The sequence below is a fragment of the Salvelinus namaycush genome, chromosome 40 (genome assembly GCF_016432855.1).
Source record: "Salvelinus namaycush isolate Seneca chromosome 40, SaNama_1.0, whole genome shotgun sequence".
Lineage (NCBI taxonomy): Eukaryota > Metazoa > Chordata > Actinopteri > Salmoniformes > Salmonidae > Salvelinus > Salvelinus namaycush.
In genome coordinates this window covers 6,360,363-6,426,387 of record NC_052346.1, presented here as the reverse complement: position 1 = coordinate 6,426,387, position 66,025 = coordinate 6,360,363, and the positions used below count along the sequence as shown (strand labels likewise).

The window sequence follows — 66,025 nt, the reverse complement described above, 5'->3', positions numbered from 1 at the left end:
GCAGCTTGACCGTATTGTACGTAAGAAGTGGCCATCAAGCCAATCCAATTTGTGGGAGGTGTTTCAGGAAGCATGGGGTGAAATCTCTTCAGATTAGCTCAACAAATTGACAACTAGAATGCCAAAGCTCTGCAAGGATGTAATTGCTGCAAATGGAGGATTCTTTGACGAAATCAAAGTTTGAAGGACACAATTATTATTTCAATTAAAATCATTATTTATAATCTTGTCAATGTCTTGACTATATTTCCTATTCATTTTTCAACTAATTTTATGTATGCTTTCATGGAAAACAAGAACATTTCTAAGTGACCCCAAACTTTTGAACAGTAGTGTATGTGTGTGTATATATATACACAGATGAAGTCGGAAGTTTACATACACATTTAAACTCAGTTTTTCATAATTCCTGACATTTAATCCAAGTAAAACAATCCCTGTTTTAGGTCAGTTAGGATCACCACTTTATTTTAAGATTGTGAAATGTCAGAATAATAGTAGAGAGAATGATTTATTTCAGCTTTTATTTCTTTCATCACATTCCCAGTGGGTCAGAAGTTTACATACGCTCAATTAGTATTTGGTAGCATTGTCTATAAATTGTTTAACTTGGGTCAAATGTTTCAGGTAGCCTTCCACAACCTTCCGACAATAAATTGGGTGAATTTTGGCCCATTCCTCCTGAGAGAGCTGGTGTAACTGGTTTGTAGGCCTCCTTGCTCGCACACGCTTTTTCAGTTCTGCCCACTCATTTTCTATAGGATTGAGGTCAGGGCTTTGTGATGGCCACTCCAATACATTGACTTTGTTGTCCTTAAGCCTTTTTGCCACAACTTTGGAAGTATGCTTGGGGTCATTATCCATTTGGAAGACCCATTTGCGGCCAAGCTTTAACTTCCTGACTGATGTCTTGAGATGTTGCTTCAATATATCCACATAATTTTCCTCCCTCATGATGCCATCTATTTTGTGAAGTGTACCAGTCCCTCCTGCAGCAAAGCACCACCACAGCATGATGCTGCCACCCCCGTGCTTCACGGCTAGGATGGTGTTCTTCGGCTTGCAAGCTTCCCCTTTTTCCTCCAAACATAACAATGGTCATTATAACCAAACAGTTCTAGTTCTGTTTCATCAGACCAGAGGACATTTCTCCAAAAAGTATGATCTTTGTGCCCATGTGCAGTTGCAAACCGTAGTCTGGATTTTTTATGGCGGTTTTGGAGCAGTGGTTTCTTCCTTGCTGAGTAGCATTTCAGGTTATGTCGATATAGGACTCGTTTTACTGTGGCTATAGATACTTTGGTACCTGTTTCCTCCAGCATCTTCACAAGGTCCTTTGCTGTTGTTCTGGGATTGAATTGCACTTTTTGCACCAAAGTACGTTCATCTCTAGGAGACAGAACGCGTCTCCTTCTTGAGCGGTATGACGGCTGCGTGGTCCCATGGTGTTTATACTTGCGTAGTATTGTTTGTACAGATGAACATGGTACCTTCAGGCGTTTGGAAATTGCTCCCAAGGATGAACCAGACTTATGGAGGTCTACAATTTTCTTTCTGAAGTCTTGGATGATTTCATTTGATTTTCCCATGATGTCAAGCAAAGATGCACTGAATTTGAAGGTAGGCCTTGAAATACACCCACAGGTACACCTCCAATTAACTCAAATTATGTCAATTAGCCTATCAGAAGCTTCTAAAGCCATGACATAATTTTCTGGAATTTTCCAAGCTGTTTAAAGGCACAGTCAACTTAGTGTATGTGAACTTCTGACCCACTGGAATTGTGATACAGTGAATTAGAAGTGAAATAATCTGTCTGTAAACAATTGTTGGAAAAATTACTTGTGTCATGCACAAAGTAGATGTCCTAACCGACTTGCCAAAACTATAGTTTGTTAACAAGAAATGTGTGGAGTTGTTGAAAACGAGTTTTAATGACTCCAACCTAAGTGTATGTAAACTTTATATATATTGTTTGCAAACTGATGTAACTCATATTAATGTCAAAATAACATGCAAAACAGGCAAGCCCCCCCGTCAAAAAATAATCTGCGCCACCTGCCCTGAATGATGGGTCGCCATTGATCCTTCGACATCACTGCACCATGGGGACACTTGACCTCCACCACTGCTGTGGTGCCCACCAGACCGTCCGGTGAAGCCTCCAGGGTCCCAGACCCCGTGACCCAAAGCTCTGACTCCTGCACATCCATCCCTGCAGCCATTTTGAATGCCTTGACGTCCTCCTCTTTGTTATCTGTGCCCCACTACAGACAACACCCATCCAACAACTGAACACCTTGAAGTACATTCGTTTTAAGAAATGTGCTAAATAAATTAAGTTTGATTTGAATGATGACATTACAGCTGTAGAATATTTAAGTGCAGTTTTTCCATAAACTTTTGTTAACTTGGGATTGTATCACTTGACATATCAAATATATAGTGGAAACGATCCTATAAATCAAGACTGTGTGAATGCATGAACCACTTCTAATAAATAAATGCGTTGCCTTTGAAGATTTGTCTCTGGTTATGAAACTACAATACAGGCTGGATGTCAAAACAAAGTCAATTCTGAATGTCAATAGATTTTTTGGATTCATTCTCATCAATGACAACATTCTAGAACTGGTATCCAGGGTAATGTGGTTAATGATTATATAATTGATTAAGTGGCTCTTTCCTTGTATAATGTTGACAGCTGTATAAGACACATTGTATTGCTAAGATGCTCAAACTTAACTTAATAGCTACACTCACCGACTCAGGATAAACGTTTATCCCTCATGCTGGCCCTGACCAAACCGGGTAAATTGCCCCTCACTATATCTGCATTTCTCCACATGGCCAGACTTCTAGTGGTCTTCTCCCCTTGTAGTGCACTTATGCTCATCCTTGAAAAATGTTATAAGGTCTGAAATACACACCAAAGTCGACATACTGTACAAACAATTATCTTGGCTAAGTAAAACAAAATGATTGTTTTGATATACTGCTCTGCTAACTTAAGTCTAGTCAGTGGCTAGCTACGACAGAGAAAGGGGACATAAATTCATGGATGGTCACAAAGGTTTCTGATCGTGCTGGTGAACGGTAGCTGACGGTGCCAGCTAGAGATGATGTGCAGCAGCTTCCCGCAGGAATTTGTCTTGCTGAGGTCTTCTCTGTTGCTAATTCATTTTGAATTTTTATAGTAAATTGAGGTGGATATAGACAAAACTCAGCTTGTCCGAGAGAGAATTACATGGCAATCAAAACGTCACGCCTGTGTAAACCTACACGAAACACAGACCTTATATGAAGTAGTTCTAAAATCCCAGACGCAAAAATGTATGGGGAAAAAACCATTGTGACCATTACCGGGTTTCACCGCTAAATGTTATCGATATTATGACCCGTCCACTGTGCCAAACTATTTCCTCCTCCACATTAACTGGATTGGTGGAACAGTGCAGAAGAGAAACTCCCCCGAGAGTATTTCTTTTTATTCTCGTCAAGACCAGAATGTGGGGGACATATAAAGTTTCAGGGGTTTATTTTATGCCTGGCTACGTTAGGTTATTTGTAGACAGTTGGCGTGTAGCCTACACACACCAGCATTTATTGTTATTGAATTGTAGGCTACCGGTAATTACATTTCCCCAAAACCTTTATGATTTTCCTGTGATGTTTTATTGACGTGCGCTGTGATGAAATAAATTGCCATACACACTCAAATAAATTACACCACTCAATTGGGTAGACCGTCTAAATAAATACTATTAGCATATTCTTTACAATGAAACAGATTATCTAGATGTCATGCCAAAGAGAGTGATCCACATGCATGATAATACAAATTACGCATATTGACTTGTTATACTGTCAACAGTATATGTCTGTCTGACTGCCCATGTGCCATTAAACTAGAGTGCAATTTTGTGATAACTTGACAAGGTATTTCCACACACGTTTAAATGTTAATTGCCTTTACTTGCAAACTAGAAAATAAAGACGTACAGCAGCCATGTACAAACGGTAGAATACTGTGAGTGATATAGCCAATTTAACATGAGAAGTGTCCTGTTATACTGCGCCGACTCTGGGCGATGACATCACAGGAGGGTAAAGGTCACGGTCAATACTAATGTCCATAATAACAACGCTTACATGAATAGTAATAATACTATACTGCAGTCAAGTACAATTCAGTAGGAATTATTTGTATAGTGTTCACCGTATAACATATTTGTACAATGACCAGAATAAATAACGCAGGCCCCGTTAATTGTTCCATTTGTTTGTAGAGAAAGTCAAGATGGTTTTCACTGAAGTTAACTGAATCTGAGCATAAAATGGGCCAATCTTTCTCAAACCTTTCCCCTCTTTGACAGTGCAGGCAGCTGTAGGCCTAACATCCCACTGCATTACACCCTTGTATTGCTCAGAGAAGAGAGGAATAATGTACATTTCTAAAAGTTTAAAACCCATCCTTTGAAATTATTTGCTATTTACGGTCATTTTCATCTCGCTCATGAAAGCACTTTTGATTGTATTCTGACACCTTCTGGCCAACATGTATACTCCAGCCAATGAGTGAAATAGCATAAATGCCAACTTCTACACAGCCTATACACACACTCAAACCTCTCGCATAGAAACACACAAAAAAAAAAAAATACACCAAAAACTGTGATGGTTGTGCCGAGTAGGACGAGCACAGGTCAGCACTGACAATTGAATACATGCAGAAAATAAAAAATCTATTAGGTCATGGGATAGTTCACCCAAAATACAAAATTACATATTGGTTTCCTTACACTGCAGGCCAGGGGTTTCCAAAAAATGTTGGACTACGACTCAATTTTGATATATATAAAAATTCCAACCCCACCATGTGAAAAAAAGTGATGTCATCAACAGCCAATGTTAACTTTTTTAATTTGGGCTATGACAGTCTATTACAAATCAGTCTGGCAGTACTTTTGACAGTATTTCCACCTGACAAATCAGTTTGACAGTACTTTTGACAGTATTTCCACCTGAAAAATCATTCTGACAGTACTTTTGACAGTATTTCAATCTGAAGGAAGTATGGCTTGAGGTGACTGAAATGCATCAGAAAGGTATTGGGAAGTTCAGAAGATCATCAGGTCATCAGATCATTTTTCCCCCAGTCTAATTTAGTGCCTGGTCTTACCAACTCTGTTCTAATGAGTCCTGCATGGTTTGTGGGCATTGTAGAGGGAAACAGAATTGTATTTTGTAGCGTAAACGGTTCAAAAGATAGAAACACATTTGTTGGAAGGGAACAGAAACCGCTTTGTTTATTACAACCACATCTAGCTAACCCTGGTTCTATGAACCAAGCTCAATTTTATTTCAGTTTCTCCCGCGACCGTAATTTTCAAATGAGGTGACCCCACATTGGGCCACGACCCCTAGTTTGGGAAACACAGCTGAAATAAAACGAAAGCATACCTTCTCCATACACTGATTACAGGGTAAGGAAACAAATGTCATTTTGCAATTTGTGTGAACTATCACTTTAAACAAAGCAAACACCTGGACTTTACACTCTGATAAAAATGGTTAAAATAAAAACAAACAAAGAATGAACTAATCAATCCTTTATTAGTTGCACTATTGGAGAAGATGAGGAGATAATTCACTTGATACCCACCTCTGTTCAAGCACTGTTAGTTTCATGCTTTGTTAAACGGGGGTGATGGCGCATTCACCAGATCACACCCACACAGTTTAGCAGCCGGGCTGAGCTCCCTCCCACTGCCTGTAGTGCCGCCGCCTACAATCACTATTGCCATGGCAACACATCAGTGACTTGCATTGGCAGGGAGGCCATCACACAGGGCTGAGATTGGGAGGATGGGAGGGAGGGAGCTACACATGTGGGTGTTCAGTGATGAGTTGACCTGATCTCAGGAGAAAATCTGTGTGTGTGTGTGTGTGTGTGAGAAAGAGATGAGAGAGGCAGAGAGGGAGGAGAGACAGCAAGGGAGTGTGTGTGTGTGTGTGAGAGAGAGAGAGAGAGAGAGAGAGAGAGAGAGAGAGAGAGAGAGAGAGAGAGAGAGAGATGTGAAGTATGAAAAGGACCTGCGTCAGAGTGAGCAGAGTGAGTCATCGGGCAGTTTCAGAATGTTTTAATATGACACTGATGCAAATGCTTTACCCCAGACAGCGGTTCATCATCCCTTTCTTTTTAAGAAGAGAAACTCTTGACTGGACCACATTCAGTCTGTCTGTCAGCATTCATTATACCTTATAAATACCAGTGTAGGTTCTCTGCCATGGAACAGTTTAGCTGTCTAGCTGTAAAAAATAAATTTAAAAAAGAATAACCGAAAAAATCTAAATGTTGTTATTTTATCGTAGGACATAATAATAAGATTAATATAAAATATATTTTTTAAATCTTATAACAGAAAATATAATGTTCCTTCTTTCTGGATCAGACATATATCATGAATGAGGAAAAACAACCGCCATAAAAAATAAAGTTTAATAATGTTTGTGCTGTATAACAAATAAAATATATTAGTGTTTAAAAAACAGGTGCATATCTACTGTGTAGGCAAGCCTAGACTAACTCGATGCCTTACGATAACAGGGATAAGAACATGAATCAATGTACTATTAACATCGCAACCATCTATCACACTGCGGGACATGCGTTGGTCTGTGAACATTACATGACACTGATTAAACTAAACCAGTACAGAAGACAGGAGAAGTCACCTAGCACAGAACAGAACAGACAGCGGGCCCAGAAAGTATGCACTTAGTACTGAAACAGTACTTACAAAAGTATTGCATTTGTTGCAGTCTTATTGACCTAGAGAGACCAGTATTACAAAACTGTTGTGACTGCGGTGACCCCGAAAAAGACCAACGGACTCTAGAGCAAGACGGATTTACACATTGGAAACACAACATTAAACAACCATCTGAGAGCTAATTCTAACATACGAACATCTTGAATTGTACATTGGTGGTCACAGGTGAAACACTGCTAGGATCTAAGACTACTAGGCTATGTAACATGACCATCTTATGATACCAGACACTTTCACTTGTTCTCTCTAACAACAGTTATTCGGTTTTTTCTCTACACACATAAACACTGTACTGAGATTGACACCAACACTACACTGACAAAACCCTGCTTTTGGGATTAGGCAAATATTCTTGTAATACTACAGGCCGAATTGGCCCTTTCGGTCCTACAGTGAGATATGTTAAAACACAACTTTCTGGAGTGCAACAATATAACAGATAGTGAAGGGGAAGAAATCGATACAGTTACATATCGGGATATTATTTTGGACAATATATCGCAATATTATTTTGGACAATATCGCAATGTTATTTTTGTGCTTAGCTGTACATGCGCAAAAACTCCAGTATTTTTCCTTCTATAGCTTGCTATCCATCTTCTTTTAAAATGGTGAGCTAACATCCTTTCGGCACTTTTATTCACATGACTGATCAAAACACCTTTTTTCATGGCTTTCATGGCTCTTTTTTCATGGCTCTGCAGTATCAAATCACAATACATATCGAATTGGCACCTAAGTATCGTGATAATATGGTAGCATGAGGTCCCTGGCAATTCCCAGCCCTAATAACAGACCAGGGGCCCTACTCAATAAAATGGGTAACTCAATTAATGTTGTGTTGAGGTTCAAATGTGCATTCTTACAGTACAAGATCATGTGTTTGACAGACGTATCAAGGAAACTCAATTGGTCTAGGCCAACCCACGGGCAGACTGGCCATCTGGCATTTCGGGCAAACGCCAGATGGGCTGGTCAATTTTTTGCCTAGTGTGCCTGTCTAAACAGTTTTTTTTGTGCACAATTATCATGATCTGGCTAATAATGGGGGCCTCAAGGGGAAAAATGGGCTGGTATGGGGGCCTTGAGGAAAGAAATGGGCCAGTGTGGGGGCATCAAAGTAAAAAAAATACTAGGGCTGATTTTTGGTCCCAGTCCGTCTCCGGGCCGACCTATCCCATAACACTGACCTGAACTCTAACTGGAGTTCTATACACAAAAAATTCTGCAGCCTCAGTTTAATTTACAGTACCACTCATAAATACATACAGTACATACAGTAGGATGATGCAAAACTATAATTTCTCCTCTACAGATAGCTCTCTCTTTTCACCTCTGATTAAAACAGAATCCTACTGTAGTCTTTACAGTACATCAGTTACCCACCGATCGAACACGACAAGCCAAAAATAGCTTGGGGTATTTTAGTTCTTTTTCATATCCTGACCACTGCGCTCTTGTTTCACTTAACTTTATTCAAATTCATGTAGCGAAACAGAATGTAAGCTCAGGAGATCAGGATGGTGGTACAAGGCTACTTTCCCTACCCATCATTCTTAAATAACATCCTGTACATCCATCAATAAATACATAAAGACCTATACAGCACGAAAGGTATCCTGTGAAAGGACATCCTTGTTCAGTTTTCCCCGTGACTGAATCTATGCTCTACTCTAGACGCTTTGGCAAAAACCTTAGACAAAATTAAAGAAAATAAATGCTTTTTTTGAGGCAACGTTGGTTTGTTAAGGCTCTGCTGTGGCTGTGCTTGCTTTAGTATCCATTGATTCGACTGAGATAGATGCTTAGTGTAAAAAGTGTAAATGATGACTAAAACCGGATGGGGAAACAGACGAAGGATGGGAGGCACTATGTGGAATCCTCTGGTTCTGATTTGATGGTCTTCCTGTCAGTGTGGTTGGCCGCTTGATGCGAGGATCCATTTTCTAAGGTAAAACACAAAGAAAAGATCATCAGAATAAAACATGCAATGCATTTTCTAATCATATACCTTTTCACTCATAATGTAGCTTGAATGTTGGCAGGTGTGTGCATGCAACAGACCATTACTAATACTCACTGTTTGTAGTGTGTATGTATGGTAATACATATGTGACTCAAGAGTGAACATACATTTGCCTGAGTGGTGCTGTACCTGTTGCTGGTGCTTTGGCCTCATCTGTGTTATGGTTGTTATGGTATCGTTTGAGCTCATTGGCTAGCTGCTTCCCCAGGGGAAGCTCCCCCTCCGCCACACTCTTACTGGCCACCCGCAAGTTCATTGGTCGCTCGCCTGAAAGCATACATAATCACACAGACAAACATTAGAGCATGGATATTGAGATACACGCTGCCATATTACACAATCAATTCCCATGGCACTGCTGTTAGAGTATCATTCAAGAAGCTGCTTAGATGTTACAAAAAACTACATGAACATTCTGTCTCTCAAAATCTTGAGAGATCTGATGCGCATTTGCTGTGGGCCCGAGTTTGTACTCCACTCGGTGCCCAAAAAGATTTTATACTCTTCTTCTCATTCAACTTGAATAAGGTGCTTTTAATAGCTTATGAAGGGGAGACAGGATGAAAGAGAGAGAGACAGAGAGAGAGTGGGAGAAGGGAGAAAGACAAAGAGAGAGAGAAAGAGAGAGAGATCGAGAGCGAGAGAGACGCCCCTGGGCAGCAACATGGCGGAGGAGGTAAACAGGCGTGGGAGAGTTAATGACAGGTGCAGAGAGAGGATAATTATGGGTAACATGAATATAATGAGCTGTCAGGAGTATGGGCCGTGCAAGAGAGAAAAGGACGAGAGAAAAGGACGAAAATGGGATGAGACCCTGAGGGATGGCTACCGGCTTAACACAGTTATGATTCCTCCTCACTTTGAGATGTGTGGAAAAAAACAGATACAAAATGATTCCCTGACTTATAAAATAAGATTTGAAGGCTGGAAATGGTGATTCACAGAGCTGTGAATTTGGAGCATGAGGACAGCAATCATGTACGAGCGCACTACAAAGAGAGATACAGAAGACAGACAGTACCATTACCTTGGTGCTCTGTGCTTTTGTCTACCGACGTGCCGTTGGTGCCTGGAGCCTCACTGAGGTACTTCAAAGCCCCTGCAGGTATCCTCCAGTCCAGAGCGTGTAACCTCTCCTGTACCGCCGCATCATGGAGGATCTCCATCTGTCTGGCTAACAGACGGTCCAACTGCACCTGTTAAAACACAATACATTTACCGTTCGTTAGCAACTGCTCCTACTCTTGTCAAAAACATGCCTCCAGAAATGACAGTGTCAAATAAACGTGTCTCCTATAATGTTTACTTTATAAAAATATAAAAATGTAACCCCTTTTTCTACCCAATGGAAGCCAGCCGCCGCAGCAATGTATTGGAGGACACACCGTTCACCTGACGACCGAGGTCAGCCTGCAGGCGCCCGGCCCACCACAACGAGTTGCTAGAGCGCAATGAGCCAAGTAAAGCGCTCCCCTAACACGGACGACTCGGACCCGGACTCCTGATCACGGCCGATTGTGATACAGCCCGGGATCAAACCCGGGTCTGTAATGACGCCTCTAGCACTGCGATGCAGTACCTTAGACCGCTGCGCCATTCGGGAGGCCCATGTTTACATTTTATAATCCACTTTTCAAGTATGTTACCTGAAGGTTTCTCCCAACTATCTCCTCTCCTTTGGACTTGGCGCAGGCTAGCTGTTCCCTCAGTATGCCCTGTCTCATGTGGATGGCCTGCAGAGCCTCCTGGATGTCAAAGAGGTTCTCCTCTGTCTTTATCCTTTTAGGAGACGGCTCATCTCTGTCGCCGCAGCGAGACCTACAGTGGAGAAGACAATACATTCAGTTTGTACGCAGAGAAACATTGAAAGATCTGGAAAGCATAGTCTGAACATGACATGAATCATAACATACGATAATTTACATAACTTAAAAATATGTCTCCGTAAAATGTAACACATGACAGTAATTAGTTACATACTAATAACCATGAGGAGAAAATGTACTTAGCAAGTAAATAAGTCACCCATGCTTTCCCAACTTACCTTAGAATTGCTAACTCTAACAAGCAAGGTTGTGTGAGGTGCAGTGGAGGAGAGTGGCTCTTACTTGCTGGTCCTGTAGGTGTATTTGTAGGTGACCTCTCTGGAGATCTGCCTGGCCAGACCAAACAGCTCGTCTCTACGGGTCAGTAGTACCATGTCTCTCATACACAGCTGGGCTGCTGCTTCGTTCACTGTCAGCTGAAAGACGGAACACAGATGAAAATAAGTAGTGTTGTCAACTATAACTGAAGATACACAATTCTGTCAGTGAGCTCTTCAGTTGTAACTTCTACTACTGCCGACCTACTTTTAGACAGCTGAAGCAAGCGCACACATTGTCTTCAGGTGATTTACTTTTTGTAGTTTCCACCTCTTATTTGTGGAACTGAGGTTTGTCACTTGTATTGCACTGCCACTGAGTAGACTAACATAGTACTGCAAAAGTATCCCGTCTCTTATCCCTACCTCATGAAGCGTCAGTTGTTTGCCATCCCTCCTCTTCGAGTCGAAGCGTCCGTAGATGGCGCTATATTTCCTGATCTCCTCCTCTCTCCTTGGATCATCATCACTCATATCAAAGATGTGGCTAATCATCTTAGCAAGTTTCTTATTTGTCTTCAGTTGCTCTTTGACCTCCGCCGGATCGCTCTTGGATAGGGCCGGGGTTATCCGGTCCACACACTCCAGGACAGACTGCAAAGCTGCAGCGTCAAGTGCCTCCAGACCCTCTCGGGGGGACGACGGAGACCCCCGGTCGGACGGAGAGAGGCTCTGTTCGCTGTCGTTGCTGTGACCCGACCAGAAGCGCCCCTCGCTGCCGCTCTGCAGTGGAGACCCCCCTGACACTCTGTCCCTGGCCACTTCCAGCTTTCCTGGATCCAGACATGTCGCAGCTATGATTTTGGGAACCTTGACATGGGTCTCACCACGGACGCTGTTGTTGCCCCCTCGCTCCGCGCTGACTGGCGTGGGTGACCCCTCGGGTAACTTATAGACTGGTATACTACACACCGGCACAGATGTCAGGGGCTGATTAAACAACGTTGGATTGGTGACCCAGTCTCGCAGGGATTTCTGGAGCCTCCGGACGTGCAGGGGCTTGCTGGCCATGCCCACCAGAGCCATAATCTCTAGGAACTCCTCCTCCCCGGCCTCACAGAGCTGCTGCACGTCATCTCCTCCCTGCTGGATGAAGGCCTCGTAGTAGTACAGCAGGTTGGCCCTCTGGAGGATTCGGTAGAGCTGCAGCTCCCCCAGAGTTCTGGGCAACGCCGCCGCCATGCCTGGGAGAGAGAACACAAGACGGGATGGGCAAGAGGTTCTGCCTGACCAGAGAGTGTTGGTGTATGTCAGTCAGCCAGTCAGTCACACACACGTGTGTGACTGGCTGACTGACTGAGAGAGGAAGAGGCACTCCCTCCACTCCGCCTGAGTTCCCTTTGTAAGTTCTGCAGTACTAGGGCTGCAGATGGAAGAGGGGCGGTTAGCAGTTAGAGTCCTGTTAGTTGCTGATGGGACCACATGCCACAATCCTCCTTTGCAGCATGCGTAGGTGGCCTCTCACACACACAGGCTCCACTTGCTTTAGCCAAGGGATTGTTAACTACCCATTTCTTGCAAGTTAGAGGACTATGTCACAAATAATTAGATATTACTGAACGGCCCTTAGTTATGTGAATAATATAATTTGATTGTTTATCATCAATGGGAATTCAAAGTGTTTGCAAACAACTGCACAACTACTTCATATATGACCATGGAATATTTGCACAAATCAATCTAGCTAAATAGAAAATAAAATAAATGAGTTTCAAAACACACAAAGGAAAAAAGGTAAATGCAAAATGCAGTTATCCAGCACCAGACTAAATGTCACTCAAAACCGGTCTTGTAAGTAAATCCACATCAGGAAGATAAGTAAAAAATACCATTGTCGGCAATAATAGAACAGTGCTGCAACATTGTATCAAGGCTACAACTTGTTACATTATTGTCATAGCCCAATAACTTATTCCAACGATGTATATTAAGTGTTACTTACCTGGTGAACGTTAGTCCCCTTTCGTTTCCTTTATCTAGTTGTTACAATCTATCAGCTACAGTATAGGCTGAACTGCCATAAACTGTAACTGAATAAACTGTACAATTATCGGTAGATCTCTAATTTCCTAATAAGCGCGCTCTCTGGCCTCAAAAGTCCTCGCGTTCTTTGACAACGTTCACCTTCCCTCCTTCGCCTCCTTGAATAGACATAAGATTGTGTTGAACGTCTCTAGACTAGATGAGTGTGAGCTGCCTGCTTGCTACCCTACCCCCTCCTCCCCGGCGATTGAAATTGGGATATTCCGCGGTTGCTACAGTGCTCACTCCCACGCGCCTGCGTGACGCAAGTCCTGGCGTGGGCGGACAGGGGCGTGGGAGGCTTCTGCATGGAATACCAAGCACCACATCTCAGCAGTGGCAGAGGCAGGCAGCGCCGGTCAACTGGGACGGTATGAGGCGAGGGCAGAGTGGATCCTAAAACGCCCTTTTGGCTATATGACGGTATAGAAGTGAAACTGTTGACATTTCAGATAGACTAATAAGGATTGGCTCATATCATCTATGACGTAATTAGGTTATTTGATATTTTCATTTATTGATTGAGATGTTTTTTACTCCTTCACTCTTTGGATAAAACACGTTAGTATATGCAAATTATGTTTCTATGCAAACATTTATTTTGAGTCTCTTGCCATGACAATTTAGTGTCTTAGTGTTTTACCCATCAGATCACTCTCAGAATTGAGGCAGTAAGTGGGAATATATGCAGAGAGAGAAGGGGGACTTTGCCCTATGTGTGCATGGGAACCACAAACATTTCTCTAAGGACTTACACACACCCACACAAATCTTCAGCTGGCACCAGCCCCTTTTCCAAATATACTCTCAGACTTGTGCATTGCCCATTTCACTTTGGGCGTGGACTGTCTACAATACACATAATCAACTCACAGAACAAGATGTTCATTCTGTGTCCTTCACTGTCATGTGAACATAAACTCTTATTTTCACATTATTATCACAAATTATAGAAAGGAGGAAGGCTTGCTCTCTCTAGAGACACAACAGAAAGCGTCCTGCTTACTGTTATGATAACTCAATCTGCTTCTGTATCAAAGAGCTATTTCTGGCAAGTAGGCCATGCAGCCACAGCACACAGCACAGCTTTAGGGAGATGATGAGGCTTTGTTTATATCCTGGGGAAAATAGATCTAGAATATATCTAGAATCTACACACTGCTACTGAACAAACTCTCAGCGCACATTTCTTGTACTCATGAGAAAAGAGACTCAGAAGCATTATACACCTACTAACTACTATCTATATTTGCTGAGCTACTTTTTTCAGCTGCACATTTTTTTAAAGAAAAATTATAATTATGAGTATGTATTTACCAAGCTAGGCTACTACTTTAGCTGCTAAGTTTTTTTTTACCAAGAAGATGAATTATCAAGATGTATTTCCCATCCTTGTGAAGCTATGAGACCAAAGAACAGAGATGAGAACCGACTAGCTACTATTTACTGTAGTTTATTTATATTTTATGAAGAAGATTAATGATGAGGATAGGTAATTGAGTCAGAGAATGCATCCCAAATGGCACCCTATTCCCTATATAGCGCACTACCTTGGACCTGAGCCCTATGGGGAACAGGGAATAGGTAGCCATTTGGGACACAGGCAGAGTAGAGGAGCAGCAGTTGTGTGGTTTTAATGATGTGCTTTCCACACAGCCAGACAGGGCCAGGGTAACAGAGAACAGGTACATCCAGCCCAGATAGTTTCCAGCAGCACACCCACTCCTTTAATCCTGTCTTTGGACGGCCCTGACCTGCCAGAGCCCGCCCGCGCGCACACGCGCACACACACACACACACACACACACACACACACACACACACACACACACACACACACACACACACACACACACACACACACACACACACACACACACACACACACACACACACACTCTCTCACTCTCCGAATACACCCGGCATTGCACCCTGTTACAGGGCTACATATAGGCTATATATATTTTCCAATGAATATGTCCACTTTTAGAGATGAGATAACATATATATTTTCCATTTGCCTCAAATCGTTTTATCGGTACTGTATTTCAGATTTCTATAAGTGCTCTTTTTAAAAGTGTTCTGTACATCTTCACTGTTGTACCAATTACAAACACGTTTCACCAACACCCACGCACGTGTGCGCTTGTCAGTCCCTCGCCTTACCCTGTCATAACATCCCCACACACATCAGAGGAAGCTTCCTGGTCTCAAAATGGTTAAGATGAAGGACATGAATAACACATCAATTAGAATATAATAAATTCAATATTTACAGACATGAGCACTTATGCAGGTGTTATAACACATTATGCATTAAACACTATTAAACTATAAATGTGAATAGTTGACTTTCATAGTTTTGTTAGTAAGTGAAAAATATAATTTGTAGGCGAACCCTAAACAGTATGTAACGTATAGCCCATTACTTTGTGTTTTTGTGTCTGATGCCATGAGCATCTTACGTCTGAGTGAACATGTGTCTGCGAGCTAAGTGTGGGTGGAAGTGTGTGTGTGGGCGGCAGAGTGTGCTGTGTATGTGGGCGGAAGTGTGGGTGTGGGTTGAGAAAAGTACTACAATCTTAGAACTGATGAGGTAGTATTATTACAATAAACTTGACGCCATTTTTAGATCAATGTCACTATGTTGATTGTGCATCTATATGTTCATAAATGCAGCAGCTGAAAATTCTGTGAATTTCCCCCCAGTAAATAGTGGTCTGTCTATTACAAACAGATACGCCAGACTAGTACCTAATGACAAACACAGGCAGGCTAGGGGATTGATCGGCCCACACTCAGGGTCCGTAGTGGGCTTCTCAGAGTCATAATGAATGGAGATTACATTCCTAAACCCCGGGGGTTTTACCCATGTGGGTGGGCCTACGATCACGCAGGTTCCAGAGACCCCCTCAACGCCCACCGCCTAGCCCAGCTAATGTGTGTCATATTATCTTCCGATGTACTCACTCACTCACTTATCCCCATCACGACTGGGCTGGCTCATAGGGCAGCAACAAAGGCTCTCCACTTCTGCCGGTCTTCGGCCATCTTCCCCACTGTGCACCAGCTCTGATGGCGTTGGAGCTCAATCTGCTAACGCAGGGGAAATATCACTTCACACCGATGCCAAGTATAGACTCGTGCTCTTAAATGACGGTTTAATATGATCATTTATTTCAGAGACATTGCATTGTATCCTCAGTCTATCAAAGATAACCCGGTTCTCTTTATAAAAAAACGAGTAGAACTGATGAAACAAACTGTGCAAACAAGAAAGTGAGTCAAACTAATGTTGGTGCTCTCTTTGAAGCGAAAGCCAAACAATTTTGCATGATTATTGCCGGTAAGTTTTTGATCTCAACCCAACAGGCATGAAAAACAACAGCAGACGCTAGGGATTAGGATCCCCCCCACTCACACGCCCACCCGCAAATCAAGTCCCTGACTCAGTCACAAAACCTCAGCAACATAGTTTGCCTCACATGTACTTTACAGTACTTATCATATGTACTCATCCAAAGGGATGAGTCTGTTTATCTCTCTCTGCACTTGACAAGAAACTGACATACCAATTATTTAAGTGCTGAAATGTTAAGTCAACTGCTTAGACCTCGATGAACCACTACTTAGGCCTAAATGGCTGTGGGTTGGGGGAGTCGTTCTACTCTTCCACACTGTCCTTGCTTCTTGGATCCTGCGGCTTTGCTGCCCGACCGGGTATTGGTGGGAGTAACCATGGCTCTGAGCTCCCCTGGTGTGCCTCCTGCAGGCTAAGGCTGGGGCTGGTGTGGGCTGTGGGCTAGAGGCTGGCCCTGTAGGCGTTATGTATGGTTGTATTGATGACGGTAGAGACAAAGCCTCGCACTGTGTCACACGGGGCACTTTTTCTCACTCTGCAGGACATCCTGGGTCATGCTTAGTAGGGCACACAGCCACCACAGCACAACTGTTTGCAATGGAAAGCGACAATCTGTGCTCTAATTTGACACATTCAGGTAGTAGGCCTAGGCTACCACTTTCACTGTTTCAAAAATGTTTTCCACCAACTTAACAATATGACCCTGGTGACTGTATGTGACTTATGTGTAGAACTGCATCAGTTGCACTGGAAATCAAATCAGGCATTTTCATCTACTAGATGTTGTCAAAAGGTCCTAGGCCTACGATATACACAAAACACATAATAATACAAATAATAATTGAACTTGCATAGTGCTTTTCATTAAATAAAATAATCTCAAAGCGCACACAAAGCAAAACAAACAAAAACCACATTTAAATTGATGGTAGAGATGGATATTGAATCTCTCTATTTGGTTTGGGATGAAAGGAGTTGAGGCAGTTTGGATTGGAAAGGCAGTGTAGCTTCTGCGGAGGGAGGGGGCCTCGATGGTACAGCCAGAGAGAAACCAACACAGTCGGAACATTCCAATAATCAATTCACTGCCTCTCCGCTATAACACGTAGCACATGTTGAACTATCCTGGAGTGTCCCTAAAAGATCACGCAGGCCTACACCATGTCACACCTATCATTCCAATGATCAGCGTGATTATTACCATGTGTAGCTATTTCATCAGTGTACAGTACTGTGCAAATAACTAAAAGGATGCTGCTACAGTATTTACAACAGTCCCATGATGCCCTACTGAACATGGCAGCTGCTCGGTCCTATCATGTCCTAGCATGTTGGAGTGTCCACACCACAGGCATAAATAGGACCTGTTCACGACTCAACGCTTTCAGCAAAGCCATACGTAACCACAAGGCATTGCAGCGGGACTAATGTATGTGCGAGTCCGTGTGGTCAAGAGTAAACAAATATTATACTGGTGTTTGCCTCAATAAGATCGTTGAGGGACATGGGAATGTCATCATTTTTTATTAGACTTTCAGATGAACTGATTCATAGAGTACTTTCAGATGAACTGATTCATGAGAGTACTTTCAAATGAACTGATTCATGAGAGTACTTTCAAATGAACTGATTCATGAGAGTACTTTCAAATGAACTGATTCATGAGAGTACTTTCAAATGAACTGATTCATGGAGTACTTTCAAATGAACTGATTCATGGAGTACTTTCAAATGAACTGATTCATGGAGTACTTTCAAATGAACTGATTCATGGAGTACTTTCAAATGAACTGATTCATGAGAGTACTTTCAGATGAACTGATTCATGGAGTACTTTCAAATGAACTGATTCATAAGAGTACTTTCAGATGAACTGATTCATGGAGTACTTTCAAATGAACTGATTCATGAGAGTACTTTCAAATGAACTGATTCATGAGAGTACTTTCAGATGAACTGATTCATGGAATACTTTCAAATGAACTGATTCATGGAGTACTTTCAAATGAACTGATTCATGAGAGTACTTTCAGATGAACTGATTCATGAGAGTACTTTCAGATGAACTGATTCATGGAGTACTTTCAAATGAACTGATTCATGAGAGTACTTTCAAATGAACTGATTCATGAGAGTACTTCAGATGAACTGATTCATAGAGTACTTTCAGATGAACTGATTCATGGAGTACTTTCAAATGAACTGATTCATGGAGTACTTTCAAATGAACTGATTCGTGGAGTACTTTCTAATGAACTGATTCGTGGAGTACTTTCAGATGAACTGATTCATGAGAGTACTTTCAAATGAACTGATTCATGGAGTACTTTCAAATGAACTGATTCATGAGAGTACTTTCAGATGAACTGATTCATGGAGTACTTTCAAATGAACTGATTCATGAGAGTACTTTCAAATGAACTGATTCATGAGAGTACTTTCAGATGAACTGATTCATGGAGTACTTTCAAATGAACTGATTCATGGGGTACTTTCAAATGAACTGATTCATGAGAGTACTTTCAGATGAACTGATTCATGAGAGTACTTCAGATGAACTGATTCATAGAGTACTTTCAAATGAACTGATTCATGGAGTACTTTCAAATGAACTGATTCATGGAGTACTTTCAGATGAACTGATTCATGGAGTACTTTCAAATGAACTGATTCATGGAGTACTTTCAAATGAACTGATTCATAGAGTGCAGCTGATGGAGAAACCTTCAGGTAAAATGTAAAAATGATTAATTCCTTAGATGTAGACAACAGGCTTAACAATATTGGATAAGACAGCTGCCACGGTCAGTCTTGTCTCTTGAGACTGTTATTGTAGAATCACTTTGTATAGAGAACACCTAATAATGATAATGAAGGACATTAATTGCTGTGTTCAAAACAAAGACGACTCGGGGGAAACAAGTCCAATAATTAAATCAATTTTTTTTTTCATCTTCAACATCAATATTAGGTTATATTTTCTGGCGAGACAAGGGATGTTGCAGATGGCATTGTGGTGTAGTTTCTGAAGAGAACACTATTACTGTCCTCCCACACACTCCCATCAGCAGCAACAGCAAGCACACCCTGACCTCAACACACACACACACACACACACACACACACACACACACACACACACACACACACACACACACACACACACACACACACACACACACACACACACACACACACACACACACACACACACACACACACACACACACACACACACACGGTTAGGGTTAGTCCTTCAATACGGTACACTACTGCCACCAAGTGTCTCCTCTTAGGATTTTAAAAACATGCCGGAATAGACAGCCATAATATAATTGAGACACCAGAAAAGCAGTGAAAGTTAATGATTTATCTACAAATACATTTTTATTGTATACACACATATCATTTCATCCCAAGAGTCAAAATAATAACATGATTGTCAGAAGCACGTGCAGGAAGACACAGATGAAATAAATACATTACATTCTAGAAGGCAACAATCCCTTTTGATCCTTTCTAGATCAAATTCTATTTACACAATGCCAGATCACACACACACACACACACACACACAGAAAGCTTATCATTCAGTACTTTTTACAGCACACAGTCATTGATGTGGAGTAGTGCTCACTGCTCCTTACCCCTTGCCTACTGTACATGTCGCAGGAACCAAAGGAGACACGCGAGTGAATGTAAGTACCGTCTCGAAACTCAACTCAAGCCTTTAATCAACTGCCGGAAAGGGTTGGTACTAGACAGTTGATGTGAAGCCTCAAAGTTACCAGGTGAAAAAGGCAGGGTGCTCCACAGAGCTCCCCTAGTCTGGTATGGGAGAGGGGTGGGATTCGGGGTGGGCCTTGCTAGGTATGCTGCTGGGGGAACCGTTACGGTGGTGTGGCGACTCCTGTTGCTCTGCGTTGTGTTCAGTCTCCACTGCCTTGTATTCAGAAGAGGTCTGATCATTTTGCTCCTGGCAACAGACGAGATAATATAACATCATTGGCTAATCAATCACGACAAAATGTTTTGGATACACTAAAGATATAACCAAACCATGCACTAAACTAGTAAAACAAACACAGGCACATAGGACGTTTGACAACATTTACCACCGCACGCCACAAAGACAGTGTCGAATTCACCTCTACAGTGCACACAAAGAGCAAACACAGTCTCACCTTCCTTGAGTTCACATGAAGGCGTGGGGAGAAATCGTTCACATATTGTCACTGTTAATCATACGATATAAAAATAAATCCCATTGAAGTAAAATATTTAAAAGGTTATAAAAAACAGAAGAACATGATTTGGCTTGAAATTCTTAAACTTTCGATTCGCATATCTGAGGACAAGAGTTCTCCCTTGAGATTTGACACATCTTTATAAGATGACTACCGTTCATCATCCTACCTGCAGTGGCTGTGTCTCTGAGGGTAGACTACTCTTGGCCATGCAGTACATCTCTCTGATCTGGCAGACAGCGAAGGCTATGGTGACCCAGGGGGATCCACTCAACACCCAGGCAGGTCTGTTAACATCCTCCTGCTCCTCCTGGTGCTTCGTCTTCTTAGCCGGGGGTCTAGGGTTAGAGCGGGGCACCATCACACCCACCTGGTAGTAGTAGTAGTAGTAGTAGTAATTAGTAGTAGTAGTACTAATAGTACACGCCATTGTCCCACAATGGGAAATTGGTTTGCTGAAAGAAGCAGTAGAACAATTTGGAGAGTTCTGACCTGACTCTGGTTCTGCATCAAGTCTATGGTAGCGATGGGAACTGGACTGGAAGGAACCGGAATGTTCTCTGCTAGCATCCTGTCCTCTATTGAGGGAATACAATATAGGTTATTTGTATATGGTACACTGTTAAAAATACGGGTGGTTTATAGTTAAAATATAAATATTTTGTTTTTGGTGCAATACATGAAGCAATCCACTAATCCATTCTATACAGAACAAATTCCTCTAACAGTGCAGGGTCTGTAAAAAATATGAACTGAGGTGCTCTCCCCTCCCTCACCCTTTTCCTCGTTCTGTCCAGTCAGACATTGAATGAAGGAGAAGATGAGGAGTATAACCAGGGAAGCCATTCCAATCCCTCTGAACGTCTCTGCAGCTCCTGGAACAAGAAAGATGCACTTTACAGATACAGAAAAAAACATAATGGTTACACTTTATATTAAGGTGTCATTTAACAGGGTTATGAATGGTTTATACATCGTTTATAGGCAGTTGATTATTAGTGGACATGTAGTTTATAAATATGTAATAAATAGTATAACTCATTGGTTCTCAAAATCATGTTCTAATATAAAAACACGGCTGTATGTCAAGAGTTGCTAAATTTCACTACTCAAATGGGGCTGTCAAAAGGGGCCGTTGTTGTCGCATCCGTACCAAAATAGTTGACGAAGATGCCCCCCACCATGGCCCCGCAGCCCCGTCCCAGCCCCAGGTGTAGACCCTGGAGGATACCCTGGGCAGAGGTCCTCAGAGCTGGGGGCACCGCGGCACTCAGGTAGGAGATACAGGCTGCCCAAACCGACGCATGGGTCACACCTACAGTACAAAGAGACAGACAGAAAGACAGACAAAACAAACAGTTTAGAAAAGTGAAATACTCTGTGTGGCTCAAATGGTAGAGCATGGCGCTTGCAAAGCCAGGGTTGTAGGTTTGATTCCCACGGGGAACAGTACAAAAATGTATGCACTCACGACTGTAAGTCACTCTGGATAAGAGCGTCTGCTAAATGACTAAAATGTAAATGATGCCAGAGGACAAACATTGATGGAGGTGTTAAACATTACACAGCCGAAAAGGATAATAATGCTTCTTCAAAGTAGGGGCGGCAGGTAGCCTAGCGGTTAAGAGTGTTGGGCCAGTAACCGAAAGGTCGCTGGTTTGAATCCCTGAGCCGACTAGGTGAAAAATCTGTTGATGTGCCCTTGAGCAAGGCCCTCAACCCTAATTTCTCCTGTAAGTCGCTCTGCATGAGAGTGTCTGCTAAAATAAAATCGTAAAATGTTATACATTATTTCAATAATAATGTCATATAGAAGAAAAAGCAGTCTGTCTTGTAGTATTAGCACCAATTGGGAAAACAATCTAACAGGAAACCTCGCCTCTCTTTTATTTCTGTCCTGTGGATAAGGAAGTGTTGACACTTAGACTTCCATTCATCATCAGTCAGGCAGACGGACTTCTCATTCCGTGACCACAGATTCAAGACGCCAGATCGATATATATATATATGCACATCCTTACGCTGAAGTAACGTGATTGTCATCTTACTTTGCTTTGTGGGCTGGGACTGCAAAACACTCCTCTAAGACACAGAGCTCAGGAAGAAGCTACAGCACCAAAGCAAACAGTGCCTCTCACTTATGGCCAGTAATAACGAGATTATTCTTATGTATTGAATATATTCTTATGTATTGAGTTTTTACTAGGAAAATTGTCATGAGGCGTAGGCCTATAAGACATTTTATCCGCCACCATTCAAAACACAACGCCATAGTCCTTGCAAGAATCATGGATGAGTACATTCACTATACAATACGGGGCCTCTGTCCTAGAGCAGGGGTTGGCAACAGGCTTCTTTTTTTTTGGCCCGCCAAAGTTTTTAGTAAAAAACAAACAAATAATCATCATATACACTACATGACCAAAAGTATGTGGAAACCTGCTCGTCGAACATCTCATTCCAAAATCATGGGCATTAATATGGAGTTGGTTCCCCCTTTGCTGTTATAACAGCCTCCACTCTTCTGGGAAGGCTTTCCACTAGATGTTGGAACATTGCTGCGGGGACTTGCTTCCATTCAGCCGCAAGAGCATTAGTGAGGTCGGGCACGGATGCGGTCCAATTCAGTCAGCGGTCCAATTCATCCCAAAGGTGTTCGATGGAGTTGAGGTCAAGGCTCTGTGCAGGCCAGTCAAATTCTTCCACACCAATCTCGACAAACCATTTCTGTATGGACCTCGCTTTGTACACGGGGGCATTGTCATGCTGAAACAGGAAAGGGCCTTTCCCAAACAGTTGCCACAAAGTTGGAAGCACAGAATCCTCTAGAATGTCATTGTATGCTGTAGCGTTAAGAATTCCCATCACTGGGGCATCCCGAGTGGCGCAGTGGTCTAAGGCACTGCATCGCAGTGCCACTAGAGATTCTGGGTTCGAGTCCAGGCTCTGTCGCAGCAGGCCGTGACCGGGAGACCCATTGGGCGGCACACAATTGGCCCAGTGTCATCTGGGTTAGGGGAGGGTTTGGCCGGCAGGGATATCCTTGTCCCATCGTGCACTAGCGACTCTTGTGGCGGGCCGGGCACAGTGCACGCTAACATGGTCACCAGGTATACAGCGTTTCCTCCGACACATTGGTGCGGCTGGCTTCCGGGTTAAGAGGGCATTGTGTCAAGAAGCAGTGCGGCTTGGTTGGGTTGTGTTTCGGAGGACACACGACTCTCGACCTTCGCCTCTCCCGAGTCCGTATGGGAGTTGCAACGATGAGACAAGAATGTAACTACCAAATGGATACCACGGGGGAGAGAAAAATATATTTTAAAATATTTCCCTTCACTGGAACTAAGGGGCCAAACCATGAAAAACAGCCCCAGACTATTATTCCTCATCCACCAAACTTTACAGTTGGTACTATGCATAGTAGTTTTGGTATAAAAAGTGTAAAATCACCAGGAATTCATCTAAAAATGTGTTTCATTTAGGAAGTTCGTTGACAAGTGTTTGCACACCAAAAAAAAAATAATACATAATAATGTGTCTCAAAATACAATCTCTTTTTGGGCTTAGTTGTGGTCAATTCGCAGTGTATAATTATAATTATTTTCTGGGCCCCGACCATTCTCTTCAACAAAAATCAGCCCACTCTAGTTGCCTACCTCTGTCCTATTGGTTATTGTGTACCCAAGGTGTCTGAAAGAGGGAGTGGAACAATATATTCTCCTGTCCAGTGTTTGACAAGACCCATCCAACCTGCTCTTAAATAATCTTTCATCTGTAACCACAGAAAGACAAACAGGGGTAACATTGTGCCTATTCACTAGTCATATGACATTACCAGGATATCCTTATTCAATTTTCTTTTGTTGATACTGTCTTTTAATATGACAATTTTTTATGTGATACTGTAATGGCCTTTTCACTTAAAATCAATATTAACATTCCTTTAAATTATATCTTATCCTGTTCTTGTTTAGTTGGCACGGAAAAAGGTGTTTTATAAGGCAGCAATTTCTTGAAATAACAGAGATTCCCGTCCTAAGAAGGCTCAATACAGCCCTTAACAACGGACTCAAAATTGAACCTTTCCTCACTCAGATGTCAACAGGAAGTAACGTCAATGTCGGACCTGCTCTCTCTTACCTTGTAAGACCTCCATAGGCAGAACTATCCATGCATTCTCCAAGTAAGAAATGTACAGGTAGCGTGCTGTGTTACATGCCAAGCCAATGTACAAGACCCTAAGTTAGGAAAACAGGGAGGAAAGAAAGAAATTAGTGATGAGATTTTCAGAGGTTAGGTACTCCGAGCAAAAGTTCTTAAGAGGAAGCAAACAGATTAAATAGGATGATGTATGGAATGTAGAAGCTTGTCGTCCTTAGAGCGTCTTTTGTCGCGTTAATTATCCAAGGTCTAAAGAGATGCCCTACTAGGCATAGTTAGTATGACTCTTTGCGTACAGTGCCCATTGAACTGGTGAGGCAAAAAGCAGTGGTACAAATTCTTCTTGAGACCTTTGCACTAATAGGTAACTGCATTACTTGCCGGGTTATAACCACCCAAGATGTTAAGAGAAGAATGTTTGAAAATTGTGCGTCAAAATGACATAGGTCACACAGAGCTGATAGAGTGGTGGGCCTCTCTCCTTAAACATAACACCACACTCTCAAATGTCCCTGCTCTGTGCTAGGTCTGTCTGTCTGTCTGACTATAGTAAACGCTCAAGGTCTGTGTGACGTTCAAGCAAGAGGCACTCTAAATGAACACGATTGTTTACATGCAGCATGTCTAGTTGGGGTGAAACGGGATAGCAAATGTGGAAATCCTCAGTTTCAGAAAATACTGTGTGCTTTGGTTGTTGTTGTTACTGTTGCTGTTTTTGGTAAAAGATTTGGCTAAAAGAGATGGATAATGCAATATCCCCTCCTCAACCACCCTCCCAAAAACAAGAACACCAACAACCCCATCCTTACCTGATGTGTCCCACCAGCTCGATAAACTTATGACTGGTGAAGTAAGCAGCCAGCTCCGACACATGACTCAGAACCGAACACACACCGAACAGCGTGGTGGTTCCCTTCAGGTCCTCTAGATGCCAATACAGGAAGGTGAACACAAAGCCGTAACCGAAGCCCATGAACCAGGCGACGAACAGCACCGTGCTGTACTGAACACTACAGAGCAGCCTGAGGAGGTCACTGTAGTGGAAAGGCTGTTCGGTGGTGGTGGACTCTGGAGTGATGGGGGTCTGGTCCGAGGTGGAGCTCTCGCTCCCCTCTGGAGTTGCCACGTTCCCGTCTACCTGTGTGAAAAAATGAAGGTGTAAAACAAATAATAATAAAAAATATTCTATTTAAAGCAGTATTTACTTCTGCTAAAGAAATTAGAAAGACTATTTCCACTTAGTGTGAGTTTTCATTTTCCAGTTGATTTACTTGTGGTATCTCTACCTCCTGGGGCCTCTGAGGCAACTCCTGTCTGTAGTCCCCACTGTGAAATCAAATCAAACTTAATTTAAAAGATCATTTTAAACCACCACACATTTACAGTAAAATAATCAAATAAAATATATTAAAAACAAACAGCAATTGTATGAAATAGATGAATAAAAGTACATAAAACAAAAAGGAAGTCTAAAATAACAATAAAATCATTGATTTAAGGCAAAGCTAAAAGGGTAGGGTTTCAAACATAATTTAAATTACGTCTGCCCCTATTACCTGTCGAAGTAGAATTGTGTTGCTACCACCAGGGCCAGGCCCATCATCACTCCAAACACTATGAAGGCCACCTGGAGAAGGAATGAAAGAAAGAGAGAATGAGTGAACGTATGAATGAGTGAACCACTGAACAAATTTAATTAACTCCGTTTTTTATTTAAGTATCAACTATGTTGCCCTTAGCAACCCATTGCTTATTATTTGTCACATTTTCAATGTCATACATTACCTGGTAGTTCTTATACTCGGGCAGGATACAGCCGACCACGCCGTCGATGAGCAGCGTAAGGTGGGTGTGGTCTATCCAGATACCCACTAGCAGCATGGTCACGCCCCAGCCAAGGGACCCCCACATTCTCTGCAGGCCGTAACGGTCCCGGTGCTTCCCCAGGTACTGTAACGTCACCGTGTCCACAATGGTGACTGCCGGCGCGCTGAAGAACTCCCCCACGATGATGACCAAGAGGATTAGGAGAAAGATGCTCTCGACCTGATCCTCGTTGTACTCAATGATGTACTCTCTGGGTTGGGTGGGGGCAGGGGTGGTGGAAGTGGTTGCCATAGTTGTTGAAGTAGTATTTGGTGTAGCTTGAGTGGTATTGCCCAGCTCGTGAGGCACCGATATGGAATGTGTGGTGGGGGCATGGGTAGGGGCAAGGGTTGGGATTTTAGTGGTCAGTGGCATAGTTGTGGTATTCTGTAAAAGCTGAGTGGTATTGGCTTGCTCATTAGGCACCACTCTGGGTTGGGCATGGGTGGGGGTGTAAGTGGTTGTTGCCGTGGCATTGCTTTGCTCGTAAGACACCCCTGTGGATTGGGTGGTATTGCTATCAGCACCTCTCCTATGCCTGCGGCGTACGCTATAGCCAGAATCAAGGCCATTCAAAACAGAAAGGAAGCTAGGAAAGTAACTTCGAAACAAATCCCGACGACTTCTCATCGTGTGATTGGTGGAAACGTCCGGTAGCGAGCCGTTAATTGGTATCATAGTCGTCAAGGGCAGTATTGGTGGAGCCACAGTGGTGATGTCCACCTTCTCCTTACAGATCATGGCAGCTGGTTTGACAAAGCCGATGCCACAGTTGAACACCAACCAACACAGCACAGAGAACAGCAACAATGGCTTCCCTTTCTTAAAACGATCGGCCACCACTCCCCAGAATGGAGCACTGCAGAACTCTATAAAGTACCGGATCCCAACCAACAGTCCACTACGGCTTGGCGACATCCCGAGCTGCTTGTAGTAGACGGCTAGGAGTGGGTGCAGGGAACCATATGCTGCATAGAAGAAGAAGTAGAAGATCTTGGAGATGAGGAGCTGGGAGTTGACACTAAGGCATATCCTCTCAAAGCAGCCTAGGTCTTTCAGTGGTGAGGCCATGGGTGTCTCTGGAGCAGACTGTGTGTCTGATGCTGCAGCAGACACTGGAGTGGAGCCTGGCTCTCGGTCGGTCTGCAGCTCCAGGGAAAGAGTGCTGAAGGGTTCGTCCAGGAAGTACTTCCTCTTCTGGTCCTCTTCATCATCCGATAGGATGACCACTTTGTCGTCTGCAGCCATCTCTGGAAGACAGGAAGCTAGATTCATGTTTACTGTAACCTAAACAGTAAGCTATATTGATTATCATAAGCATACAGTCTATGTGTAGCAATATCGATGTTACTCATATTGATGTTACACAGGAAACGGAAATCACTTGTTACTTACCTACTTCATGTACTTGATGTGCTGGTTAACAATATGCATAGTAAAGTTTGCTTAACTATATATATTTATATATTTGTCTGTCGTGACTACAACACAAAGCATATTGAAACACTATGCTATACAGTAAATATGTTTAGCATGGCTAGAATTGGCTACAATAAATATTAGGCTATCAACAAGTTGCACAAGTGGTGTAACAAATATAGTAACATTGTTACAACCTAATAACTCATGTTGCTCGTGAGTAGGAACGTCATATCAGAAGAACCGGTGAAACCGGTGGAGAAAAAAAATTTCACCGTCCAATGCGGAAGTATAAACGAAATGCATTATTTCACTATCAAATAACACTTTACACCAAATTGAATGAATAAAAGTACAATGTTTACTTTAAACAGTGCTGAACAGCGCACTTAAATCATACTATTGTAGATACGCAATAAAATAAAATAAAACGTCATAAATGTGAATTAGCACAGTTTCTCTTTAAATTGGAAATGAGCTTGGACGCCAATGTTGTCATCAATCTTACCTGCAAAAGTCCCCGGTCCGTGTTCCTATTCTTTCAACTATGACTACGCAGGTTCGGCGGTGGCGGTTGTGTCTCCCAGTCTGAAATCGAAAGCTTTCTGCATTGCCTACAATACAGCTTATTTCGTCGTTATCCTATGCATGCATGATACCGATGATATACCATAAGTAATATCCGTAAAGATTCATGCAAATATTCCGACCAATAAACACATCCTAGTTCAGGGCATTTAGACTAGAACTCCGAACTCGATTCGCCCAGACCATCCGCCTCGTGTGACGTCTCTACTATCTGTTAAAGCGAACCCAACCTCTAAATAGTGTCCCGCTGCCCTTCAACATACACCAACTACTGTAAATGCGTTTAAGAGCATGTTTATAACGAAGTGTAAAGGCAAGATGTGCAATTGTTATTATTAAAAAAAAAAAAAAATCTATAACATCTATAAAATGTATATTTCCTACATCATAAAGGAAATAGATAGAATACAATGCGGCTAGTGCACATTTCAATTTCGTTTAATGTATTATTTTTCACACCTGCAGTATTGTTCATATTGTATATCAAAGTATCTAATAGAACACTACAAATTCTGGTATTATTACAAATGGAGAAAGTGTACATATTGAGTAATTGATTAATACACTTGTGCACAATAAATAATTGGTGAAATTGTACAATAGCCTACTAAATGCCCTTTAAAATATGACAACGCTTATAACTGTCTCTGATAGATATTTTCGTCATGTTACTGTACAAATGTATTAAAAGGATTGTGTTGCCGAGAAGAAGTCAATCCCTAGTGATCTGAGTCAGACAAGTTGCCCTGCTCCGTCCAATGCTTTCCCCTCTTCTTCTTCTTTCTCTTCCTCTCCGCCATGACGATGGCCCCCAACACTGTTATCACCACGGTGATCGTGATAATCAGCACAATAACCACCTCGGCGATACACAGCTCCGTATCCACATCCATCAACCTGTAGTTCGCTAGTTCTGTCGGAGCATTACAGCTAAGATTATAGTAATCATCCAAGAAGAGCCTTTGAACACTTCTAAGCTTATGGAACACTCTCTGCAGGTCACAATTGCAGTTCCAGGGGTTTCCTTCCAACAGGATATGGGTACTGTAGGTATGGATGCTTAGGAAGGTCTTAAAGTAGATGGTGCTCATCTGGTTGTGGGCCAGGTTGAGCAGGGCCAGGGAGGTCATGGGTGTGAAGACACCCTCTTGGGTCTTGTTGATCTGGTTCCCCTGCAGGTTGAGGACCTCCAGGGACTTCAGCATGGAGAACACCCCGTTGTTGAGGGAGACGAGATGGTTGCCCTCCAGGTGGAGCTGCCGCAAGGTGGACAATGAGCCAAAGGACCTCACCTGGATGGAATAGAACAGAATAAAATAAAGCAAAACACAATATAATATAGTAAAATAGAACAGAACAGAATAGAATTGTATAAGTCCTGTATCACTTTATTTGATGTTGTTCAACAAACGTAAAAACAACCTCACCTGGATATTATGGATGGCGTTGCCAGTAAGGTTGAGCCTCTGTAGGCCATCCAGGTGCATGAAGCTCCTGCTGTCAAGGGTGTGCAGGTGGTTGTGGCTCAGCTGCAGCTCTCTCAGAGCATTCAGGCCCAGGGAGAAGCTCTCGCTCAGGGACGAGATCCTGTTTAATCGATAAATAAATCAATCAATGAATATATCCGTCCATCCATCAAATTGAATTGACAAAGCCCCTTTGACATGAACAGTTGTCACAAAGTGCTTTACAGTAACCCGGCCAAGACCTCAAAGAGCAAAACAAAAACAAGAGCACGGCGGCCAGGAAAAGCTTTCCACTACCTGTTACAGCTCAGGTCCAACTTCTGAAGGAACTCTAGCTGGGTGAAGGCCCCATCGGCCACAGCGTTGATGTTGTTGTCCTTCATAAGCAGAACCCTCAGTTTGCGTTCCATTCGGAAGGAACTCTTCGGAATAAAGGTTAGGAGGTTCATAGATAGGTCCAGGTGTTCCGTGTAAGGAGGGATGTGGTTGGGCAGTTGGGTAAAGAGGGCGTTAGTGCAAGTGGTGAGTTTCAGCTCCTCGTGACAGTCGCAGCCTTTCTCGCACGGGGTGCTGTGAGACTTGGAGTAAACCGCCATCAACAGTAGGAGACAAAAGAAGTACTGCATTTTGGCCCCTTACACCTGGAAAAATGAGACAGAGAAAGTGCGGTAACACTTAACATAAAGTTGTTGTACCTGTGTATTAAGGCTGTAAGTACACTAGCAACTACAGTCTATTTGCATGTTGTTGTGTAGTAATTTCGGAACTGGATTCTAGATAGCGTAATGGAGTTGAGCAATATAGCCCTGAAACGTTCAGCAAGTAGGCTACCATTATACAAGTATCCCTGACACAACAGTCTACAACAAAGCATCCATTTTGACCAAATATGGCAATTTGGCCGTAATAAAATAAAGAGAAAATATGAACCCTTACATGTGTGAGGAGCAGCAGATCTGTCTTTACTCACCCCGCTGTTGTTCTGTCAACAACCTGTCTGAGGCAGGTGGAAAACGTACCGAGGGAACCAGATGGCCCTCAGAAAGCAGAAGGGTGGCCCTATTGTTCAGGGCTGTTGCTGTTGAGAGAGAGAGAGAGAGAGAGAGAGAGAGAGAGAGAGAGAGAGCTTGTCAATAATTCACATCTCTGATGAGGAGGGGGCTGGAGAGGGGAGGGGGTTTAAAGAGATTGCCTGTAAACTGGGGCAACATCTGAGAATAAGGCAACACTTCCCTCTGAAGCATGAGCGTGTGGGTTATGTGATTTAAGGACAGCAGGTGTCTACAGGGGTGGAGGGGAGTGAGATGATCCACCATTTATGTAGCCTAGTTGATGAATCAGATATTTATCTGCTGAACCTGTTGAGCTGCAGTGAGAAAGATTATAGTAATTCCAACCAAATCCCTAACTTAGTTTCAATATCTATCCTTCAATCAATCCATCCACCGACATTAATCTGACATCTCAGTTTACCCACATAAGCCTTTTCCCGATCACCATGTGAAAGACAGAAATTGTTTCTTCATGGTGGATGCTTGTGGATAGTTAGCTTCTCCTCCACTTATCTGTTGTGTTGTGTAGCTCAGTTGGCAAGTGCATGGCACTAGCATCCACAATGCTGTGGGTTCAATTCCTGGGGGTATCAAATACACACAGCCTACTAAAAAGGTTTGCATTCCCTGAACTGTAAGTTGCTTTAGATCAGGGTTTCCCAAACTCGGTCCTGGGGCCTCCACTGGGTACATGTTTTGTTTTTTCCCCCTGCACTACACACCTTATTCAAATAACCAACTCATCATCAAGCTTTGATTATTTGAATCAGTTGCGTAGTGCTAGGGCAAAAACCAAGACGTGCACCCAGAGGGGGCCCCGGGACCAAGTTTCAGAAACCCTACTTTAGATAATAGAGTCTGCTCAGTGGCATACATAATCTAATGGCTGTAGATCAGGTGTCTGCTATGAAAGAGAAGTTAGACAGAGTTGTGTAGGGGTTTAAGTTTCATTCTTGCCCCTGGTTTTCCAGCAAGGTCTGACCTGGACAATTCTGTCTGTGACTGGAAACAAAGTATTGATATTTCAATGTAACAGATCTTTAGTCTGCCACACAAAACGTACACTGAACAAAAATATAAATGCAACATGCAACAATTTCTGAGTTACAGTTCATATAAGGAAATCAGTAAATTGAAATAAAATCCTTAGGCCCTAATCTATGGATTTCACATGACTGGGAATGAAGATATGCATCTGGTGGTTAAAAATACCTTTAAAAAAAAGTAGTGGCGTGGATCAGAAAACTAGTCAGTTTCTGGTGTGACCACCATTTGCCTCATGCAGCGCGACACATCTCCTTCACATAGAGTTGATCAGGCTGTTGATCGTGGCCTGTGGAATGTTGTCGCACTCCTCTTCAATGGCTGTGCCAAGTTGCTAGATATTGGCGGGAACTGGAATACGCTGTCGTGCACGTCGATCCAGAGCATCCCAAACATGCTCAATGGGTGACGTGTCTGGTGAGTATGCAGGCCATGGAAGAACTGGGACATTTTCAGCTTCTAGGAATTGTGTACAGATCCTTGCGACATGGGGCCGTGCATTATCATGCTGAAACATGAGGGGATGGCGGCAGATGAATGGCACGACAATGTGCCTCAGGATCTCTTCATGGCATTAATATTGCCATCGCTAAAATGCTATTGTGTTTGTTGTCCATAGCTTATGCATCCTGCAGATGAAGAAGCCAGATGTGGAGGTCCTGGACTGGCGTGGTGACATGTGGTCTGCAGTTGTGAGGCCGGTTGGACGTACTGCCAAATTCTCTATAACAACGTGGGAAGCGGCTTATGGTAGAGAAATGAACATTAAATTCTCTGGCAACAGCTCCGGTGGACATTCTTGCAGTCAACATGCCAATTGCACGCTCCCTCAAAACTTGAGACATCTGTGGCACTGTGTTGTGTGCACATTTTAGAGTGGCCTTTTATTGTCCCCAGCACAAGATGCACCTGTGTAATAATCATGTTGTTTAATTAGCTTCTTGATATGCCACACCTGTCAGGTGGATGGATTATCTTGGCTAAGAAATAAGCTTTTTGTGCGTATGGAACATATCTGGGATCTTTTATTTCAGTTCATGAAACATGGGACCAACACTTTACATTTTGTGTTTGTATTTTTGTTCACTATACTTACTATACTTAAGTCATTTACTACCCTAATCATGTTTGGATATCTTTACTTTTCCAATATAATTTCACTATCAATCTTACTGAAACAACATCACATTACTCTAATCTCCCCTATGGCTTTTCCGTTTGGAGATTGACTTCATTTGCATCAACAATATGTTTTGAACGACGCCAAAAGTCAAACACATAATGTCAAGTTTGTGGAGGAAAACAACAGTCAATGTAAAAGGGAATAACACATACCTTTTCCTGCCAGTGACATCCAGGGTTTTATCTGTTGTCCACATGTAAGAACAGAGAGAGGGCCGGTACTGGAAGGAGTGCATCGGTAAGCCTCCCCTTATAAGTCCCATAAACAAGGATGTTCTCTGTCAGAGCCACAAGACTACAGCTGCAAAAAGACAACCTCTCAGGGGCTAAATCAATGTAAATATCTCTATAAGTAGTCAACAGCATCAGAAGATTTGTGAATTACTATAAGAATAACACTGATGAATTTGTCATCCCCGCCCCGGATTACACAGACGCAGTGACGGTGACGTCACCATGCTCCACATTGCTCTTGATCTGTCCCAGTCTCCCAGAGTCTCATCTGTCACTGCGGTGTGATAGAACAGGGGTTGTCATGGAGACACCTGTCACCTGCTCCAGCCTAGCTGTGGGATACATGATTGATTAAAGACATGATTTGACCAACAGCTGGAGCAGTTGGATTGAGTGAACGTCCAATGGAAGCTCACAGGTGCTGGGAGGACCTCTCTAAAGATACTATATCATGGTTATGTAGTAGGATACACCTCTACGCACCATGCTGCCAGACCTGTAGGGACAATGGACGTGTCAGTGGCAGCAGAAAGTGACCTAAGTGAAATCAACATTCTAACATTAGAGCCATCTAAAGATGAAAGATAAGGGTGGATGAATGTGTGTACAAATCGACATTACATCTACATGGATGCCTGAATCAAATCTTTATTAGAACCATAATGCAGCCCAAACAAACAGGGGGGCATAAATGGGTTGTGGTGGTTGTGACGTAATGACTCCTCCTGTGCTTCTGTTGTTGACCAGCAGAGGGTATCAGTCACTCGTTTAAAATCAATACACACCAAGCTATTTTACAGTACCTTCTACCTTTGAATTTGGTACTGCATGTACCAACTGCTATAGTATTTTTGCTGTCATGTTGATCATGTCAAGTGAAGAGTGTCATGTGGTATTCAGATAGTTTCCTATCCTCATTGTATGCCAGCGCAATGGCACCCTATTCCCTATGTAGAGCACTACTTCTGACCAGAGACCTATGGTTCCCAAACAAAAGTAGTGCATTAGGGTGCCATTTCGGACTCAAGCAATGTTTGGGTCACATTTGATCAGCACATTGAAACATATTAGAACCACTGTCTGAGGACCTCTAGTCCTGCCAATGGTCCTCACATATCAAGGCTCAGGAGAAGACCCAGATGCAGACAGTTTCAAAGTAACAAAAGTTTATTACAGAAACAGGGGGGCAGGAAAACGACAGGTCAAGGGCAGGCAGAGGTCAGTGGTCCAGAGCAGAGTCCGAAAGGTACAGAACGGCAGTCAGGCTCAGGGTCAGGGCAAGCAGAGGTCAGTAATCCAGTGTGGTGTGACAAGGTACAGAACGGCAGGCAGGCTCAGGGTCAGGGCAGGCAGAATGGTCAAACACCGGGAAAGCTAGAAAACAGGAACTAGAGAAAGACTGGAGCTCGGGGAAAATGCTGGTAGGCTTGACGAAACAAAGCGAACAGGCAACAGGCAACAGACAAACAGAGAACATAGGTATAAGTACACTGGGGATAATGGGGAAGATGGGCGATACCTGGAGGGGGGTAGAGACAAGCACAAAGACAGGTGAAACAGATCAGGGTGTGACACTCACAGATCCATCCGACCTGTTTCCACCAGCATGCATTAGCCTGCAAATGAGACTAGTGAGAGAGAGAGAGAGAGAGAGAGAGAGAGAGAGAGAGAGGGAAGGAAGGATGGAGAGAAAGGAGGAGAAAGAGAGAAAGAAAGAGAGAGAGAGGGAAGGATGGAGAGAAAGGAGGAGAAAGTGAGAGCGGGAGAGAGAAAGGGACTATTTAAACGTTTGCCTTATAATGTTTGATAAGAATGAGGAACAGGGGGTCCATACAGAGCTTTATGACTGAAAGGAGGAACACAGAGGAACAAACAAAAAACTATAGGTTTAAGGTTACAATGCATTTTTTAAACAAGTAAGTGAACCTACCAATGATCCTGTGCACTTTGACTCAACAGACAGAAGCTTATGGCCAATTTGAGCAGTTTAATTTGAAATAGAATATGTGTGGGGTCATCAGAGTTTATGGGAATGTGTGAGAAAGAGCTGTGAAAACAGCCACTTTGCACTGCAAGCCAAGCTGTCTAAGCTGTCCAGGCTATCCAACAAACGTGGTAACGTTTGCAGCACTGTAACGTAACTTACTGCAATGTTCTTATTGTTAGCTGTAGGAACAGATTGGGAGCAGCAGGATGGCCAGACTGAACATTCACACTAACCAACATCAAATGTAGCACCTCACACAGACAGACAGCGAGGAAGAGGGTGTGTGTGTGTGTGTGTGTGTGTTTGTGTGTGTGTGTGTGTGTGTGTAAGGAAGAAGGAGGGAATTAACATAGCCAGTGCAGATTGTATGCGACTCAGCCACAACAAGGGGAGTGGGCCAAGGATCCACAGATGTGGCACTGGGACTGGGACTGGGACTGGGACTGGGACTGGGACTGGGACTGGGACTGGGACTGGGACTGGGACTGGGACTGCTATGACTCATTCCTATGAGGTGTTAGTAGAAAACACATCCCTCAAATACAGTACAGCCTTCTGTTAGAAGAAGCGGTGCTATAGGCTATAGGCTATATAACTAACATGGCTCAACTGGTTCAATGGTTCAATGGCTCGCAGCATAAACGGACCTAAAAAAGATTCAGATACAGCTAGAAATGCCAAGCAGCCTTATTTGTTGCAGAGTACCGCCTCTCCCGTGCCTCTCAAATCCTACAAAGGAGTTTGACAGAGAAAGCTCGAGGAATATCAGCTAAGGCAGCATAGATAGGACATGTCCGTTTGTATGGATATGAACGGTTAGATTAGTTGTGGTGGTAAATAACGCCCTGTGGCACCGGGCGGCGAGCCAGCCAAGCGGTAAAGAGACACTAAGGCAGGCAGCAAGCCACGCATGATTGGAGACCTGCTTCAGCTGCGCAACGTATGTGTTGTTGTGGCCCAACAAATGATATCCGATGTTTGAATGACACACACCAAACACGCAGGCCCGACCGACCCACAAACACATGCTCAGTCACGCTCGCATAACGCATAACACACATACATGGAGAGCTACAGAGATACACGCACGCACGCACGCACGCACGCACGCACGCACGCACGCAGATACACACACACACACACACACACACACACACACACACACACACACACACACACACACACACACACACACACACACACACACACACACACACACACACACACACACACACACACACACACACACACACACACACAATCCTCTATTCTATTTTCCAGTCATTTATTTTTGAATGTGGGTCAGAAAGACCCAAAGGAATTTGTTTTGATTCCTCCTTATTCTGTTATGTGGATACTACAATGTGTTACATAGAGACATGTTGAACAATATGGACCACGTTTTTCTGGCCCTGTGCGGCTCAGTCGGTAGAGCATGGCACTTGCAACACCAAAGTTGTGGGTTCGATTCCTGCTGTGGCCACCCAATACAAGAAAATGTGCACATGCATGACAGTAGGTTGCTATGGATGAAAGCGTCTGCCAAATGGCGTGTATTATTTCTACACGGTATACGATTGTGGGGAGACCTCTTGTGTGGTATTTGGCAACGATATGCAACAGATCCCACTGGTTCATGCAGTCAGCTACTGAGTAATGCTTTTTTGGAGAGGATTTCCTCTAACCTGTGAAACTAATGTGGAGGTAAACTCAGGAGTAAATTGTTTGTGAAAACATCATTTAATATGGGACTATGGTGTTAGGTGGATTATGGTTACACAATGTGACTCTTTTACAGGGTGGAAGTAATTCCTAGCACTTGCCTTGATTGTGCAAGACACACACACACACACACACACACACACACACACACACACACACACACACACACACACACACACACACACACACACACACACACACACACACACACACACACACACACACACACACACACACACACACACACACACACACACACACACACACACACACACAATCCTCTATTCTATTTTCCAGTCATTTATTTTTGAATGTGGGTCAGAAAGACCCAAAGGAATTTGTTTTGATTCCTCCTTATTCTGTTATGTGGATACTACAATGTGTTACATAGAGACATGCTGAACAATATGGACCACGTTTTTCTGGCCCTGTGCGGCTCAGTCGGTAGAGCATGGCACTTGCAACACCAAAGTTGTGGGTTCGATTCCTGCTGTGGCCACCCAATACAAGAAAATGTGCACATGCATGACAGTAGGTTGCTATGGATGAAAGCGTCTGCCAAATGGCGTGTATTATTTCTACACGGTATACGATTGTGGGGAGACCTCTTGTGTGGTATTTGGCAACGATATGCAACAGATCCCACTGGTTCATGCAGTCAGCTACTGAGTAATGCTTTTTTGGAGAGGATTTCCTCTAACCTGTGAAACTAATGTGGAGGTAAACTCAGGAGTAAATTGTTTGTGAAAACATCATTTAATATGGGACTATGGTGTTAGGTGGATTATGGTTACACAATGTGACTCTTTTACAGGGTGGAAGTAATTCCTAGCACTTGCCTTGATTGTGCAAGACACACACACACACACACACACACACACACACACACACACACACACACACACACACACACACACACACACACACACACACACACACACACACACACACACACACACACACACACACACACACACACACACAGTCTTGTATAACTAACCTTGTAGGGACACACAATTCAGTCCCATTCAAAATCCTATTAACCATAACCCTAACCCCTAACCCTAAACCTAACCCTAATTCTAACCTTACACCTAAACCCCGTAGAAATAGCTTTTGTTCTTGTGCACACACACATACACACACACAGTCTTGTATAACTAACCTTGTAGGGACACACAATTCAGTCCCATTCAAAATCCTATTAACCATAACCCTAACCCCTAACCCTAAACCTAACCCTAGCTCCTAACCCTAATTCTAACCTTACACCTAAACCCTGTAGAAATAGCTTTTGTTCTTATGCACACACACACACACACACACGCACGCACGCACGCACGCACGCACGCACGCACGCACGCACGCACGCACGCACGCACGCACGCACGCACGCACGCACGCACGCACGCACACACGCACACGCACACACACAGGGTTCTAATATTATCTTACATATGACTTAATCCTTAGGTTTTTATCTATGCTGTCCTTGGAGGGAATTACACAAAATAAATCATAAGCAGATGAAATCAGAATAACAACCATATCGGAACAACAGAGGACCAAGGAACATTTGCTCCCTCTCATAAAACCTTTGATAAAACCAAGAGAGATTCACTTTCCCTTGGCTAACCCAGATGGTTAGTGAACCTGACAATTCAGAGCAGGATGACACACAGAAATGGGCCGAGATGGAAGAGAAGGAACTGAGGAGGGAAAACTACCAGGAGGGAATTTTTGGAGAAAGGTCACTGTGGTGATGGGGTAATTCATATGTAAATATTTGGATGTGTCATTCTGCTGAGGAACAGGCTGTCTCAGTGCGTCAGAGGCTGATTGGAGAGACTGACTCAGTGATCCATCTGGGATGAGAGGGGAGGAATGAATTCCTATGAGTTTAGAGGCAGAGAGAAGACAGAGAGGGAGAGAGGAGTAGGGGAGAAGGTAGAGGGGACAGAGAGGGAAGCGAGACAGAGAGGGGAGAGAGGTTAAGGGTAGGGAAGGAGGAGAGGGGAGAGATGGGAAGACAGGGAGAGAGAGGGAGAGAAGGGAGAGAGGGGGCGAGAGGTGGACTGACTGTGTCATCGCTGGCTAAAACCTGCTTCATGTCCATTCTTCCATTTTTTCTCTTACTTAATTTTTTGTATACTTTATTAGATTAGAAAATGTAATAGTCACATGTACAGGGTTGCAGATATAATTACATGGTACAGTGAAATTCTCGAGGTGGGTGTCTATAGGGGGAGCAGCCAGGGGAGCAGGTGAGGGAGGGCGGATAGGGAGCGCAGGTAGCTGACTAGTGGTGGATAGTGGATATTCTGCATGGTAAATGTCCATTGGGTGGGGGTAGGGTAAAAATTTCAGTATAGGGGAAGGGGGGGGGGGGGGGGGGGGGGGGGGGGGGGTCCATAGGGGGAGCAGCAGGGAAGTAGGTGGAGCAGGTAGCTGACTAGTGGTTACTATTCAGCAGCTTGATGGTCTGGGGGGGGTAGAAGCTATTGGCCAGTCTTACATGATGCTCCTGTAATGAGTGATGGAAACGGAGAGAACTGGCCATTGCTCGGGTGGCTGGGGTCCCTGATGATCTTCCTGGGCTTCCTGCAACACCTGGTGTTGTAGGTGTCCTGGAGGGCAGGCAGTGTGCACCCAAGCGCCGTGTGGTCCGACAGAGGTGGAGTTGCTGTACCAGGCTGTGATGCAGCCCGACAGTATGCTCTTGATGGTGGTCCTGTAGAACACTGTGAGGGCCCTTGGGGACAGGACACATTTCTTCAGCATCCTGAGGTTGAAGAGTCACTGTCGTGCCTTCTTCACCACGGTGTAGGTGTGCTTTGACCATTTCAGCTCCTCTGAGATGTGTACGCAGAGGAACTTCAAGTTTTTGACCGTCTCTACGGCGGCCCCGTTGATGAGGATGGGGACATGCCCAGCCTGGTTCCTCCTGAAGTCCACGATCAGCTCCTTTGTTTTGCTGTCATTGAGGGAGAGGTTGTTTACCTGGCTCCTCGCCATCAGAGTGCCTACCTCTTCCCTGTAGGCCATCTTGTCGTTGTTGGTAATCAGACCTACTACTGACGTGCAATCAGCGAACTTGATGATGGAGTGGGAACTGTGTGAGGCCACACAGTCGTGGGTATACAGGGAGTACAGGAGAGGTTGAGAATCAGTGCCGTGTTGAGAATCAGTGCCGAGGAGGTAATGTGGCCTAATTCACGGCCCGTCAGGAAGTCCAGGACCGAGTTGCATATGGAGGAGTTCAGTCCCAGGGCTGTAAGCTTGGTGGTCAGAGTAGAGCACAGAACCAACCAAACCATCCCTTTGGTTGGTAGCTAGGTAAGTTAGGTCATTGTCATGTGGCTGGGGCTGGGGTTACAGAGGAAGCAGGCTGCCAGGCAGGCTATTAAAGTGACGGTACACATTACACAGCTGAGTGAACTGAGGTGAGACAGAAAACATCTCCAGACAGAACCACGGTCGATAAAGAAAACACCTCCGGGGGAGACAAGGGAGAAGGGTGTGTGTGCAATGTGTGTGTGTGTATATGTATGTATGTTTGTGTGTGTGTTTGTATAGTGCCTGTAACAATTTTCTGGAATTTTCTGTAAATTATGTGTGTATGTGCATGCGTTAAGTGTGTGTGTGTGTGTGTGTGCGTGCGTGCGTGCATGTACGCACAAGTGTGTATGTGTGTGTGTGTAGTATATGGGAGGAAGACTGGACAGCCAGGTACAGATGTAGGATCTTAATTTGATCACCCTGTTGCAACTTTGATTCAATTCAGAAAATGTCTAACTTGTAGTGTATTTGAGGTTGAAAAAGGATTTTGAAGTTTGTAATTTCCACTTTCAAATTTCAGACTTGATTTTTCCTCCAAAAAAAATGATGATGCGTTTTAGATCATATGATGCAAAATGCATCATCAGGGGATGATTTCTTTTTAAATCTGGATTGCTGACAAGCAAAACATTTTGGGACTACAGTATGTCAACGATGGACTAATGAAACAATTACCAAAATAACGTTTTTGGGTGGAGTTTTCCTTTAAGATCCTAGTGGATATTTTTTAAACCTATAATTGGCTCCCAGTGCCAGTCTATGAAGCACTCTGCTGTCACTTCCTATCTCATCAAGGCAACAGGAGATGGTCTCTCTCGGCTCTCCTCCTGGTCCTCCTCCTCCTCCTTTCCTCTTACAGCTCTGTCCTCTGTCTGTTGCAGGTGTCTTTGGTAACTAACAAGTGCAAGGCATAGACAGTATTGCTGTCTGTATGCACAGCCTGGTTTGAATGAGTAATTACAGTCACTAGCACTGAATGTATAGTATAGAGATATACCTGTATGCTGTAATTGAGGAACGCTCAACTCTGTTCTCTTATATCGAGGCAGAGTTGAGTTTTGATGGTTGTGGGATTTGCTAGCAACAACATTGAGTCACCATCAGTCGATTCTTGTAAAAATGTCAATTCTGAAACCGCTTACCTGTACCAGTGGAGGCTGCTGAGGGGAGGAAGGCTCATAATAATGACCAGAAAGAAGTAAATGGAATGGTGGCATCAAACACTTAAAAACCATGTGTTTGATTTATTTGATACCATTCCACTTATCCAGCTCCAGTCATTACCACGAGCACATCCTCCCCAATTAAGGTGCCACCAACCTCCTGTGACCTGTACCTATGTTTGTCCTGTACAACCGCGGTCCTTCGGTGGGGTGCTGAAATTCATACTTGTAATAATTTTTTTTATTTGGAAACAACCACCAACTTCTTCCTCATTTGTGTTGCTGAACTAAGCGTGAATGTTCATGTGCCAATTGAATCTCAGATTACGTAGTACGAGCAACAGAAATGAATAAGAAGTCGGCGGTTGTATTTGATTAAACGTTTTTATTCAAAGTATGAATTTCAACATCCCATGGGAAGACCGCAGTTGTACAGGACAAACATAGGTACAGGTCAGCCTTTTCAGATTTTCTGAATTGACCTAATTACAAGAATCGACTGATGGTGACTCAATGTTGTTGCTAACAAATCCCACGACCAGTCATCAAAACCATACGCCATATTGTGTAGTTTATCTTCCACTGAGTGAATATGACCTCGAAGACAAATCTATGAGCTCTCATCTTGGCATATAGCAGATGGCACGCACGCACGCACGCACGCACGCACGCACGCACGCACGCACGCACGCACGCACGCACACACACACACACACACACACACACACACACACACACACACAGGGTTGGGGGGGCCTTACATCAGAGGCCACAGTGCTTCTCCTGTGCACTGTCTTCAGCCCCAGGACAAAACTAGAGTGAGTCTCAGCTCTGTGAATTGTTAACATCAATGAAATTCCTTCATTGCAAAACTCAAAAACCAACAATGCAATAATCAATAACAATGTCTTGACAGAAAAAAACACACGAGAAATAAGATTAAGAAATATGAAATACACAATAAAGTAAGTAAACATACTATATCCAAGAAACACTTAACAATTCAGTTCCATTACATGCAGGGATAGTGGAATGATAGAGGTAGATATGTATAAAGGTAAGGTGACTGGTCAACAGGATAGAAGATAAACAGAGTAGCAGCAGCTTGCATGTGAGTGGGTGTGCGGGTATGTAGAGTCAGTATAAATGTATGTGCATATTTCTGCGTGAATGGGCAAATGATGGCGTGAGTGTTTGTGTTTGTGTTGGAGTGACAGTGTGTGTGTAGGGTCCTGTGAGCGTGCATAGAGACAGTGCAAATACTGAAATAAAAGGTCAATAAAGATACAAGGTAAACTCGGTCCGTGTAGCTATTTTGTCAACTATTTATCAGTCGTTTTGCTTGGGGATAGCAGCTGTTCAGGAGCCTGTTGGTGTCAGACTTGATGCACCGGTACCTCTTGCCGTGCGGCAGCAGAGAAAATAGTCTATGGCTTGGGTGATTTGATTTCATCATGAGTGGAAGTACACAGTCATCTGGGGCTGAGACAATCTTGCACCAGTAGGGGAATTGCAACTGTTGCACTGATTTCCAGGTTCCAATTAGTTCCGCATCAGCGTTGGGGTCAATTTGAATAATCAGTCAATTCAAATTTAAATTGAATCTCTACAAATGGAAAAAACATGTTCATAAATACCTTCTCATTTTCAGATAATGAGAAGTAATTGAAAATAGACGTTCATTTTTCCGTCTTTTTATTGGAATTTTAGTTTACTATTATTGAATTGACTGCATTCTATTAGAATTGACACCCAACCCTGGTTAGTTCCACATAATGAATATTTCATGTTTCCTCCTGTACCCAACTGCCTCCCCCCACATCCACTGGGGCTCACCAACTGAGCAGCTGATCAAAACCTGTTGTGGCATATTGACACAAAAGACAAGCTAATGGTTGCCCGCTGCTTTGAGTCACCCATAACACACTGCCAGAGAAGGTTATAAGTTAAACCGTGCTGCAAAATATGCTCACTGAGGCATTATACAAAGGCAGAAGGAATGCCTCCTATTGTCCAATGGATAAACAGTGTACTGTTCATAACATGCACAGTATGTGTGACAGTGGGCAATTGGGCATGGGCTTAGGTTAGATTTCCTGTCGGCTCCCATAGGTAACTTTAATCAATGTTTTTTTGTATTGCTCTATGTGAGAGTATGAGGTCAGGTTCCATGGTTTGTGTCCCAAAAGACCCCTGGGGCCCTGGTCAAAAGTACTATAAAGGGAATAGGGTGTCCTTTTGGATGCAACTATTGTGTGTCAAGCCAGGGACATCCAAAACAGCATCTACTCTAGTAAGGTTCCATGATGCTGGGTCAGGTTGATCTGTGAGGTCCCTGTTTTGTCCACTGGGAACCATCCTTGTCGCTCAACCGACCGCCCTCAAGGGTGCTGCCGCTGGTTTCTCGCTGAACTGCAGGGAACGGAGATGTGACAGAGAAAACATCTGACAGACTGTCACTATACCTGGGCCACAGAGGTGAGGTGCTAAGAGTTAACCCCAGCAGCAGAAGATCTCTAGAGTCTACACCTTTTCTACCAAGTCCTCTCTCTATATCCTGTTGGTTACCTACCTACAGTACATGGGGCTTCCAGGTCTAACAGAGAAAGCACTCACTGACCTTTGCAGAGAAAAGAACTGCCAATTTGATTTGATCTGTGTCTATTTAAAGCACTAGGCTGGCTGCTGGCTGGCTGGAGAGCGAGCCAGGGTTATTATTGGCACAGCCCCCTGGATGTGCTAACTCATTGAGTGGAAGGTGGCTGGGCTGCCCCCCTGTTGGGAGGAATAACATTGTATTAGCTGATGACACATCCAGATACTGCAGAGCCCCTGGGCTGGTTGGATGACTTCCTGCTTCCTGATGATGATAATGTCTTGTATGACTTTATTAAGATGCCACAGGAAGTGAAATTGTTGAGTGATGTCGCTCTTTATCCTGAGGCATCACATCGTATTAGGCAGTTCCCATCGGACGAGGAGGATGAAGAGTGACATTTACATTTTAGTCATTTAGTTGACACACTTATCCAGAGTGACTTCCAGTTAGTGCATTCATCTTAAGATAGCTAGGTGGGACAACCACATATCACAGTCTTAGTAAGTACATTTTTTCTGTCACGTTCTGACCTGTATTTCCTTTGTTTTGTCTTTATTTAGTATGGTCAGGGCGTGAGTTGGGGTGGGCAGTCTATGTGTGTTTTTCTATGTTGGGGTTTTGAGTTCGGCCTGGTATGGTTCTCAATCAGAGGAAGCTGTCAATTGTTGTCCCTGATTGAGAATCATACTTAGGTAGCCTGGGTTTCACTTTTGGTTTGTGGGTGTTTGTTTCCGTGTGAGTGTTTGTTGCCACACGGTACTGTTTCGGTTTCATTCGTTTCACGTTTATTGTTTTGTATTTTGTAGTGTTCAGTTTATGTCTTTAAATAAACATTATGGACACTTACCACGCTGCATATTGGTCCTCCGATCCTTCTCGCTTCTCCTCGTCAGAAGAGGAGGACGACAGCCGTTACATTTTCCTCAAAAAAGTAGTTATCAGCAAAGTCGGAGCTAGTAAGAGGGAAAAGAGTCAAGTGTGAGTGTTAGTTCACGAAAGGCTTTTTAAAAAAACATTATTTCTAACATAAAGAAAGGGGACAAATAATTCTTTATGACTGTCTCTTTTGCTAATATAGTGAGCTCCAAAAAGAATTGGGACAGTGACACATTTTTTGTTGTTTTGGCTCTGTACTCCCGCACGTTGGATGAAATTATACATTGACTAGGAGGTTAAAGTGCAGACTGTCAGCTTTAATTTGATGGTATATTCATCCATATCGTTTAGAAATGACAGCACTTTTTGTACATAGTCCCCCGATTTTAGGGGACCAAAAGTATTGTGACAAATTCACTTGTGTATTAAAGTATGGAAACCATGCGTTTGATGTATTTGATATCATTCCACCCATTCCGCTCCAGCCATTACCACGAGCCCATCCTCCTCAATTAAGGTGTCACCAACCTCCTGTGCAAGTGACATTTGGCACAATATGTATGAGTTAATTTCAGTTCTATTCTACACATCATTAAAGCTGTGTGATCTGTCTTAATGTACATTTCCATTTATGTTTAGTACATTCTGTTGAGTCACTACTTGGTCTCCCTACATATGACATTTAAATGCCGTCCCTACAGTATAGCAGAGTATTGAGTGCTGCTGAAGTCTACACACAGGGGAGCTCATACAAGGTCAGGAGAATGGGCATCCAACTGGCTTGGTGGATGCTAGCAGACTGATGACCAATTCATACTCCCTTAGCAACCACCCCCCAACCCCCACCCCACCCCCTGTGGGCCCACTAGACACTAAGTGCAAGCTTTCAGTTGGCCACCGGATAATTCCTGACCTTCTCTCCCACACAGCCAGGAAATGGACCATCCAAGAGGCATATATTTAGAACAAATAAATATATGGCTCTGGACTGTCCTAGTTCTTGCCTGTCTAGAACTCTTCAGTCACCAAGAATGTGTTTCTGAATTTTCCAGACTATTTGATGAAAATGTTACTGTACCTTTTCCACTGGAGACAAAAGGTCCATTTAAAGTAATTTCTCCATAACTAAATTGGTCCGTTTTTTTCATTCATTTTCATTCACAATTGCAAAACGAAAAACACATGGATTGTGACAAATGTACGTTTTAAGGCTCTGTTCAATCTGTATCGCTGAAGCATTACAGATTGCGCAATCGAAATATCAAGGCCTTTTCCGACACGCAGCGTTTACCGTGAATGCAGGGTGTCTGTCTACTGCATTAGCAGCAGTCTAGATGGCAGGCTAGCTCCACTGAGCTCCACACCTCTCAGGGGGGATCTCAGGATCTAGGTTAAGGTCTGTATACTCCGAGGGAGGGGTGCATCATGCCCGGGAGGGGAAGACCATAGGAGCTTTCCTCCCTCTCTTCCCACACTGGCCATGCCTCTTCTTTAAACCTTCACGACAGCTCCCTCTTCCACATGTGGAGGTGTGGCGGACCCATGCCTGTTTTATGCTTTGGCTTGTTGAGCTAAAGGGATTTGATATCTTCATAGTTGATGTTATTAAGAGCATACAACATTCTGTACAACCTTCTGAAGCCAAGGTGAGGTCAAGTGTCTCGGCGCACAAGTCTTCTGTTTTTCTGTTCTTTGTGTGAGTGCAAGCACATTCCATTAGAGACAACATAACATGGAACGCTGGCTTGTGTCTGCTGTTGAAGTAATGTTGTTTCTAAGCACTGTGTCAGCATATGTAACTACTGTTGCGGCTTCAGGTTATTGGTGCTCTACGCTACAGTTGAAAAGTACACAGAGAGAGAGAGAGAGAGAGAGAGAGGAGAGAGGAGAGAGAGAGAGAGAGAGAGAGAGAGAGAGAGAGAGAGAGAGAAAGAGAGAGAGAGCGAGCAATCCCCTTCAACTCTGCCTCCACCACACCTCCCCGCAACAGAATTTAGTCACAGTCAAACGCCAAAAGCGTTCCAACTTCTTGGAATATAATTGTTTCAACTCTGCGATTTTTTTAGGAGAGTTAAAAATAATAAAAATGATCTTAGAATATATATATATAACCCCAGCTAAAATCAATGTTGCTATGAGGAGGAGAGAGAAAGGGGAGTGTGTGCAACAAGCTGGAAGTAATGTGCATTGACAGCCCACGGGGTGGTGGGGGGGAACGGGGGGGGTGTGTGTGTTGGGGGATGGGGGGCTGAACGACGGGGGACTAGTGGGGAGGGAGGGATGTAGGGAGGGACGGAGGGATGGGTCGATGGAGAGACCCGTCTCCAGCAGCAACACTCTTCCTGGGCAACACAGTGTGTCAAGTGCACAGAAGACAAATTCAAAAGAGAAGAAACAACTCAGAAACCGATCTATAAAGAACTCAGAGTCCCTGGAGTGGACAGAGGAGAGAGGATACTCCAGGACACAACGCAAGACTCAATGATAAAGTTGAATGGCATGTTCATTCACAGACAAACCGCGGTACTTAGAAGCAAGGTCAACCTCAACCCTTACTAAAGCAAACGCACCATTTTTCTGTTGCTTTTGGGGGAAAAAACTGCAGTATATCTAAGGCCCTCTCAGTCCTACCCTGCAGTTATCCTCGATTGTCTGTCGTCAAGTATTGGCCAATTGTATTGTATTGTATTCAAGTAGGGCGGCAGGTAGCCTAGTGGTTAAGAGCGTTGGGCCATCTGTTGATGTGCCCTTGAGCAAGGCACTTAACCCTAATTTCTCCTGTAAGACGCTCTGGATAAGAGCGTCTGCTAAATTACTAAAATGCTATGTAAAATGTAAGTATTGCTGTCACCAGGTCACTCAAAAACCAGGTCACCACTCTCTTTCTCAAGATTGCTGCTCGCAAAGCATAGGTACAGAACCTATATTTGCCATTCGGGAAATGGTCTGCCCTGAATGGTATGGAGCAACCGCTGAATATGTAATATCCTTTCTATGCATTAGGAAATCAGCCCGTGTGTAGGTTGCTGTGGTGACATGAAAGCAGAAAGCTTCCTAATTGAGGAGTAAGTTGCCGTGACCTAATGGGGCTCATTGGTTCACTTCCAGGGTTGACAGGGAATCTATAATGCATATAGTGTTGTGCACTACGGCAGTGTCCAAATGGCTTCCTATGTAGTGCGTTACTTTTGACCAGGTACCACAGGGCTCTGGTCAAAAGTAGTGCACTTTGTAGGGAATAGGCTACCATTTGGACTGTCTCTGTGTTCACTGTTCACACAAGGGCTAGGTATGGTGTAGAGAGGGATCATCTCAATGACCAGGACATGAACACACACACTCCATCCTATTCCCCAGCAACCGCCTTCTATACATATGAGCTCCATCCGTACCATAAAAACATTCCCCCCTGGAATGGAGTGGGACGTGTTGGAAAACACTGGAGAAGACCTACGGGCTAGACCTGCTTCCTCCTGTTGACCATGTTACAAGCATGCATGGCTAACTGAGGAAACCAAAGGAGAAGGAAAAACTCTCATAAATGGTTTCATATGGGTCATTAAAGATGAAAACAGCTAGTGAGGGAGGCAGAGGCAGACCGGAGGGATTGGTTGGCGCGGGGTGAACCTGCGCATCTGTCATTGGGCATTGCGTCGCTCTTTGGTTTCTGAACACTCTCCTCATTGTTCTAAAGTAGATAAACATGTACAGGATATGTGCTGCCGGGGACTGGAATAAAGACATGTTATTATTACATCAATTTCTAAAGGCGAATGTAATGGAGAAGCTTTGTAAAGCAGGAACTACTTCCAAGATAAAACTGTCTGTAAAAGTCCCCCAGTGAAAGATTTACAAATACATCTTCCTGAATGAATGCTCCCAAGACGGTTCAACTAAGATTTTTTTGTGAACATTCAAAAATAGCCCTTTGCATTTCTATTCAATAGAATATGCCAGGCTGTCACACTTCATTAGACAGAGACTGTTTGTAACTTGGCAGGCATTAGAGTGACGAGGCAGGAGGCTCTTTCTGTCTGGACTCTGGACTGTCTAGCTACGCCACAGAGGGTCTCTCTCCTGTCTCCACCGACCAACACCTTGTCTATTATGGTCCAACGTGTTCAGTAGGACAAAGTGTACCAAAAAGGTTTGCAACAGAAATTCAGCTCTAACTCACTCAGTTTCAAAATATGTTCACCCATTTCGTTGCTTATGAACACAACCCATGATACAGATACAGGAGACATATATAGGAGAGACAGAAAGGAGATAGGAAGTGATGGAGGAAATGGCGTGCTAGTTTCATGGACGGGAAGTCAGTCAGACAGGCAGAAAGAAATGGATGCCTGTCACTGTGTGTCCCCTCTGTTGGTAGCTGTAGTTATTCTAGTCTCCAGCGGGGGTGACTGTGATATCAATATGTGTTTGTTTGCTAGCTCCTGGGTGAGTGTTCACACATTGCCATTGTGCAAAAAGGGAGAGCTTGTCCTGGGGATTAAGGGGGGGATGGATGGAGAGAAACGATCAATGAGGATGGAGATAGAAGCACTCTCAGAGAGACTGTCTCACTTCCTGGTTGGGTGGTGCACAGCGTGCGTCACTCCTGTCTCCAGGACAAGTCTGTCTGTCTCCTCAAACGTCTGTCTGTCCCACTTAGGTATAGAAGTACTGGAGACAGCGTCCAAGATGGACACCCGTTGTTTTCAACGTAATGTACCACGTTCACATACACCGCTTCGTGGTAGTTGACATCTTTTTTACCGGGACTACTATGCCTGTGCACTAGCACTGGCCAGACAGCAGTATCGTGTGAACATGCTCCAGGAATTCTGACAGCTGGGCTCATGACATCAGAGCATGAATATAAAATGTAAATATCTTTGGCTGAGTGATAAAAAAAAATGTATTTAATTTTTTTAAATCGGCCTCAGCAACTAATATTCTAATAATTCTATGGATTTTTTGTGCACAAAATCAATCAATCAATCAAGTTTATTTTATATAGCCCTTCGTACATCAGCTTAATATCTCGAAGTGCTGTACAGAAACCCAGCCTAAAACCCCAAACAGCAAGCAATGCAGGTGTAGAAGCATGGTGGCTAGGAAAAACTCCCTAGAAAGGCCAAAACCTAGGAAGAAACCTAGAGAGGAACCAGGCTATGAGGGCTGGCCAGTCCTCTTCTGGCTGTGCCGGGTGGAGATTATAACAGAACTATGCCAAGATTTTCAAAATGTTCATAAGTGACAAGCATGGTCAAATAATAATCATGAATAATTTTCAGTTGGCTTTTCATAGCCGATCATTAAGAGTTGAAAACAGCAGGTCTGGGACAGGTGGCGGTTCCATAACCGCAGGCAGAACAGTTGAAACTGGAATAGCAGTAAGGCCAGGTGGACTGGGGACAGCAAGGAGTCATCATGCCCGGTAGTCCTGACGTATGGTCCCAGGGCTCAGGTCCTCCGAGAGAGAGAAAGAAAGAGAGAAGGAGAAAATTAGAGAGAGCCAAGATTTTCAAAATGTTCATGAATGACAAGCATGGTCAAATAATAATCATGAATAAATGTCAGTTGGCTTTTCATAGCCAATCATTAAGAGTTGAAAACAGCAGGTCTGGGACAGGTAGGGGTTCCGTAACCGCAGGCAGAACAGTTGAAACTGGAATAGCAGCAAGGCCAGGTGGACTGGGGACAGCAAGGAGTCATCATGCCCGGTTTGCCGTGACGTATGGTCCTAGGGCTCAGGTTCTCAGAGAGAGAGAAAGAAAGAGAGAACGAGAGAATTAGAGAGAGCATACTTAAATTCACACAGGACACTGGATAAGACAGGAGAAGTACTCCAGGTATAACCAACTGACCCTAGCCCCCCGACACATAAACTACTGCAGCATAAATACTGGAGGCTGAGACAGGAGCGGTCAGGAGACACTGTGGCCCCATCCGAAAGATACCCCCGGACAGGGCCAAACAGGAAGGATATAACCCCACCCACTTTGCCAAAGCACAGCCCCCGCACCACTAGAGGGATATCTTCAACCACCAACTTACAATCCTGAGACAAGGCCGAGTATAGCCCACAAAGATCTCCACCACAGCACAAACCAAGGGGGGGCGCCAACCCAGACAGGAAGATCACGTCAGTAACTCAACCCACTCAAGTGACGCACCACTCCTAGGGACGGCATGAAAGAGCACCAGTAAGCCAGTGACTCAGCCCCTGTAATAGGGTTAGAGGCAGAGAATCCCAGTGGAGAGACGGGAACCGGCCAGGCAGAGACAGCAAGGGCGGTTCGTTGCTCCAGAGCCTTTCCGTTCACCTTCACACTCCTGGGCCAGACTACACTCAATCATATGACCTACTGAAGAGATAAGTCTTCAGTAAAGACTTAAAGGTTGAGACCGAGTCTGCGTCTCTCACATGGGTAGGCAGACCGTTCCATAAAAATGGAGATCTATAGGAGAAAGCCCTGCCTCCCGCTGTTTGCTTAGAAATTCTAGGGACAATTAGGAGGCCTGCGTCTTGTGACCGTAGCGTACGTATAGGTATGTACGGCAGGACCAACTCGGAAAGATAGGTAGGAGCAAGCCCATGTAACGCTTTATAGGTTAACAGTAAAACCTTGAAATCAGCCCTTGCCTTAACAGGAAGCCAGTGTAGGGAAGCTAGCACTGGAGTAATATGATCAAATTTCTTGGTTCTAGTCAGGATTCTAGCAGCCGTATTTAGCACTAACTGAAGTTTATTTAGTGCTTTATCCGGGTAGCCGGAAAGTAGAGCATTGCAGTAGTCTAACCTAGAAGTAACAAATGCATGGATTAATTTTTCTGCATCATTTTTGGACAGAAAATTTCTGATTTTTGCAATGTTACGTAGATGGAAAAAAGCTGTCCTTGAAACAGTCTTGATATGTTCGTCAAAAGAGAGATCAGGGTCAAGAGTAACGCCGAGGTCTTTCACAGTTTTATTTGAGACGACTTTACAACCATCAAGATTAATTGTCAGATTTAACAGAAGATCTCTTTGTTTCTTGGGACCTAGAACAAGCATCTCTGTTTTGTCCGAGTTTAAAAGTAGAACGTTTTCAGCCATCCACTTCCTTATGTCTGAAACACAGGCTTCTAGCGAGGGCAATTTTGGGGCTTCACCATGTTTCATTGAAATGTACAGCTGTGTGTCATCCGCATAGCAGTGAAAGTTAACATTATGTTTTCGAATAACATCCCCAAGAGGTAAAATATATAGTGAAAACAATAGTGGTCCTAAAACGGAACCTTGAGGAACACCGAAATGTACAGTTGATTTGTCAGAGGACAAACCATTCACAGAGACAAACTGATATCTTTCCGACAGGTAAGATCTAAACCAGGCCAGAACTTGTCCGTGTAGACCAATTTGGGTTTCCAGTCTCTCCAAAAGAATGTGGTGATCGATGGTGTCAAAGGCAGCACTAAGGTCTAGTAGCACGAGGACAGATGCAGAGCCTCGGTCTGACGCCATTAAAAGGTCATTTACCACCTTCACAAGTGCAGTCTCAGTGCTATGATGGGGTCTAAAACCAGACTGAAGCATTTCGTATACATTGTTTGTCTTCAGGAAGGCAGTGAGTTGCTGCGCAACAGCTTTTTCTAAAAATTTTGAGAGGAATGAAAGATTCGATATAGGCCGATAGTTTTTTATATTTTCCGGGTCAAGGTTTGGCTTTTTCAAGAGAGGCTTTATTACTGCCACTTTTAGTGAGTTTGGTACACATCCGGTGGATAGAGAGCTGTTTATTATGTTCAACATAGGAGGGCCAAGCACAGGAAGCAGCTCTTTCAGTAGTTTAGTATGAATAGGATCCAGTATGCAGCTTGAAGGTTTAGAGGCCATGATTATTTTCATCATTGTGTCAAGAGATATAGTACTAAAACACTTAAGTGTCTCTCCCGATCCCAGGCCCTGGCAGAGCTGTGCAGATCCAGGACAGCTAAGCCCTGGAGGAATACGCAGATTCAAAGAGGAGTCCGTAATTTGCTTTCTAATGGTCATGATCTTTTCCTCAAAGAAGTTCATGAATTTATTACTGCTGAAGTGAAAGCCATCCTCTCTTCGGGAATGCTGCTTTTTAGTTAGCTTTGCAACAGTATCAAAAATACATTTTGGATTGTTCTTATTTTCCTCGATTAAGTTGGAAAAGTAGGATGATCGAGCAGCAGTGAGGGCTCTTCGGTACTGCACGGTACTGTCTTTCCAAGCTAGTCGGAAGACTTCCAGTTTGGTGTGGCGCCATTTCCGTTCCAATTTTCTGGAAGCTTGCTTCAAAGCTCGGGTATTTTCTGTATACCAGGGAGCTAGTTTCTTATGACAAATGTTTTTCGTTTTTAGGGGTGCAACTGCATCTAGGGTATTGCGCAAGGTTAAATTGAGTTCCTCAGTTAGGTGGTTAACTGATTTTTGTCCTCTGACGTCCTTGGGTAGGCAGAAGGAGTCTGGAAGGGCATCAAGGAATTTTTGTGTTGTCTGAGAATTTATAGCACGACTTTTGATGCTCCTTGGTTGGGGTCTGAGCAGATTATTTGTTGCGATTTCAAACGTAATAAAATGGTGGTCCGATAGTCCAGGATTATGTGGAAAAACATTAAGATCTACAACATTTATTCCATGGGACAAAACTAGGTCCAGAGTATGACTGTGGCAGTGAGTAGGTCCAGAGACATGTTGGACAAAACCCACTGAGTCGATGATGGCTCCGAAAGACTTTTGGAGTGGGTCTGTGGACTTCTCCATATGAATATTAAAATCACCAAAAATTAGAATATGATCTGCTATGACTACAAGGTCTGATAGGAATTCAGGGAACTCAGAGAGGAACGCTGTATATGGCCCAGGAGGCCTGTAAACAGTAGCTATAAAAAGTGATTGAGTAGGCTGCATAGATTTCATGACTAGAAGCTCAAAAGACGAAAACGTCATTTTTTTTTTTGTAAATTGAAATTTGCTATCGTAAATATTAGCAACACCTCCGCCTTTGCGGGATGCACGGGGGATATGGTCACTAGTGTAACCAGGAGGTGAGGCCTCATTTAACACAGTAAATTCATCAGGCTTAAGCCATGTTTCAGTCAGGCCAATCACATCAAGATTATGATCAGTGATTAGTTCATTGACTATGACTGCCTTTGAAGTGAGGGATCTAACATTAAGTAACCCTATTTTGAGATGTGAGGTATCACGATCTCTTTCAATAATGGCAGGAATGGAGGAGGTCTTTATCCTAATGAGATTGCTAAGGCGAACACCGCCATGTTTAGTTTTGTCCAACCTAGGTCGAGGCACAGACACAGTCTCAATGGGGATGGCTGAGCTGACTACACTGACTGTGCTATTGGCAGACTCCACTAAGCTGGCAGGTTGGCTAACAGCCTGCTGCCTGGCCTGCACCCTATTTCATTGTGGAGCTAGAGGAGTTAGAGCCCTATCTATGTTAGTAGATAAGATGAGAGCACCCCTCCAGCTAGGATGGAGTCCGTCACTCCTCAGCAGGTCAGGCTTGGTCCTGTTTGTGGGTGAGTCCCAGAAAGAGGGCCAATTATCTACAAATTCTATCTTTTGGGAGGGGCAGAAAACAGTTTTCAACCAGCGATTGAGTTGTGAGACTCTGCTGTAGAGCTCGTCACTCCCCCTAACTGGGAGGGGGCCAGAGACAATTACTCGATGCCGACACATCTTTCTAGCTGATTTACACGCTGAAGCTATGTTGCACTTGGTGACCTCTGACTGTTTCATCCTAACGTCGTTGGTGCCGACGTGGATAACAATATCTCTATACTCTCTACACTCGCCAGTTTTAGCTTTAGCCAGCACCATCTTTAGATTAGCCTTAACGTCGGTAGCCCTGCCCCCTGGTAAACAGTGTATGATCGCTGGGTGATTCGCTTTAAGTCTAATACTGCGGGTAATGGAGTCGCCAATGACTAGGGTTTTCAATTTGTCAGAGCTAATGGTTGGAGCCTTCGGCGTCTCAGACCCCGTAGCGGGAGGAGTAGAGACAAGAGAAGACTCAGCCTCAAACTCCGACTCGCTACATAATGGGGAAAACCGGTTGAAAGTTTCTGTCGGCTGAATGAGCGACACCAGTTGAGCATTCCAACAGCATTTCCCTCCAGAAGCCATGAGAAAGTTGTCCGGCTGCGGGGACCGTGCGGGGGGATTTATACTAACGTTAGTATCTGTACTTACTGGTGGCACAGACGCTGTTTCTTCCTTTCCTACACTGAAATTACCCTTGCCGAACGATTGCGTCTGAAGCTGGGCTTGCAGCACAGCTATCCTCGCCATAAGGCGATCGTTCTCCTGTATATTATGAGTACAGCGACTGCAACTAGAAGACATCGTGTTAATGTTACTACTTAGCTTCGGCTGTTGAAGGTGCTGACGAACCATGTCCAGATAAAGCGTCCGGAGTGAAAAAGTTGAATGAGGGAAAAAAGTTGCGATGGAAAAACTAAAAATATAAACGGTAATTAAAAAGAAAAAAACAACGTAAAGTTGTCAGCTAGCAAAGTAAAGTTGGCAACAAAACGCACAGCAACACGTCTGCAAATTCAAGAGGAAGTGACGTGTATCAATGACTGACTTTCTAAAGAAAGCCAGCAACAACGGGAGGAGGAAAGTCAGGAGGTGATGACTAAAGTGTTTTATTATGAATTTTTGAATTTGACTTCTCTATGGGGCTGTCTATGGGAATTGTCTTTCTGGGCCGTACTTCAGTTGAAACTGCAATACCGAAGCTGTCCTCTGGGAATTTGAACGCATGCCTCCAGACTGGATCTCTGGTTCCTTGGTTTCTCCCCTACAAGTCTGTCTGTCTGTCCCTAAATGTCTGTCTGTCTGTCTGTCTGTCTATAACCTACTGTCCAGACAGCACAGCAGCCATTGCCTTTAATGATCCTACTGTATAGGCACACAAGTGAGCTGTGAGACTTGTGGGTGAAGAAATGATCGACCTTCGTATTAGAACATACACAGCCCATTTTCACTTGTGATTTTAATACCCACAGTGTTAAAGAATCAGCACCTTTAAGTTCATAGTGTACATTACAGAACCAAATCAGAAATAATTGTTAAATGAACACTTCTCAAAGAGAGAAAATAATATGAGCACAAACATACTATGATTAAGATGAACTGTGATTGCACAAATCTTTTATTTCCAGGATCAAATAGTATATTAACATTTTAACTGCTTTTAAAAATGTATTTTTTATTTCTATTACATCTACAATAACTTTGAGTGTGTTAGAATATCAAAATAAATTCAACGTGATAAAAAAAAAGAACAATGACACAATTGTATCTTTAAACAATAAAACATACAAATCTGGGATGTGAGTCTGCAGTATGTCACCACTATGGCACCATATTCTTTTAAGTCACAAAAAGTTCTCCAAGCATGACTTTGAAATAAAACACAGAACTGTAGCTACTGTAGTCATATAATATCGAGTCCAAAATTATCTTCTACAAGCCTACTTTTTGTGCTAGAGAAAAATTGCTTGTAAAGGAGCAGTGCTTTTAAAAAGTAGAGCTTGCAACAAAATGTCAAAAATTACCTTGAACTATTTACACACGTTTTTTTATTAAGCAGTTTTTTTGTTGTTATTGATTGTCACCTTGCTTTTTTATTTTTTTACATATATCTCCTGGTCGATTGAAATAAATCTATTTCATATAAGAAACATCTATACAAAAAAAGACAAACAAATATAGAGGCAAGTCTGTAAACGCGTTTGATTGTGACATTTATGTAATAAGCTACATCCCAAATGGCACCCCATTCCCATAAGGCTCTGGTTAAAAGTACAGCACTATGTAGGGAATAGAGTGCCATTTAGGACGCAGATATTCTAACACTACCAATATTAATAAAAAAATGATTTCCCAGAACTTTTTACAACGAAATACTGTAATAGGATATTTTTACAACTCTTTTACAATATACACAACACATTCAACATTGCACCTTTTCAATATAGAATCTCTTTAAAAGACTTGTCCTCTCATTTGTTTTTTTTGTATCAATGCTCATGAGTATGACCAAGTCAATCCTCATGGAATGTTTTCAGTGCGATACATCAGCGGTTCTCAAACCTCTCCTGAGGACCCGCACCTGTCCCACGCTTTTGATCTATTCCAAAGCTAGGCCAGCTGATTCAACTTGTCAGCGAATCATCGAGCCCTTGACTAGGAGAATCAGGTGAGCTAGTTCAGGGCTACAACAGAATTGTGAATCTTCTGGGGGTCCCCGAGGAGAGGTTTGAGAACCACTGTGATAGATGACCATGATGGAATCACTTTGGGCCCTGTAAGAGAGGAAGCCCATTGAAAGTATCTTTCTCGTCACGTCAGAAACCGCCGTTCCCATTCCTCTGCCTCTTGGCATCGAATACAGTTTGTTGAGCTCAATTTCATTTCAATTCAGGAAATCAACTTAAATCCAAATTTCAGTTTTTCCTCAAAGCTTTTCAATGAGGAATGATGGATGTGGAATTTGTTTGTTTACTTCCTGAATTTAGTGAATTTAAGCTGTGTACTGCTCTATTCCGGAACTTAATTTACTGAGTGATTTCACACTGTAGCCGGTCAAGAAAATAAGAAAATGCTTCGGTTGATTTGAGTGCCATTTAAATAAATACACGACATTATACTGGTAATGTAAACTTCTTCTAGGCTAAAATGCAGCATGAAAATAAACACCAAAACAGTCATCCCTTCCTCTGATCTGCTCTCCCTCTTCATATTCAGATACCATTTGACCATAATATGGGATCCGTTTCACATATTCAATCTCAATAACATGCACGAGGACAACCTAAATACTCTTTTACCAACACGCAGATCACCAAAACAAAAATGATAGGCCTGAATCAATTCCTCTTCATCTCTGTGGGCAGATGACACAACAAAACATAAAACACACAGGACAGAACATTTGTAATCTACCTCACAATAATTCCAGACGTCCAGCTCCTTCAAATCAATCAATATGTCTCATCATTCGTCATTACGAATATTAATCTCCATAACAATCCGTCTCCATCCTTTCCATACCCACATTCACTTTCCCTCCTTTAACAAGTTACACTGTATTGAAGCGCGGTACTGTAGCTATGAGTGGTAAAAAAAATGTCTCTTCTCACAGTCTTAATAATCCTTGTCGGAAACTGTATTTTGTACACCCATAAAGAAAAACAATGAAATTCACAGTGGTGAAGAAATCGCTGCTCTCTCATAAAAAAATGTGTAACAACATAAGATGCATTCCCCCCCCTGAGCTGTGTGCCAGTTGGGAAACTACTGTCAGAGTGCAGAGAGACACGATCCTGAGCTCTTTCACCGAGTACGGAGTCCGTCGTACACAAATTAAATGCAGAGAACGTTACATAGAAAGTCGTAACCAACACAGTTCAGTTTAATTCTTCTTCTTCTTTTGCTTCTCCTCCTCTTCTCGCTTTATTTTTTATGCCCCCCCCCCTCCAATCCACTCTCTTGTACTGACAAAATGGTCCAATGGTCTCTCTTTGCCCTGACACCCCCTCCTCAGCACCCCCTGCCCCCCTCTCAGAGGTAGAAGCCAGTAGTCTGTGGGTCTGGGAGGGTGGGCAGGGTCTGTAGGGCGTCGGGCTGAAGACTGTCGCTGGCTGTCTGGCTGTTCACATTGGGCAGTAGACAGCTCCCTGTGTAAGCCACGTTGGTGTCGCTGAGGATGCAGCCGTTCTCCATCTAAACACAGAACAAGAAAATATCATTGGAGCTGTATAGAACACAACCCCACCCCCCCCCCCCAAAACCAAACCAACTATAATCACTACACTAGGCTCTGTTCTGTGGTGTGGTCATTGACACTAATCAGTTAACCTTTAAATGCAGTGGGTTAAATCAGGGTCACACAGTGATTCTCGGTATACACCTCACACACGTGGTTATGGGCTTTAAAAAAAGTAGACAACTGTACCATGTCAGATATAGAGTTGAAATGTGTTACATTTTGAGTTTGCATCCCAATATTACACTTGTATACATCACAGAAGACTGAAATATAACAACACTTTTTGACATAGAAACAGATTTTCTGTGGGTTTTTAGAAATAATGTTTATTAATTATGAAATTATTAAAAATATGAATAACATTCTACCCATGAGGACACTAGGTCATTTGACTGCAGGAAAGGGCTACTGTAGGTCAGGTCAGCCAGAGAGCAGACTGGAGCAGAGCGCACACACACACACGGCGGTGGACAGCAGAGGCTGGGTGGACTGGGGGCCCGCAGTCATCAGGACAGAGAACACAGTACATGACATTGAGAAGGGACTAAACCATGCACTGCACCAGGGTAGGATTACAACAGGACCAGGCTACTGACTAAACCTCCCCCACAGACAGGGCCTGTACGACACAAGATAGAGTAGCTAACTGTATCTTGTAGTAGTCGCTCATATACTAGCTAACTACAACAAGTAGCATATCCGCCAAACCAACAGAGTACCGACACTGGTAGACGCACTGAGCTCCACTCTCTATACGCCACAGGTGTGACTATGTACTGTATGAGGGAATCCTCTGTGTGTGTGTGTGGGGACAGAGTGTCTGTTGTGACAGCTCCTACCATCGGCCTAATTGTAATCCTGTTTAGTGGGCTCTAACTGGATTAGCTCGGCATCATCCATGTAGAAATCCTAATAGAGCCACCTTATATAGGCCCCCTATAGTGGCAGGCCAGCAGGACACTGAGCACCTGTAGCAGGACAAACCCAGACAGGTTAAGGTAGGCCAAACTCAACTAATCTCTAATTCTCTCATGCTACTCCGTCCCAAATCACATCAACACCCCCTGTGGTGGGATGTGACACCACGCGTGTAGGCACGCACCCATGCGCACACACAACATTTCCACACATTCTTCTGCCCCTGTATGTATTAGGTAATGATGATGGGCAAATTGTAGGTCAGGACAGCTCATGCTTGACTGGCCAGCTTGGCTCTATGTTCCTCTGGGGCATGGTCGCTGACCCCGAAGGAAAACACAGGAAAGGCGGAGTGGGGCGGGAGCATGAATGGACGCCGGCCCGGTTAGCGCTCGCTGCCTGGGAGCTATAGCTCTCACTGTGGGCCTCAACCTTGTTCTATTCATTACCGCTCCTCACCATCGTCTCTCTCCCTCCAAAGAGACCAACCAACTCTTTAGTTCGTTACCCTTCATGGATCTTGAAACATTAATTCTGCACAACAAACAAGGAGAGAAAGATGGTGTCCAGCATGCAGAATGGACTGTATGATGTACTAATGAGCGGAGCTCTATAGTCCAATTTGTCTTGCCCTGAGGACTTGTTTTGACTGACTGGGCCCCGTGTGTCCCTATATGACAGGACTACTGTATACAGTAGTCGTTGGTCCGGATCGCATCCTCGTCGCCAAATGTACGGAGGCTTGTTGTGCAATCAAACTGAACGTCTTGACTTCAGATCAACATGTTAGTAAGTGGTACAAACTTGTGCGACACTCACACATCCGTGCACGCACACCGCGCGTGACATCATTCAATACTCGACTGCGCTAGAACCCTACATTACCGAACACAACATATACTGTAACTGTATAGTACTGTACGAGACACCCTGAAGCAGCAGCCATGGAAGTGGAATAGCCTACTGTTCTCTCAAACGCCTACACTAGTTCACGTCCAATCAGTGTCCTGATCTGAAGCCATGCTTACAATCTGTTCAAAGCTGAAAATGTAAGGTGGGCCTACAGACCAGGGCCGCTTTCTTCACAATCACATTGCGGTAGGATCAGACCAGGCGTTTAGGTCAAGGCTATGTTGTGCTGCCTGCAAGGACACAACCCTGGTGGGAGAGGTTATTCCTACTGCAGCCGATGCTTAAGTTAACGGAATCATTTCAACAGTTGACTTCACTGCGGTGCAATCCTCAAGGATCAGAGCTACTCCGACCTACTTCTCCTCTCCATTAATAGACTCGCCACTGCCGTGACCCTTGTTCTCCACGCATCGGTTTACATTGCATGTCTGCTCACATCAACATATCTTAACGTTGAACTACAAAGCAGCAGCCCAAACGAGCCCGAGGCTGGGCTCCCCATGCTATATTAGTGCCTTTATAGAGAACCATCGCTTTCATGACATAGAAAACGGAGCTTCTAAATGCTGGGCTGTCAATGACCATTAACAAAACGGTCCCATAAACAACACAAGACAAATAAACATACAGTCACAGAAATTCCCCAAATACTACACAAGAAAGAGACATTAGGTTGATTATCGATCGACGAGCATCTTGCTTTATTCTTTGACTCTTACCTTGCAGTGAGTGGCATCTTGCGAAGCGGGGCTATTCAAAATGCCGTAGGTGTCCAGAGTAGGCATGGTGTGTTGAGGCTGTGATAGCCTCAGGATGTCATCTAAGGAGTTCTGTGTGGTGGAGTACTGGTGAGGGAAATAGGTGGATGGGACCTGTGGATAATCTTGTTTGTGACGCTCCAGATGGTCCAAGAGGTTAGCAGTCACCCCTCCTTGTCCCTGGTAGTGACCTATGCCCCCTACCGTAACCCCGTTCATGACCATGGCAGTCGAATCACCCATACCGTAATCCGTGTGAGTGACCTCTCCTTCTGTAGTGTGTGAGAGGGTGTCCGCGTGCCCGTTGGGGTAGGAGACGGTGCAGGCCCTGTTAGCTGTCGGTCCCAACTGGTCGTCGTAGCCGGGACTCTGCCAATCGGGATCAGGGTGCACCCCGTTGAGAGGTTCACTGCTGCTGCTACTAGCCTTCTGCTGTTTGAAATGGCACTGAGACTGAAGCTGGGCCTGTAGGTGCTGGTTCGGCTGCTGCCACTGGCTCTGAAGATGGATGTTGTTCTGGTGTTTGAGCTGCCCGGCCCCGTGAGGCCCCAGCTGGGATGTCTTACCGTTAACCAGGGGGAGAAGGCTGTGGCAGTAGTCGTCCAGCCCCGCAAGCATATGCTGCTGCTGGGGAAGCCAGTGACCATTATGGACCACGGCTAGTGAGTTTGTGTGCTGCAGTGTGTCTGGCTGGCTTGGCGTGGGGACGTCCGTTTGTGTCGGGGGCCAGGGGTATTTTGCCAGAACGGGCTTGACTAAGTTGAGGTGCTGCTGCATCTGCTGGGAGAGCTGCACTATGGGTGGCTGTTTTGGTAGTCTGTGAGGGGGTAATATGGGTTGGGGGGCAGGAGGGTTAGTAGCCTGGGGGTGGAGGGTAGAGATATGCATAGTCGGGGTGGCTTGGGTATGAGGGTTAAGGATAAGGGCAGAATTAAGGATAGGGCCTGGGGGATGGGTTGTGGTTGAGGTTTGTGGTATGGACAGGGGACTGTCCCCACCCTGGCCCTCCTCGGTCTTGTTCTCCAGCGAGTCGTGGATGTAGGACAGGATCTCGTTATTGGTGAGCAGGTCATTGAGCGAGGGGATGTAGTCCGGATCCATCTCCACTCTGATCATCCTCTCATCCAGCAGCAGTAGCTCCAGATCCTCTGCGTTCAGACCCATGTTCTCCAGCGCAGAGAACAGCTCGCTGATAGGAAGACAATTACTTTATTTGACAAATTCTAAATACATAGAGTCGCCTCAGCCATGGGAGTACAACAATGCATACATAGAAAAACCATCTGAATTAAAAACTCATTATCCAAAGGGCAAAAGAATGGAGAGCTTGGGCAAGACTGGCTGTACATTGGGCAGTCCAATGGTACTTTACACTCAATTAAATTGGAAAATACTTATTATATTATATACACAAATATACAATTACCTGTTAGAGCATGTCTCGTCCCCCTCCAGAGATAGTGAGTCCAGGGTGGCGAGCAGCGGGTCGAAGCTGGACGGAGGCTCTCCGTTGGGGCCAGTGGAGGTGGTGACCCCATTGGGCACAGAGCTCCAGCTCTCTCCCACACCCCCACCCAGAGGGCCACCGCTATAGCATCCACTGCTCTGCCCTTCCCCCTCACCTCGCTCACTAAACAGACTACTGTGGAAGGACATCTTGGGCTCGACGGCTGGTTGGCACACGTACACGGACTCATCCTGCCTCATCAGCGCCCCGAGCAGGGAGCTGGGGTCCAGTCCACCGTTATCCTTCGACGGGTTCTTGTCCAGCTTGCCCTTCTTGGATTTGGTCTTGCCTTTAGCCTGGAGTGAGTCGGTGAGGCCGTGGATGGGGTAGCTACTCTGGTAGAGAAGGGCCTCGCCCGTGGCAAAGGTGAAGGGGAGGTGCATGGAACGCTTCCTCAGGTGCTCTCCTCCCTCCTCCTCTCTGGGAACGAGAGGATGGAGAGAACCAATCAGAACACACTCTTACTGTCTAGGATAAAACTCCAGCAAAGTCAAGTTTTCGTGTCTTTAAAGTTGGTGGCAGCTTCATTTTAACAGTGTGTCGCAGCGGTTCCCAAACTAGGGGTCGGAGAATTTCCAAAATCCTGGTAAAATAATATATATAAAAAATATATTTTGTCCCTCAAAATCATTGTAATGTGGTTAACTTTAAAAGTCTAAATGAAAATTATTCAAATCTAAAAAGGTAAAATTCAACCAGAGCGCGCCCTTAGATCGTGGGAAAAGGCCGCTCTTGACCGTTGCACTTGACTAATTTCCATGGTGAATGTCTAAACCCGGCTACGCTATGAAACCACACACTATTGCAGAGACTGACATCACCGGCCGCAATTGATATGGAGAAAACAATGTGTGGGGAGGCATAGGCACAGAAACTCACATCAATACCTTTGTCAGACAACACTGAAACTAAGAATTGATGCTATAGCTAACAATCAAGAGGATACGCTGACTGAACGACTCAAACTCCCCACCTTATGCTCTCCAAATGGATGTTAGCGGTGAGGGCCCGAGACGCCCATGCATCGACTTTAGTTCGCTGCATGTCGGGGGATGCTATTCACGAGGACATATTGTTGTCTCACGATTCCCAAGCATGATATGGCACAGGGGGTGTTCAATGTGCTGAAAAACAGATTCCATGGGATCGAATAGTGGTGCTTCTGCACAGATGGGGCTCCATCTATCACTGGACGGCGGGCCGGGCCTCTGCACTTTAGTTATGAACGTGTCGCCCTCTGCCATATGGGCAACATTGTATGATACACCCACTGAGCTAGAATGGATACACCGAGAGTTGAGCGCAGAACTTTGAGATAGGCAGCAGGTAAATTCGATTGTAAACTGTACTGAGTATACCTGTTCATAAAACTATGTGGAGATATGGGATCAGAGCATGAAAATGTTCTATTTCACACCGAGGCTAGGTAGTTATCGAGGAGTAGTGTTGAAAAGATTTTTCAAATTGAGAAAGGAACTGTTGTCATTGGCAATGGATTTAAATTAAATTACAGACTTTGTGCAATGAAAAGAAAACGTGTCTCCTTGCCTATGTAACAGACATATTTGGGGAACTGAACGAACTGAAGGCAAGCATGCAGGGAAAAACAAACAAATTCTACAGATGAGTGAACGAATCAGCGAAATCCGTTTGACTGTGATCCTGGGTCAGTTGACATGCCGGTAAGTGAAATTGAACAGCTGATCGAGCTGCCATGTGACTGAATGCTGCAGACAATGCGTTCACCGGTCACTATGGAGACGTTTTGGTTCTTGACTCAAAGGGAATACAACGCAGTCTCCCTTAGAGCATTAAAACTCCTGGTACGCTGATTCAGTGCTCTCATCTGCATTAAAACCAAATATCGATCCAGGTTGGACGTGACAGGAGAGATGCGGTTCTCACTGTTGACCACGCCTCCCGACTATGAGACGCTCCGACATGACATGCATCAAACACACCCATCTCATTAGTGGTGGTAAGATAAATTACTTTAAAATGAGTGACTGTCAAAGCCCCACATTAAAAAAAGTAAATGACATTTTGTATTTCATATGGTTGGGGTAGCGAGAATTTTCAGATATCAATATGGGGTCGCGGGCCAAAAATGTTTGGGAACTCCTGGTGTACAGTGTACTATTAACGTGATGATATCCAATCTACTGTCCTCCCTCTGTCTCACTGGGAACAAGAGCAGGACGAGAAAGAGATTACCAGAACACTAGGGACTACTATGGACGACTATATGGACTAAAGTCCCTAACACTAGGGACTACTATGGACGACTATACGGACTAAAGTCCCTAACACTAGGGACGACTATATGGACTAAAGTCCCTAACACTGGTGACTACTATATGGACTAAAGTCCTTAACACTAGGGACTACTATGGACAACTATATGGACTAAAGTCTCTAACACTAGGGACTACTATGGACGACTATATGGACTAAAGTCCCTAACACTAGGGACTACTATGGACGACTATATGGACTAAAGTCCCTAACACTAGGGACTACTATGGACGACTATATGGACTAAAGTCCCTAACACTAGGGACTACTATGGACGACTATATGGACTAAAGTCCCTAACACTAGGGACTACTATGGACGACTATATGGACTAAAGTCCCTAACACTAGGGACTACTATGGACGACTATATGGACTAAAGTCCCTAACACTAGGGACTACTATGGACGACTATATGGACAAAAGTCCCTAATACTATGGACTAAAGAGTTATGACTGTATAGGATTACATATTACATTCACCTCATTGAAATCCTT

The 66,025-nt window shown here is 43.9% G+C and overlaps 4 protein-coding genes across 4 annotated transcripts in view; all 4 read right to left on the bottom strand.

The window, feature by feature from the left end:
* Positions 1–6,483: 6,483 nt before the first annotated feature.
* LOC120033605 (NGFI-A-binding protein 1-like) lies at positions 6,484–13,205 on the bottom strand. The gene is made up of 7 exons (XM_038980023.1): positions 12,948–13,205; positions 11,372–12,189; positions 10,971–11,104; positions 10,509–10,680; positions 9,890–10,058; positions 8,992–9,129; positions 6,484–8,782 (listed from the first exon to the last, which is right to left on the bottom strand). Exons 2-7 carry the CDS (start codon positions 12,185–12,187, stop codon positions 8,706–8,708), a joined length of 1,506 nt encoding a protein of 501 aa, XP_038835951.1. The 5' UTR covers positions 12,188–12,189; positions 12,948–13,205; the 3' UTR covers positions 6,484–8,705.
* Positions 13,206–19,762: 6,557 nt separating this feature from the next.
* LOC120033752 (major facilitator superfamily domain-containing protein 6-A-like) lies at positions 19,763–28,807 on the bottom strand. Its single transcript, XM_038980207.1, has 11 exons — positions 28,590–28,807; positions 26,582–27,912; positions 26,353–26,423; positions 26,068–26,122; positions 25,606–25,934; positions 24,776–24,873; positions 21,789–21,950; positions 21,412–21,510; positions 21,128–21,213; positions 20,805–21,005; positions 19,763–20,364 (listed from the first exon to the last, which is right to left on the bottom strand). The coding sequence occupies exons 2-11, from the start codon at positions 27,908–27,910 to the stop codon at positions 20,212–20,214; spliced, it is 2,583 nt and encodes an 860-aa protein (XP_038836135.1). The 5' UTR covers positions 27,911–27,912; positions 28,590–28,807; the 3' UTR covers positions 19,763–20,211.
* Positions 28,808–29,091: 284 nt separating this feature from the next.
* Positions 29,092–30,770, bottom strand: LOC120033441 (insulin-like growth factor-binding protein complex acid labile subunit). The gene is made up of 3 exons (XM_038979802.1): positions 30,433–30,770; positions 30,097–30,256; positions 29,092–29,961 (listed from the first exon to the last, which is right to left on the bottom strand). Exons 1-3 carry the CDS (start codon positions 30,759–30,761, stop codon positions 29,389–29,391), a joined length of 1,062 nt encoding a protein of 353 aa, XP_038835730.1. The 5' UTR covers positions 30,762–30,770; the 3' UTR covers positions 29,092–29,388.
* Positions 30,771–58,930: 28,160 nt separating this feature from the next.
* The window catches only part of LOC120033436 (aryl hydrocarbon receptor-like), an 81,675-nt gene continuing 74,580 nt past the window's right edge, over positions 58,931–66,025 (bottom strand). The window contains exons 11-13 of the mRNA XM_038979796.1: positions 63,153–63,653; positions 61,688–62,915; positions 58,931–59,092 (exon numbers count right to left, since the gene is read on the bottom strand). Of these exons, the coding sequence (XP_038835724.1) occupies positions 58,931–59,092; positions 61,688–62,915; positions 63,153–63,653 (1,891 nt within the window). The remainder of the gene's footprint in view (positions 59,093–61,687; positions 62,916–63,152; positions 63,654–66,025) is intronic.

Excerpts from the sequence above, each read along its gene's own strand:
- LOC120033605 (XM_038980023.1), bottom strand. The coding sequence starts at position 12,187 with ATGGCGGCGGCGTTGCCCAGAACTCTGGGGGAGCTGCAGCTCTACCGA. Across the intron at positions 10,681-10,970 it reads TACACCTACAGGACCAGCAA|GTCTCGCTGCGGCGACAGAG; the intron begins GTAAGAGCCACT and ends TCTCCACTGTAG. Across the intron at positions 10,059-10,508 it reads TAGTTGGGAGAAACCTTCAG|GTGCAGTTGGACCGTCTGTT; the intron begins GTAACATACTTG and ends GTGTTTTAACAG.
- LOC120033752 (XM_038980207.1), bottom strand. The coding sequence starts at position 27,910 with ATGGCTGCAGACGACAAAGTGGTCATCCTATCGGATGATGAAGAGGAC. Across the intron at positions 26,123-26,352 it reads ACACAATTCTACTTCGACAG|TGGGGACTACAGACAGGAGT; the intron begins GTAATAGGGGCA and ends TTGATTTCACAG. Across the intron at positions 25,935-26,067 it reads AGGAGGTAGAGATACCACAA|GTAGACGGGAACGTGGCAAC; the intron begins GTAAATCAACTG and ends TTTTTCACACAG.
- LOC120033441 (XM_038979802.1), bottom strand. The coding sequence starts at position 30,761 with ATGCAGTACTTCTTTTGTCTCCTACTGTTGATGGCGGTTTACTCCAAG. Across the intron at positions 30,257-30,432 it reads TTGGACCTGAGCTGTAACAG|GATCTCGTCCCTGAGCGAGA; the intron begins GTAGTGGAAAGC and ends TCGATTAAACAG. Across the intron at positions 29,962-30,096 it reads ACGCCATCCATAATATCCAG|GTGAGGTCCTTTGGCTCATT; the intron begins GTGAGGTTGTTT and ends TATTCCATCCAG.